Source organism: Schistocerca cancellata, chromosome 12 (assembly GCF_023864275.1).
Source record: "Schistocerca cancellata isolate TAMUIC-IGC-003103 chromosome 12, iqSchCanc2.1, whole genome shotgun sequence".
NCBI lineage: Eukaryota > Metazoa > Arthropoda > Insecta > Orthoptera > Acrididae > Schistocerca > Schistocerca cancellata.
In genome coordinates, this window is record NC_064637.1 from 66,063,968 (window position 1) to 66,136,056 (window position 72,089).

The window sequence follows — 72,089 nt, forward strand, 5'->3', positions numbered from 1 at the left end:
GGTACGGCAGTAATAATTCTGTTATGTAGCGAAATATAACGTACGTCGTAGTACTGCTTCTCGAGGTAAATCTGATCATATTTTATTCTGAATTTTGTGTATTACGTCCTTTTTGTCGTACGGCGTCTGAGATAACTGAGATAAGAATCTAAGAATTTCTGTGTTTTACGAGGGCAGTTCAATAAGTAATGCAACACATTTTTTTTCTCGGCCAATTTTGGTTGAAAAAACCGGAAATTTCTTGTGGAATATTTTCAAACATTCCCGCTTCGTCTCGTATAGTTTCATTGACTTCCGACAGGTGGCAGCGCTGTACGGAGCTGTTAAAATGGCGTCTGTAACGGATGTGCGTTGCAAACAACGGACAGTGATCGAGTTTCTTTTGGCGGAAAACCAGGGCATCTCAGATATTCATAGGCGCTTGCAGAATGTCTACGGTGATCTGGCAGTGGACAAAAACACGGTGAGTCGTTGGGCAAAGCGTGTGTCGTCATCGCCGCAAGGTCAAGCAAGACTGTCTGATCTCCCGCGTGAGGGCCGGCCGTGCACAGCTGTGACTCCTGCAATGGCGGAGCGTGCGAACACACTCGTTCGAGGTGATCGACGGATCACCATCAAACAACTCAGTGCTCAACTTGACATCTCTGTTGGTAGTGCTGTCACAATTGTTCACCAGTTGGGATATTCAAAGGTTTGTTCCCGCTGGGTCCCTCGTTGTCTAACCGAACACCATAAAGAGCAAAGGAGAACCATCTGTGCGGAATTGCTTGCTCGTCATGTGGCTGAGGGTGACAATTTCTTGTCAAAGATTGTTACAGGCGATGAAACATGGGTTCATCACTTCGAACCTGAAACAAAACGGCAATCAATGGAGTGGCGCCACACCCATTCCCCTACCAAGAAAAAGTTTAAAGCCATACCCTCAGCCGGTAAAGTCACGGTTACAGTCTTCTGGGACGCTGAAGGGGTTATTCTGTTCGATGTCCTTCCCCATGGTCAAACGATCAACTCTGAAGTTGTGCTACTCCTCAGAAATTGAAGAAACGACTTCAGCGTGTTCGTAGGCCCAAAAATCTGAACGAACTTCTCCTTTCTCATGACAACGCAAGACCTCACACAAGTCTTCGCACCCGAGAGGAGCTCACAAAACTTCAGTGGACTGTTCTTTCTCATGCACCCTACAACCCCGATCTCGCACCGTCAGATTTCCATATGTTTGGCCCAATGAAGGACGCAATCCGTGGGAGGCACTACGCGGATGATGAAGAAGTTATTGATGCAGTACGACGTTGGCTCCGACATCGACCAGTGGAATGGTACCGTGCAGGCATACAGGCCCTCATTTCAAGGTGGCGTAAGGCCGTAGCATTGAATGGAGATTACGTTGAAAAATAGTGTTGTGTACCTAAAAGATTGGGGAATAACCTGGTGTATTTCAATGCTGAATAAAACAACCCCTGTTTCAGAAAAGAAAGTGTTGCATTACTTATTGAACTGAACTGCCCTCGTATCAAGAAATATCGTCCTACACTTTTGCCAGGAACATACCGAAAGCGAAACAGTCGTTAGGTTATCGAAAATCAAGGTATTCCGCCAGTATTGCCTGCTGTCGATCCACAGTTAGTATTCGATCGTCTGCCATTCTGATGGAGCCAGCTGTGGTGCTGCACGGTTTCTAGAAACACTACCTACAAATGCCAAGAAGCTCATCTATCATGCCGATGTTTGTGTGTACTCCAAGGGCAATCGTGGCCAGTGGATGAGCTCATAACGTGGGAACGAGCTGTAAGTTTCTGCAGCACAGCGACACGTTGTCACGCCCGTACAAGAGGTGGTCTACGCCGCGAGGACTTAATTAATGCCGCCGCCTGCCTACGGTAGCCGCCGCCTGCCTACGGTGGCGGCCGCGCGACAAAACCGTCATCGCTTCGCAGTGCTGCGCCGTCGTTAATCAACGTCTCGTTGCTCGTCGCCGGACGACTCCGCCCTTCGGCCAGCCGGCGACAGCGGCAGCGACCTAATTTTCCGCCTATGCGCTGACGACAATCCATTTTTTCCCCGGAGAATAAAGCGCCTCTAATTCCACAAAGTGCGGTCGGCCATTTGTAACGCGGTGGGCAGGGTTTCGCCTCGCAGTATAAATGTGGTAATGTACGCTACAGTAATTCTTTCGCTCTCTTCCGCCGAACATCAAAATGCAACACCCACAGGCACAAGGTCATTTTATTAACAGGTGATGCGTGGTTAGACCTAGGATTTCCTATGGGGCTGTAGTGTAGTGGAAGAAGGTAGAACAGCGGGTTGCTGCTAAAGAGCTTGCTAAGATGCATAGATTGACCTGCTTAGCCATAACGGGCGGGATTAGCAGCACACCAACCGCTGGAATGGAAGCCATGCTGGATATGCCTTAACTTCAGTTTGGGTTAATATGGAGACAGCAGCTGGGGCATACAGACTTAAAACTAGCCAAAACTGGGTCTAATTCGGATATCTAGAATCACACACTAACACAGTGAGGTAAATATAGTGAGCTGTGGCGCTCGTTACTGGAGCGTCTAACAACCCTACCACAACAAAAAAATGGTTCAAATGGCTCTGAGCACTGTGGGACTTAACATCTAAGGTCATCAGTCCCCTAGAACTTAGAACTACTTAAAACTAACTAATCTAAGGACATCACACACATCCATGCCCGAGGCAGGATTCGAAACTGCGACCGTAGCCGTCGCGCGGTTCCGGACTGAAGCGCCTAGAACCGCAAGACCACCGCGGCCGGCCCACAACAAAGGTCAAAATTTAATAATGATTGCGGTGTTGCTCACGCTGCTAAATACTGCATTTTCGGGCAACAACAAAGTTATTAACTGTCAGGTGTCATTAGAGCACAGTTAATAAAGTCATTTCGTGTACTAATGAGTAAACTAGGCACTCATCTTTTCGTGTTTCCCACTCTGGGTCTGAACATCAACAAAAGCAAAACGAGGATAATGGAATGTAGTCGAATTAAGTCGGGTGATGTTGAGGGTATTAGATTACGAAATGAGACACTTAAAGTAGTAAAGGAGTTTTGCTATTTGGGAAGCAAAATAACTGATGATGGTCGAAGTAGAGAGGATATAAAATGTAGACTGGCAATGGCAAGGAAAGCGTTTCTGAAGAAGAGAAATTTGTTAACATCGAGTATAGATTTAAGTGTCAGGAAGTCATTTCTGAAAGTATTTGTATGGAGTGTGGCCATGTATGGAAGTGAAACATGGACGATAAATAGTTTGGACAAGAAGAGAATAGAAGCTTTCGAAATGTGGTGCTACAGAAGAATGCTGAAGATTGGATGGGTAGATCACATAACTAATGAGTAAGTATTGAATAGGATTGAGGAGAAGAGAAGTTTGTGGCACAACTTGACCAGAAGAAGGGATCGGTTGGTAGGACATGTTCTGAGGCATCAAGGGATCACCAATTTAGTATTGGAGGGCAGCGTGGAGGGTAAAAATCGTAGGGGGAGACCAAGAGATGAATACTCTAAGCAGATTCAGAAGGATGTAGGTTGCAGTAGGTACTGGGAGATGAAGAAGCTTGCACAGGATAGAGTAACATGGAGAGCTGCATCAAACCAGTCTCAGAACTGAAGACCACAACAACAACAACAACAACTCTGGGTCTCGTTGTATAATCATGGCTCAATAGTCGAAATCTAGGTGGTGGTGATTCCAAGCTCGGACGCAAAGAGGCCTAGGTTCTATTCTGCTATATTCAAAAGTTTTGTAGATGTGCTTCACAAACCATTCTTGAAGATTAAACCTTTCAAAGTTAGCACAATGGTGGTGTAAAAAAAAAAAAAAGTAATCATCACTCCTAATTTAAGTTACACTTCCTTTTAATTGCTCTTATTGCAATATCACGTAACACACAAAACATCACTTCACAATACAAAACATACTTGAAAACATCTTCCTCACTGTTAAAATTCACATTTTATAAACTGGCTACAATATGCGTCTTTCCAACATGACGTCCAAGACTTGACCTTCTCAAGGTCCGACTATCTAACAAACTGCTTGCACGCCCAAAAATCAAGAGTTACAAGTACGTCAAAGTTCATAGTGACAAAAGAAAGAATACACATAAGAATAATATCATTGCAATATAAACATAACGATGTATCAAAGTACCTCTACATTAATGAAATCAAATCTGAATGTTGTCTCAGAAATATGTTAACTACTTTACAGAAACACAGTAGAATATTGCTGGTATCGAGATGTTCAGGTGAGCTGCCGTAATGTTTACGTAATTCAAGTGCCATTACAAGTGCCAGTCTCTTGGATGTCCATTATCGATCCTTCGATGTTTCTTATCTTTGCTTGCCTTATTGTTTTCCACATTCGCTGAGACGCCGCGAGGTACGAGGTGGGAAGCAACCACGTACTGTATATGTGGAGTTGGTAGTACGCGGTCTGCCGGTGCAGCATGGAGGATGTGTTGGCTGCCTGCCTGTCTGCTCTCCTGATTTTGCTCGCCGTGCCTTGCGACCGCCCAGCTTGGGTTGCTGCCTGGTGTATCCCACACGAGCCATACCGGACGTCCAGCAGAAGTTAAGCAGCCTTGTGTTTCTTTTAAAGAAAAGCAGCAAATGTATAAGACTTTTTGTAACCAATTTTGGTGGCCTCTTAACTGTGGCCTTAGCGTTTACACTGCCTTTTGTGGGAGCTAATTCTTTTAAATTTAAATAGTTGGGGTTCCCTGTCCTTCATACTCTTTTGGGGGTTTTATTTGAATTTTATCTTTGGCGTTCCTTCCTTGTGCTTGGTTAAATGTTTACTTGTATAGCGGGAAGTGACTCCTGGTTAAAACTCGGAGAAGGTGTTTGGTGTTACTGCCGCCTCCGGCAATCGTTTTTTCAATTAAGTGTTGTCATCCCTTCGAGCGACCTGATGTCACTCCTTGTTAATTAATGCTGGTTTATGTGTACTACTTAATTTTGAATTGGCCATTTGAATTAATATTTTGGAGCGCAGTATAGCACTAAGGCAACCTCATTGTATACCACCTTGTGCACCGGTCTACTGCCCTAATTTTCAGTGGCACGAGTTAGCTCCACTACCGGTTTTACTGATGTGCTCCCTTCAAAATCTTGTCTTGTATAAGTTTGCCCCATGTGTGTCTGGGAACACAGAGATGAACTTTAGCGTGACTTCAGTGCTAGTCGGTTAATGGAATCTTCATTTTGGCTTGGCTTCCACTGAAGAGTTTGAGTGGAGCGCAGTGTGTTTGATTTGTTATTCATTTAATTACTGTCAGTTTGTTTATTTAATGGGGAGCAAGACATGAAAGACTGTTGGTATTAACTCCCCTAGTTGCTGGGTGTTGCTAATTCGTTCCAAATGGCCTACTACTTATTCAATGGCAAGGCTGTTGATTAGTTGGTTACTGTGAGTACAAATTCACGCTATTTATTTGTTGCCGAAATTGTTAAAGTGTCTGTGTCGTGATTCAGTCACAAGCTACGTGTTTTCAGCTGAACTGATATAAACCTTACATCGCCTCCTTAAAATTCGTTGCCAGCAGAAACCCTTAAGAGAACTAACTTTTGTCACTGCTTATGTTAACCTTTACTGGGAGCAATATTCCATGTAGTTAAATTTTGTCTTAAAATGTGTGTTTCTCTGATGTAATAAACGAGTGATAAAATAAAAAAGCAAAGGGGCTTGGTCCTTCCGATTGTGTCCGGTTTGTAACACGTATCATATAGGTATACCTGGGGAAATGCCTGCTTCGATAACCCTTACAACATAATAATTCGAAGTAGGGAGTAGTGGGAGAAAACAGCTCGACACCATCTACATCTACATCCATACTCCGCAAGCCACCTGACGGTGTGTGGCGGAGGGTACCTTCAGTACCTCTATCGGTTCTCCCTTCTATTCCAGTCTCGTATTGTTCGTGGAAAGAAGGATTACATCTACATCCATACTCCGCAAGCCACCTGACGGTGTGTGGCGGAGGGTACCTTCAGTACCTCTATCGGTTCTCCCTTCTATTCCAGTCTCGTATTGTTCGTGGAAAGAAGGATTGTCGGTATGCCTCTGTGTGGGCTCTAATCTCTCTGATTTTATCCTCATGGTCTCTTCGCGAGATATACGTAGGAGGGAGCAATATACTGCTTGACTCTTCGGTGAAGGTATGTTCTCGAAACTTTGACAAAAGCCCGTTCCGAGCTACTGAGCGTCTCTCCTGCAGAGTCTTCCACTGGAGTTTATCTATCATCTCCGTAACGCTTTCGCGATTACTAAATGATCCTGTAACGAAGCGCGCTGCTCTCCGTTGGATCTTCTCTATGCCTTGTATCAACCCTATCTGGTACGGATCCCACACTGCTGAGCAGTATTCAAGCACTGGGCGAAGAAGCGTACTGTAACCTACTTCATTTGTTTTCGGATTGCATTTCCTTAGGACTCTTCCAATGAATCTCAGTCTGGCATCTGCTTTACCGACAATCAACATTATATGATCATTCCATTTTAAAGCACTCCTAATGCATACTCCCAGATAATTTATGGTATTAACTGCTTCCTGCAGTTGCTGACCTGCTATTTTGTAGCTAAATGATAAAGGATCTATCTTTCTGTGTATTCGCAGCACATTACACTTGTCTACATTGAGATTCAGTTGCCATTCCCTGCACCATGCGTCAATTCGCTGCAGATCCTCCTGCATTTCAGTGCAATTTTCCATTGTTACAACCTCTCGATATACCACAGCATCATCTGCAAAAAGCCTCAGTGAACTTCCGATGTCATCCACCAGGTCATTTATGTATATTGTGAATAGCAACGGTCCTATGACACTCCCCTGCGGCACACCTGAAATTACTCTTACTTCGGAAGACTTCTCTCCATTGAGAATAACATGCTGCGTCCTGTTATCTAGAAACTGCTCAATCCAATCACACAATTGGTCTGATAGTCCATATGCTCTTACTTTGTTCATTAAACGACTGTGGGGAACTGTATCGAACGCCTTGCGGAAGTCAAGAAACTCGGCATCTACCTGTGAACCCGTGTCTATGGCCCTCTGAGTCTCGTGGACGAATAGCGCGAGCTGGGTTTCACATGACCGTCTTTTTCGAAACCCATGCTGATTCCTACAGAGGAGAGTTCTAGTTTCCAGAAAAGTCATTATACTCGAACACAATACGTGTTCCAAAATTCTACAACTGATCGACGTTAGAGATATAGGTCTATAGTTCTGCACATCTGTTCGACGACCAGGTACGGGGCACATCGTTTGGTTCACCGATGGGTCGAGAACAGATCAAGGCGTTGGTGCAGGGTTGTACGGGATTCAGCCAAGACTAGAGAGCAGCATCTCTCCAGGGAAACTGGCCTCTGATGACTGGACTGATGACCGGCCATGGGAACTTAAAAAAACACACAATGGGTATAATGGAAGAGGACCCTAAATGTAGGATCTGTGATGAGGGTGAAGAAACTGCGTCACACCTTATCTTTGAATGCGCAGCATTGGAGAGTAAAAGATACAGAAGATTCGGGACAACTAGACGTGAAGAAATTGTCTAACATAAAACTGGTAGCGGGACTCGCATTATTTAAGGGCACTGGTTGGCTTTACTAGATATACAGGGAGCGATACCGCACAATAAACCTAGTTTCGGTGCGGGCAGTGGCGGGTCAGACCTAAGCTGTTTTAGCTCTCCTGTTAAAATCAATCAAATCAATCAATCAGCAGGTGATGCGACAGGTAGTAGAGCAGTGTAGAAGTATATGACGACAAAATCAGACCGAATGAAGCTCACATCTTACACTAAAGGGTGTACGAACAGTCGCATGAGTACACAGTGAACCTCTCTCTGGTGGCAACGGAGGCGAGCATTCTCACATGCAAACCATCGTGGATGGATCCCATTTTGACTGTAGCTCAGTGTAGCGGTCACAAGCTGCTGTAGTTTACTGTGTTCGACCCTCTTCTCCCCTTCGGGTAGCAGCGTCTGCGGTTCCAAACGCTCTACATGCACATGAAGCAATGCTGTGAGCAGAATCAGATTCGTTCGACCTCCTTCCATTTCTGAAATGGCCCGGGTTCGATTCCCGGCGGGGGACTGGGTGTTGAGTGTTCATCATAATTTCATCGTCACTGACACGCAAGTTGAAGTGGTGTCAACTAAAAAGACTTGCAATACGGCGGCCCTACCCCGAAGGGGATATCCCGGCCAATAAATGCCATACGATCCTTTCATTTTATGTTTACGCGGCTCACTTACAATGAATATAACTCGTGCACACGCAAGCTAGTTGTTATAGCCGTGATGTCCTTATTGTTGTGCACAGTGACCAAAGTCAACGATAAATTATGTTAAGATTTCAGAGAAAATAATGAGCATTTGCTGTCGCTCGTCTTGTACGATCAAAGATTTGTTTCATATCAAGCATTCCATTTGTGCTCTTCCGCTCTGATTCCCAACTGGGACGCATCTTAAACGACAAACGGTACAATTGCAAACAATAGCCACACTGTTCCACGTTAAAGCAATTCTGACGTTCGTTTGAACGTTTGCCTACAGTATTTGCTAACAAGATGCATAGCAATAAAGGTACAGAAATCTTACGCGAGGATACCCCAAGATACAATATAATGAGCTAATTATCCAGAAATCCCTGGGGTTATATGTTTACATGTTTTACCTCTTTCCTAGTAAAGCTGCCACGACCGCTCGTCTTATTGTTCCACCGCAGAAAGGCAGGAAGGTCACGGAAACTGACTGCCTTTGCGGCAGGACTCAACAGTGTGGACGCGAGGTTGGAGCAATTGTCACGCTCCACTGCAGAATCGACTTAAGCTGTTTCAGAAACAGCAACCGGTGTTTGGTTGGATCTTCCATTGCACTTACATACCAAATCAATATGGTCAAAAAATTTAAAAAAGTAGACAAATGTTTTGCTAAATGTTTTGTCTAACAATAGGAAGTGAAATAGATTAGAGACAGTTATTGTAGATAACTTCGAGGGTCATTCAAAAGCACGTCAAAGGTTTCTCTAATCTGTTTTTTCCTACTTTTACAAAAATCATTTCACCAAACATTTGACCTTTTCTTTAATTTTTTTATTTTAAAGTCTTATTTAGAAAGCATGCAGTATAATATATTTACATATCGATCAATATTCTGTTACTGTTGAGTGCACACATAAAAAAAGCTGAAAAGTTTCAATTTAAGCTTTAATGTGATATTTACTTTGTTTTTAACTATGAAGGAAATAATTCCGCAATTTCAACACAAATGCAACATTTTAGGCGCAAAATGGGTAGACCTTGGAGCGGTGGACTTTTTGACACTTCATTTTCGTAACTAGCGGAAGCTGGTCGTGTAATATATGCGTTTAACCTCGGATCACTTTCTCGGAATTACGCTGATTGCTTTCAAGTAATTAATATCCCATTTCGCGTTCTTGCTTTGATTCGCAAATTCGAACAAAAATGCATCTTGTAATCTGAAGAGAGCCTTGTTTTCGCACCGCTCAAAGATTTGATCAAAAATTTTCTACAACAGTTCTCGGGTAACTTATGTGTTGTGAATAAAGGTTCGATTCCCGGCGGGGTCAGGAATTTTCTCTGCCTCGTGATGACTGGGTGTTGTGTGATGTCCTTAGGTTAGTTAGGTTTAAGTAGTTCTCAGTTCTATGGGACCGATGACCATAGATGTTAAGTCCCATAGTGCTCAGAGCCATTTGAACCATTTTTTCTGAAATGGTCGTTGCCCGTATGAGATCATACAGGGCGACAATTACTGAACGATATGAAACAAAACGTAAATTAGTTACAAACTAAGGTGTGAACACACTTAATTCCACATTTAAACGTGACAAGAGATATTAGCATTTAGGTTGTGACATGTTCGATATGCCTGCCGTCATTGGCGATGATGTGGCGCAGACGAATAGCGAAATTCTACATGACCCGTTGAAGTGTCGGAACATCGATGCTGTCGATGACCTCCTGAATGGCTGTCTCCACCTTAGCAACGGTTTTGGGGTTGCTGCTGTACATCTGCTCTTTAATATAGCCACACATAAAGGACTCCCGTGTCTTCAGATCCGGAGAATATGGCGGCCGATCGAGGTCGATGCCAGTGGCCTCTGAGTACCTCAGAGCCAGAATGCAATTTGCTGCGCAGCAGAAACTTACAGCTCTTTCCTACGTTATGAGCTCATCCGTTGGCCACGACTGGCCTTAGAATACATAAAAACAACGGCGTGAGAGATGAGCTGCTTGCCATTTATAGGGCATGTTTCTAGAAGCGCTCCTCCAGGACATCAGACACTCTGCTGCTTTGATGGGGTCGAGCTCCGTCTTGCATGAGCCACACCTTGTCAAAATAAGGGTCACTTCGGATAATGGGGATGAAATCATCTCCCAAAGCCTTCACGTACCGTTCGGTAGTCACCTTTCCGTCATGGAATATCGCACAGATTATTCCGTGACTGGACACCAAACACCACACAGTCACTCGTTGAGGGTGAAGAGACTTCTCGATTGCGAAATGCGGAATCTCAGTCCCACAAATTCACCAATATTGCATATTGACGAACAAATACAAATGAAAGTTGGCTTCGTCGCTAAACCATGCTAACTCCCATCATGCCCCGCGGCCAACCGTGCAGTTTGAACGTCCTAACGCAAACCTTTAAGGGGCTCCGGAACGCCCTATACTTGCAATGTTAAAATAACGCTTATAAATTACATCTTTCCTCACAAAGTATTTGAGGTAGGAAGTTGAACTTTTTACAGATTATTTATTGGAATATGGGCTACAACTTAACACAGGGACTTTACAAAATTGTAGTTCAGTTATTAAAGATGATTTTTTTTCAATTGTAATGAAAATTCACAACATTTTTTTGCAATTTTTTATTTATATATTCAAAAATATACAGTTTTTTGGAAAAAGGCTGTGTTAAATTATGCAGAAGGTACTGTGTAACATTTACTGTAAGTTTGAAACAAATATGTTTGGAAGATCCTTAGAAAACATGTAATTAGTATGAGAAAATAAAAGTTTTGGGAATCGAGCGACAAAGATTGGATTAACTTTTTAGTGCATTCCGGGTCCATAGGATGGATTATCTTCATCCTCTGCAAACTCCTCCTCCTCCAGCTTCCTCTTGTTCCTCCTCCTGTTTACTCTTGCTTGTATTTCTAGACTCTTTACAGCCCTGTCTGCAGCCCGAAGGCGTTCCTTGTCTAAAGCAAGCATCGCTCGTACCATGTTAGAACCTATCTTCATTCCCATATTTCTAAATACCTTGCACCTCACCATGTTGCCATCATTGAAAGTCGCAACAGCAACTTTACTTTTACTCATTATTATACTTCAACAAAACAGAGACTCAAGAAACAGAACTAATTACGAATATTTTCGAGATAACGACAGAGTAAATAAACATGAAACAATCGACAATCACACCAGCGATATATATTGAACCATCACAGGTTAGCCACAACACATACTTTATCTCACATCACTAAAATGTACCTGATGAACGCGGACGTTAATAATAACACCATTTGACAGCAGTTTAACAGCGCCACAGTGGGTCACGCCCATGTAGAACACATTTCAAAAAAAATTTAAAAATAGTTGTAGTCTTCGGAATTGAATAAATTATATATCTATTAAAAGGTGATAGTCTGCAGATTCAGAAAACGCAAAAAAGTAAATATTGAACTTTTCATGATTTTGAGCCTTTCCGGAGCCCCTTAAGAAGTTATGAGAATTTTATTTCTAATAGTTCAGTAATTGTCACCCTGTACAAATATTGCCTCCTGGCCACATTATAGTGAACAGCTACTCCACAGTGCACCGTAATTGTTCACCAGTTCATTCAGCTGTCTTGTGTTGTGGAGTCAATCCCATTTGGCGCTATAGTCACTTTGACGTGCAACTTTTTGTGCACGACTGGGAGACCTGTGGCAACATCCTCGCGCACTCTTATTCATTTCCACCGAGTACATAACATATTTATTACTTTGTCTTCTTCGTCTTTATGTGTTAGAGAGCAGTGTTTTAGCTGCCTCTACCTACAAATTTAATCATGTATTTTTCGTTCGACACTTTATATGCAGTATAAGTAAAATTTTATTACTGGCTGCCTTTCCTGGTGTTTCAGTTGTAACGGCCATCGATGTATTTTTACAGAACTTCTTTTTTAGTTTAGAACACGCCACTTTTGTTAAACATCCTGTACATCGCAGTATTTAAGATGAAATGATTAAATATAGATGAAAACTAGTATAGAGGTAACCTGCAAATTTACGAACAGCATGTGCATGATAAGATAAAATGATTAAGTATAGGGGAAAAATAATACAGATATATTCGAAAATTTATTAACAGAATGTGTGTTAGAAGAAACCGTGACCCCGATACTGGAAGAGTGTTGTTCAGTGCTGTTTCATATGGAACGAGACTGACAACAACAACAACAACAACAACAACAACAACTATATACCAACAAACTTTCTATATGTTACACACAAGATATTTACTAGTTTATCATCAACTGCAGAGGAGAAAACAGTATCCTATAATAATGCGAACTACACACATCATAGCATCAAATATGACGACTTGTAAGTCGACAACGAAATTATAGAAGAGAACAATGAATATGAACTACCGCTTTGTCTACGACTCACGGATTTCGAAAAAGATTTTGCCTCATTGAGAAAAAAAACCACTGATTCAACCTGTGTTAACGTACCGATGATCACAGGCACTTAAGCTACTGAGACGGAATCTGAGTGTAACGAGAGTAGATGACATTGCAGTACTAGTAATTTCCTTTCCTGTTCCACTCGCAACTGGAGCGACTGCCTCCGTACGACCCTTAATTTCTCTTATCCTGTGCTTACGAAATGTACGTCATGGCAGTAGAATCGTTTTGCAGTCTGTCACAAACGCAAACAAAACTACTGTTTCGCGAAAGGACAACTTCTTTCCTCCAGGGATTCCCATTTGCATTATAGGAAATTTTCTCATATTCACCCGCATTAACTCCAAATTTTCCACGTTTAGAACAAACTACTGTCAGCAGAGCAAATGGAAAGTCTGCCCGAGTCATTATCTAGCCACCAAAAGTCACATAACGAGGGCAATTTCTCCAGCACTGCATCGTCACCAGCAAACAGGACTACGTTGGTTTAAACTGTGCATCGAGGAAGCAATTACGGTAATAAAAGAAACAGCCAGAAGAGGGATTAAAGTTCAGGGTTAAAATATATCAATCGTAGGATTGACTAAATTTTTGCCGGCCGTTGTGACCGAGCGGTTCTAGGCGCTTCATTCCAGAACCGCACGCCTGCTACGGTCGCAGGTTCGATTCCTGCCTCGATAATGGATGTGTGTCATGTCCTTACGTTAGTTAGGTTTCAGTAGCTCTAAGTCTCGGGGACTGCTCACCTCAGATGTTAAGTCCCATAGTGCTTAGAGCCATTTGAACCATTTGAACTACTTTTTCTGTCATCAATGGAAGTAAATAAGTGTTGAATGGAACAAACTGTGTAATGAGCACAAAATATCAATCGAGTTTAAACCTGAAAAAGATCAAAGTAACGAGTAGGAAAAATGGGATTAGCGATAAATTTAGCATCAAAATTGGGGATCACGAATTAGGTGAAGTGAAATAATTCTGCTACCTTTCATGCAACATAACATATGACGAAGGGAAGAACAACACTAAAAAGTAGACTAGCGCAAGCAAAAACAGGACTCCAGGCCACGTTGATTGATACCAAACATCAGACATAGTCCGAGGAAGAAATTTTTTAGGGTTTAAGTATGGACCACAGCATCGTACGAGAGTGAATGATGAACTGTGGTAAAACCGGAAGAGAAGAGAGTCAAACGTTTGCCATGTAAAGCCATAGCTAGATGCCGAAAATTGGGTGGAATGATAATGTATGAAACATCCCCTTAGAAAAATTATACACGACTGTGCTTAAACTGACACACAATATTTGTAGCGCAACGCAATCTGACTTTCAGAAATCCGTACAAAGGAATCGCCCTGATTAACATTAACCTGTACCTTTCACAAATCACTTACCTCACAAAAATCTTGGTTACTCGAACTACTGCAATACAGCGAGCGCCACTACTGCCAGCTAAATAAAAGATTCTAAAGGCACTAACTACTGATAGGGATAGTTAGCATATGAAAGATTTTAATAGAGAACAAACAATGTATTTACCTTAATATCATCAAAAGTCATAATATATGTAATTTCAAAACTCCGCCATCTCTCTCCTCACATCCACCACTGCTGGCGGCTCACCTCTAACTGCGCAACGCTACGCGCTGTTCACATCCAGCTGCCGCTGCCCAACACTACAATGGCAAACAACAATGCAAACCAGCCACAGACTGCACACAGCACAGCCAGTGAATTTCATACAGAGCGCTACGTAACGTTGCCAATAAGAAAACATAAACAGCCTACTTACAAATGTAACGAGTGTGGCACTTCCCCATAGATCTAGAGAGGATAGAGGGACGTGGAAGATACGGAGAAGAAGTAGGGACAGGACGATAGGATATGTCTTAAGGCACCAAGGAAAAGCTCCCATAGTGCTTGAGGGAACAGTAGAGGATAAAAGCTGTAGGAGAAGACAGAGATTGGAATGTGTCTAACTAATAATTGAGGATGTTGGGTGGAAATGCTACACTGCGCTGAGAAGGTTGACACAGGGCAGAAATCGTGGCGGGCCGCATCAGCCAGTCAGGCAACTGATGACCTCTCCACGACAAGAAAGAAAGAAAGAAAAGGCGAAGCACGTCGTCCCTTCCAGGTGTCTCCAGGGAATCTCTGGAATCGATCATAAAGTCCTACGCTGCTATTTTTCATATCTCTGAGTACCTCGCTTTTGTCAGTCTGACGGCCCAGCGCGCTGCCATTCTTCGCTGCCACTTGACCGCAATTTCATTCAGAAAAAAAGCGGAAAGAAATGGGCTTGTTCCCTCGCGTCGTTGATATCAGGTGCTTTGGGGATTCCCCGCATTGCGGCACCCAGGGGTACAAACGTGACGGCGTTCCAGTGCCAGCTCCATTGCGACCATTAGCTGATTAGTTTGGCCTTCGGAGGGCAAATGCGTGTTGGCAACGGCGGAGTCGACGCAAACGCTGTTCGTCAGACGTCAAATTAACGTCGAACGGCAAGGTATGGCCTGAGCCCGTCCGGTGCGCCTGGAGATATGGAACACCAGCCGCAAGAGGTCGTGCTGTAGATGACGCTTGCACATACTCAGCTCAGCCTTTCCGTTCGTTAGGTGATGTTTGTGGCATTTCACGCGTTCTGTATCAAGCAGCAGTTCACCTTCTTTTGTGGGTAGTAATTTGTGCGGACGTCTTTAGAAGGATGTTACTGAAGTGTTTACATGCATAATGAATGACCAACTGTTTAGGCAGTTTTCGCCGGCCCGTTGTGGTCGAGCGGTTTTAGGCGCTTCAGTCCGGAACCGCGCGGCTGCTACGGTCGCAGGTTCGAATCCTGCCTCGGGCATGGATGTGTGTGATATCCTTAGGTTAGTTAGGTTTAAGTAGTTCTAAGTTCTAGGGGACTGATGACCTCAGATGTTAAGTCCCATAGTGCTCAGACCCATTCGAACCATTTAGGAAATTTTCATCCACCTCTTCCTCCCTGCTGCTACCCTTCCCCCACATTCCTCTCCACGTTCTCCTCTTTTTTCTCCTACTTGTCCTTCTCGCCCCCCCCCCCTTTCTCCTTCTTATCCTCCATTCTTTCCTACGTCTTGAAATTTAAAATTATTTCTCGTTTCTCTTCCTCCACATTCGTCTGTTCATGTTTCTTTTACATCCTTCTTGTCATTTTTTTCTTCCTCTACATTTTTCTCCCTGTTTTTACCTCCACCACATTATTCTCAATATTCTTCTCCCCTCCATCTCCTCCTACTCCTCCTCTTCTGACACTTTATCTTGCTATTCTTTATCTGCTCCATATTCACTTTCACGTCTTCATATGCTTTTCCCCTCCCTTCTTTTCCGGCTGCGCCTCTTTCTTCACATATTTCTTTTCAAAAGTCGGTGCCGCTTTTTTCTGGAATTTTCCAATTACTCTCCTGCTTCTTATATTATTCATACCACGTGTCTCTCTATCCCTGAATGTTTGAAATTTCTGTTCGTCATGATCAGCAGGCAAATATTACGGAGATGCTTCGTGAACTTAAATGTGAATCCCTGGAGGGAAGGCGATGTTGTTTCCACGAGGCTCTGTTGCGCATATTTAGACAACCGGCATTTGACGCTGCAGAACGAGTCTGTGGGCGCCAACGTAGAGTCCGAGTAAGGATCATGAAGATAGGATACGAGAAATTATCACTTGTACAGTGGCATTTAGGCAGTCCTTTTTCCCCAGCACGATCTGAGTGGAACGGGAGAGGAAATGAATAGCAATGGTACAGGATATTATCCGCCATGCATCGTACGGTGTTTGCCGATGAAGATCTGATGGGATGTGTGATACTGACCGAAGAATGTGACAGAACAGTCAAAAGCTTAAAGTGCAACAGGACACCTGGGCTAGTCGACCCTCCCTTGGAACCAGCAACAACAAAATTATTCCACCTGCCGTGCAGGCCATGTGAGACAGGTAGAAGTCGACCTCGAAGGCGATTAGGCGAAATGTAGTGAAAGGGTACAGTACCGCCCGACATTGAATATAGGTACAACATACTTCAGTATTTTTGTCAGAACAACACTTTTTTTTGTAAAATAACTCAATTTCAATTAATACAGCGAAGCCGGATACCAGTGTGGGAAAGAATGACAATTTATTTCTTTAATTTATCATATGTGCACTCCCACAAAATAACTCCCTACATCCAGTTTGGTGAGATCTTTTGAAATGAATGAATGTATGGTCGTCTGCTAACCGCAGATAGTGAATGTGAATATATGATCATCTTTGAGTCGATCCTTTGGCCACCTTTGGTGGAACCAAAGAGATGAAATTTACCAGAGCTTTGAGCGCCTGAAATGTGGCTGACCAATAAGGTAGCAAGGTGCTTCTCCCACTTCGACCGAGGTGCGAGAGAACCTGAATACGGCCATGTTTCAGCACTCTGCCGCTGGATCCTGTGCTGTTAACACCTGTTTTAGTTGTGCTACGTAATGACGAAAGAATGGAGGCATGGTATGCATGTGGAATATTTAAGAGTAGTTTGAAATAATAATTTCTCTATTTCAGGAACTTTTGTGGGGAGAATTAAATGTCAGGCAGGTAATATTAATGGGATTGCAGTAATCTTCGGAAGTGACCAACGGTCACAAAGAAACCACGTGTAGCAATAAGTTGAAATACTTCCGTGTGCTTAAGCTAAGCTGAAATTACTAGCGTGTGTACAATAAGTTGAAATATTTAAGAAATAGCGGGTGTACCATAAGTTGAAATATTTAAGAAATGGCGTGTGCAGGACTTGAAATTAGAGACGAGTACTTCCACGTGGTGAGTACTGTGTGAGTCTCAATCTGTGTATGAGACAAAGGATAAAGAGAAGTACTCGTCCATGGCATCAGTTCGCGTGTGTGATGCATACATTAATATTACATTGCGTGTGACGCTAGATTCAAACTCTGAGAGAGAAGTAAGGTGAGTCGGCCGTCTATCCAGCAACGCCACATGGCTTGCATTGCACAGGAAGACGTGCATTTATCTCCAGAGTTCACAGTAGGAAAGTAGAATTACAAAGTGGGGCAGTGTCGTGTGAAACTGGGATCAATATTAATTGAAGTGGGAAAGCTGAAAGTGATAATGTTGTAACCATTCTCTGTGTAGTATTTCATATTGTTGTATGGTGTATGTCATGTAATTTGGGTATGTGTGGTTTCCATGGGTGTGTAGCGAAGTAGTTTCAAAAGATTAGTGGGTTATGCTTGTTCCTTCTGTACCGCTCGGTCTGGAGGAAAGTTTCGTGATGATGATTGTGAGAGTCGAAGTGTGAGGTATAATAAAAGATCCACCAACCTATCCAGAAAGTGCACTGTAGCGTTAAATAAATTACGAGACCATAATATAGAGATTCACTAATGTAAAGCCATGCCCACTGGGCGGAATTTCTCATATGTTATTGTTGTAGGTTATAGAATTTGTGTGTTTAGGTTAGGGAATTTATCAGAATAAATCAGTTAGTGAAAAGAAAGAGATTGGTAGACTATTCCTTCAAATTGTATGTTGTCATAATGTCCCGAATTTATAATGTGTGCGCCATTCATATTCAGTGGGATGGCCACGTGTTAATAAAAGCCGTCAAATAAAAGACAAAAAGAAAATGTGGTACTGCCAGTGCGTAGTGTACAGTCAGAGTTCTGTAAATCACTGATAGTCAGATATGCGTTTCCGTTGCGTAGTAATCATATAGGAGGATAACTTGTAACTTAAGTGAGAGTACTAGAGCTAATATTACTCGATAACTAAGAATGAAACCACTCGCTTGGCAGACCACTCATCTTGCAGGCCTGACTGCTTGATGCCACAGTATGAGCAAGGCATGTGGGTGCCTCTCATAATTTCGACCCTGCCAGGATATTTTGCCAGATTATTTTTTCCAGGATATTTTGCTGTTAGGTTTTGCTGTTAAGATTTTTTTTATTTTTTGATGGAATATATTGTGATAGCGCTAAGAAGTAAAGTTTTTTTTCTGTTTGCAATTTCTTTCTGGATTGGTAAGGATCTTTTATTTTTTTATGTAATTAATTGCTATATCGTCCTAGGCTGGAAAATGGTGGTATAATTTTTTTTGCGTAATGTCCGTAGTAACTAGGTTGCAGTCGAAAAGTGTAGCCACAATGGAGAATAGCGATTCTGGGGTGAATGTAGCAGTGCAGCAGGAAGTAGCTGATGACCGTGGGTTAATGAGCGAAAAAGACAAACAGTCGGAAGGGGCTGAACTGTTCAATGGACCGCTGCGGGGTGATCCTTTATGCGGCGGGCTTTGTCCACAAACGCGGGCTTTTCCCGACGACGCGGGCGAGCCGGGACTAGGTCAGGTATGCAGTGAAAGTGAAGCTACCCTTGGCGAGGCTACGGTTTCCCAGGCGAACGAGGTGAGCGCACCGAAAGTAGCAAATGACAGTGTGCTACTGCAGTTGTTACAGCAGATGAATAGAGACAATAAGGAGAGAGATAGGGAGAATAAAGAGAGGGATAGAGATAATAAGGAAAGATGGGAAGCGATGAATAGAGACAATAAGGAGAGAGATAGTGAGAATAAGGAAAGATTTGAAGCAACTAAGGAAAGATTGGAGGCAATGGATAAGGGGAATAAAGAGGCAATGAGGAAGCTACACACAGTTATCGATGAGCGTCTGTCCGCAGTTAATAATCGGTTAGATGAGGGGGAGAAGAATCTGAATGCAGTGAAGCAAGACTGTGATGCCGTGAAAGAAAAAGCCAATAATTTGGAGGTACGAATAAGTGCAATAGAGAGCGGTATTACAGAACGTAGGGACGTGTTGCCGGATGAGCGAATCAAAGAGATAGTGGAGGACTTACTTGCAGATAAACAAGGGGCATTAGAAGCTCAAGTCACCCGGCAGGAAGTGGCGCTAAATAAACACAGGGATGAAGTTGCGGAGGTAGTGGTCAGAATGAATACGATTAGCGCAGATGTAGAAAAGATCAGTATGAGAGGGGAAACATGCTCTGACAGTACGCAGCGAGAGGTTTATGCCGACCAGGAGGAGATACAGTCACTATTACAGTTTAGAGAGGCACAATTAGAAACAAATAGGAAACATAGGGAAGAACTTGCACAGTTGCAATTAGCGTGCAGAAGTGAAGAAGAAACACCACCAGGTAGACTGCAGAGGGAGAGTGAGATAAATTCAAAAAACGAAAATAGACAGAAAGAGGAAGACGAACTCAGAGATTTAGAAAAACGGTTGTGTCGGATAAAACAGGTAGCAAACCCAACTGGGTATAGTCCAAGGCTGTCTCAGTTTCAAGATTCATTACCTTCATCTTGGGGACCGCTCCTCAAAACGAAGTTTGTGTATAACCATTTGAGGGACGAGGCTAGAGCGAAAATGCAGGAAGACATTAAAGACTGCAGTAGTTATTTAAATGAATTCTGGTCGAAAAGTAAGCAGGACCTGGTTACGCAAAGCATATTGATGATGCCAAATTGTAACGAAGATGGTATAAGATATCCAGTGTCGTGCTGTCAGGAAATGCTGAGACGAAACAGGTATTTGGATGTGCCATACGAAACTGTGGAGTTCATTAGGAACTGTATAACGAAGTTGCCAGTGAAACTGCGCAGAGATATAGCGATAGCAGGCAGAGGCGTAGACGATTCTGCGTCATCTCAGCACTTGTTACAGGAACTGGGTAATGAGAGCAACATTGTGAACGGCGACACGACTCACAGGTCAGACAGAGTCGAGGATAGGAACGGCAGAAACTATCAGAATGACAGGAGAGCATGGAATCCAGGCATTTCATTCTTGTTATAATGGATTGAAGGATAGGAGAAACTAATCCAACATATCAGCCCTTAGCATCTTGCCTTAAAACACATGCAGCTGGCACTGAAAATTGTCTATGTAGCAGACGTACTCTACTGATATGTAGGAGTGCAAATACCATACTTCTGATCACAGAATAAAACACCAGTAATGGAATCTGTTAGGCTGGTATCTCAGAGCAAAATTTGCAAATTTTTATTTCGAACAGTAAAGTAAAAGAACTGTTTCTTCAAAGAAACCAGATGATAAAATGTTATGTAATAATGCCAAGGAGTCCAGTATAATTAGTGCGATTTGACTATTGCAGGTACTTAATACGTAATGTAAAGAAGTAAACATTGTGATCGAAGTTTTTAAATTAGATGCCATCTGATCTATAGTATGTCATTGTCGTGGTGACAGCTATAATGAAGTGCTGTGTATGGTTGTTCGGAATCTGGTGTTAGTGAAAGAGGCCACTAGCACCAAAGTTACTAACACTTGGGCTGCCCATTTCTCCCAACTTGTATATTCTCTGCACACATTTAATTTTCATGTAAGCACAGATTCTTAACTAGCAAATTCTTTACTGTGCATATTGAACCATTTAGAGTGAGACGGATAGTCCATGAAAATGCTGTACTGATTGAGACGATCAAGGGAAAACAATCTCGTGGGCTTCATCACATTTCTAACATCAAATTATGGAAAAGTTAATGATAGATCGAAAGTAGGCAAGTTATGGTAGATAGTCAGTGTATTTATTTGTGGTGTGTAACGTTGTGCAGGGTCAAAATCGAACATAAGAATTTCCAGGCGGGATGTCAGGAAGTATGACGGAATAGACTGGTCGAATGAGTCATGAACAGGAGTCGACAGAGTGGTGTATGTACGTATTTTTTGTCATATGAATAAGGATCAAGCAGAAACGACGTGATGATTAATGAGAGGATAAAGATGGTAGATAGAGGAGCGACGTGATAAATAGTAGTGGATAAAGGTGATATTTAAGGAAAGAAGCGACGTGAAGCAGTGTGATTAATAAAAAGAGATTCGACGTGATGAAACAGTGGTAAATAAAGGTGAGTAGAATTAATAATGTGGAGATGTCTTAGATGTATGTTACGGAGGGTTCTGTGTATGCTGCAATAGAGATTGATGCCAATGGCGAAGGAAGGCCAGGAAATGATGGAGTAATGGACGGACGGAGAGCCGAAATACGAATGAAGAGATGAGGACAACTGCACAATGTGAGGGACATGAAGGGAGTATGAGATTCAGATGGTGAACGTTGTGGAATACTGACGTAAGATGTAATATAAGTGTAGATCTAATTCTTACCATAAGATTTGCAATTTGGCGAAAATAATATTTTTGTTGTTGTTGAAGCCTGGTACCAGTATAAGTAATTAAAACGGTACCAAGAATGTGTACAGTTACTTTGCAGGATGAATAATTTGTGTATTTTTTGTTCTTAGATGAAATGTCGCAATTCTAAGTGATATTTAGCAGGAGGAATGCAGAGGTAAGCCGATGGAGAGAGGTGCCAGAGTGAAAGGACGAATTTGGAGACTGGAAAGCTATCTCCGAAACAGCTTCATGTGTTATGTGGTTGAGTATAAGGGAGCGAAGGTATGGTATGTTGTCGTGAGAGTGGTGGTGTTATGAGTATAAGGGAGCGAAGGTATGGTATGTTGTCGTGAGTGTGGTGGTGTTAAGGTTAGCTGACTTCTAGACCTATTCTGTTAGTGTATTAATGGATTGAATGAGAAGGAAAATGTGATGTCTGGCGAGTGAGAGTCGTAGAATTTAGTGTGATCAATGCGAACACTCCTGTAAAGGGGATGCTACCGATCCATAACCAAAACATTATTGTGTTTTATTGTTTGATTGGGATGAACCTCGATGGCAGGTCAGGATCTGATATGTGGATGGTACATACATGTCCTAGAAATGTTGTTATATATAATAAAATGTAAAATATATAAAGAGATACTAATATCAGTCTGTCACAGGCACAAAGGTGCATTGTATGTTGTAGATTTAGAGTCATCAGTTTCTGAAATGTTTATTGTGTTAGGATGTTAAAGTAGTTTACCACTTAATAACATGTGATGGGTAATTGTGAGCTGTGTAGATGATTTCTTATTTTTTTTGTTGGAACATTTTCAAGGGGTATTAATTTCAGTCTGTCACAAGCACAAAGGTGCGTTGTATATTGTAGTATTAGGAGAGCAGTTTCTAATATTTTCACTATGATAGGATGTTAAAGTATTCTACTATTTGATATTGTAATTATGAGCTGTATAGATTGTTTCTTATTCCTTTTTTTTAACACTTTCATGTTTTGTATGAAGGACGACAGGTACAATCAGTAGCACAAGTATGGGCTGTATATAGAAAAGAGATAAATGTTGATGTTGTATGTGTAGAAAACTAGGGTGTATAATTTTATGTTTTTTAGAACAAAGATTCTTTTATTACCAATGTATCTAATAGATCATACATGTAATCAATGAGTATTTAAATAATGTAACAATATCCTTTTGTCTGTAATGTTGCGAGATGCATGGAAGGGTCTGACTGATTGGGTGTCGTAGCGCTGAGAGGCTACACAGAACACGCCCGTACCACATAAGCCAAGCAGGCGACGGGCGACAGAGCCGCGGCACTCCCCACTCCACTGCCGGTCGAGGTACGCTCCACGCGCCTGCTACAGCATGTCAACGGCCTGGGGCGACACGCACGTACCACTGGCCATTCATAAGTTCCGCCACCCTTACGACTGGGGAAAGTATCCCGCGGAGACAACAGCGGGTGGTTTCTTCTGCTCAACGGGGCGCGCGCGGCGGCGCTACGGCAGAAAGGACGACGCGCGACAGAGCCCGGCGGGCATTTTTTACCAGCAACTATTAACTGGTACTGGACTGTGGAGCAGTGAAACAAGATGACTGCTCGTATGTCTCCATAAGGTGGAAAGTGAAGGACTGGTGTTTCCACGTTGTGAGTGGTGGAAAAGATTTTGTCTTTAGCAGACAGGACGATTGTTTTGTTTTGTCTTGACCACTGGACGGTGGGATCCATAAACTTTTGGCAGTGACTTGTTAAGTGTGCTTTATGAATTGCATGTGGGACGCTTGGCATTCTTGAAGAGGACAGTTGTCGTTTGGTGACTAATTATTGTATGAACGCAAGAAACTAGAGTGGGACATTGACATTTGCGTCTGTAGTAGGAGACATATCTTGAATTGGTGCGGGAATAAGTGCTGTTTGTTGGAACTTACGACTTTTAATTACACCATGAACTGAAAGGACAGAACCGTGGGTAATAGTAGTTGTAGGGCCATTTTTGGACGACCAGATTCGTGTGGATGGTACGCTGAGAGTGACTATGACATTTGTGTTTAATGTGAGATACAGGTTACTGTTCAGTGCGTGTTCAAAATGCCGATTTGAGTGACTTAAAGACTTTCGTCCGGGTAACCATGGGAGAGCTTTGACACCGAGACAGGGTTTCTTGGGAACCTGTCAGCAACTCTTTTGACCCCAAGAAAATCAGAGAATGAAATGATTCCGTGTGACTCGCAAGATAGGGAATAATGTATATGTACTTGTAATTGTGTAAATTTTTTTATATGTTTCATTCCTGAAGGGACAGCAAGTGTAATTGTATTTCATTAACATTTGTGTTTAGAATAGTTAGTGTTTGTTTTTTGTTTGTTCTGGGTTATCAAGTACACGTAACATGTTTATTAGAATATTTGGTACAATGATGCTGTAATTATTAGCCAGTGGCGCAATACTAACGCAGCGGCTCTTGTAGCATTGATCAGTAAGGTTGTCACAGGGGACAAGAGTTTGCATTGCACAACAAATATCGGAATTAATTGATGCAGTAATGATCTTGTTGGTGTGTTGACTGAAGCCACTTATTTGCATTATCACAGTGGTGATATTTCACATTAAAGTGTAACGAAGGCTAGTCGAAATGCAAGTTCTTGTCGTCTAAATGTGTAACAACAGAGAAATGAGCAGTAGAGTAAGATACGAGAGCTACTGGTGGATTCAAGCACTTATTGCTAAACGATTTACTGCGTGTATTGATCAAAGTTGATGGACTGACTGGCTCAGCAGCAGGTATTTGTACTGGTGGATAAGGATAAGATTAAACTCACTGTCGAGTAGTTGTGGCAATTGCTTAAGTGATGAAAGTTAACGTGGTATGACATGATGTCTTAGGTTGACTATATTACGTAACCAGTATGTAACTTGTGGTATATTTCATTGTTTTTCTTCTCGGTTTTATTTCTCTGTACGTTTGATGTATATTTTAGAGTAATGGTATGGAGCCTGACATTCTACATGTAACTAGTGTACGAAATTTTTTCTTCTGTTGATTTTGTTTTGTATTTAGACTTTAATGTGTAAGGGTTTTTACAACGAAATTTATGAATGTCAGATTACTTGTTCTGTGTTTGGACGGTCAGCTATTTAAAATTTCATGAGTACAATAAGTATTTTTTTATTTGTCATAGAATTAGTGAAGTTTGGATTACTCATAAAAATAACGAAGATCCCAGTAACTAAGCCAATTTTTATCTCACCATTATTTTTTTTATTTGTATGATGTGATGTTTTATTTGTCATTTGGATTGTTGTAAATATGTATGTGTACGTTACTTCGGATTGTGGAGAGTACTATAATGCAACAACTGTGTCAATAATTCGCTAAAGTAACAACATTTGGTCGTCAATTTGAGGTCACCAGGGGCTAAGGTCTCCTCCTGGTTACTTTGATGACTTGCTATGTTTGTTCTAATACAGTTTTCTTAAAAAAATGTTCGGAACTACCCTCGCATTGCAAGGATAGTACCGTGCCATTTTTTTCTGCATGGGTAGCCGGTGGTGAAAGGGTACAGTACCGCCCGACATTGAATATAGGTACAACATACTTCAGTATTTTTGTCAGAACAACACTTTTTTTTGTAAAATAACTCAATTTCAATTAATACAGCGAAGCCGGATACCAGTGTGGGAAAGAATGACAATTTATTTCTTTAATTTATCATATGTGCACTCCCACAAAATAACTCCCTACATCCAGTTTGGTGAGATCTTTTGAAATGAATGAATGTATGGTCGTCTGCTAACCGCAGATAGTGAATGTGAATATATGATCATCTTTGAGTCGATCCTTTGGCCACCTTTGGTGGAACCAAAGAGATGAAATTTACCAGAGCTTTGAGCGCCTGAAATGTGGCTGACCAATAAGGTAGCAAGGTGCTTCTCCCACTTCGACCGAGGTGCGAGAGAACCTGAATACGGCCATGTTTCAGCACTCTGCCGCTGGATCCTGTGCTGTTAACACCTGTTTTAGTTGTGCTACGTAATGACGAAAGAATGGAGGCATGGTATGCATGTGGAATATTTAAGAGTAGTTTGAAATAATAATTTCTCTATTTCAGGAACTTTTGTGGGGAGAATTAAATGTCAGGCAGGTAATATTAATGGGATTGCAGTAATCTTCGGAAGTGACCAACGGTCACAAAGAAACCACGTGTAGCAATAAGTTGAAATACTTCCGTGTGCTTAAGCTAAGCTGAAATTACTAGCGTGTGTACAATAAGTTGAAATATTTAAGAAATAGCGGGTGTACCATAAGTTGAAATATTTAAGAAATGGCGTGTGCAGGACTTGAAATTAGAGACGAGTACTACCACGTGGTGAGTACTGTGTGAGTCTCAATCTGTGTATGAGACAAAGGATAAAGAGAAGTACTCGTCCATGGCATCAGTTCGCGTGTGTGATGCATACATTAATATTACATTGCGTGTGACGCTAGATTCAAACTCTGAGAGAGAAGTAAGGTGAGTCGGCCGTCTATCCAGCAACGCCACATGGCTTGCATTGCACAGGAAGACGTGCATTTATCTCCAGAGTTCACAGTAGGAAAGTAGAATTACAAAGTGGGGCAGTGTCGTGTGAAACTGGGATCAATATTAATTGAAGTGGGAAAGCTGAAAGTGATAATGTTGTAACCATTCTCTGTGTAGTATTTCATATTGTTGTATGGTGTATGTCATGTAATTTGGGTATGTGTGGTTTCCATGGGTGTGTAGCGAAGTAGTTTCAAAAGATTAGTGGGTTATGCTTGTTCCTTCTGTACCGCTCGGTCTGGAGGAAAGTTTCGTGATGATGATTGTGAGAGTCGAAGTGTGAGGTATAATAAAAGATCCACCAACCTATCCAGAAAGTGCACTGTAACGTTAAATAAATTACGAGACCATAATATAGAGATTCACTAATGTAAAGCCATGCCCACTGGGCGGAATTTCTCATATGTTATTGTTGTAGGTTATAGAATTTGTGTGTTTAGGTTAGGGAATTTATCAGAATAAATCAGTTAGTGAAAAGAAAGAGATTGGTAGACTATTCCTTCAAATTGTATGTTGTCATAATGTCCCGAATTTATAATGTGTGCGCCATTCATATTCAGTGGGATGGCCACGTGTTAATAAAAGCCGTCAAATAAAAGACAAAAAGAAAATGTGGTACTGCCAGTGCGTAGTGTACAGTCAGAGTTCTGTAAATCACTGATAGTCAGATATGCGTTTCCGTTGCGTAGTAATCATATAGGAGGATAACTTGTAACTTAAGTGAGAGTACTAGAGCTAATATTACTCGATAACTAAGAATGAAACCACTCGCTTGGCAGACCACTCATCTTGCAGGCCTGACTGCTTGATGCCACAGTATGAGCAAGGCATGTGGGTGCCTCTCATAATTTCGACCCTGCCAGGATATTTTGCCAGATTATTTTTTCCAGGATATTTTGCTGTTAGGTTTTGCTGTTAAGATTTTTTTTATTTTTTGATGGAATATATTGTGATAGCGCTAAGAAGTAAAGTTTTTTTTCTGTTTGCAATTTCTTTCTGGATTGGTAAGGATCTTTTATTTTTTTATGTAATTAATTGCTATATCGTCCTAGGCTGGAAAATGGTGGTATAATTTTTTTTGCGTAATGTCCGTAGTAACTAGGTTGCAGTCGAAAAGTGTAGCCACAATGGAGAATAGCGATTCTGGGGTGAATGTAGCAGTGCAGCAGGAAGTAGCTGATGACCGTGGGTTAATGAGCGAAAAAGACAAACAGTCGGAAGGGGCTGAACTGTTCAATGGACCGCTGCGGGGTGATCCTTTATGCGGCGGGCTTTGTCCACAAACGCGGGCTTTTCCCGACGACGCGGGCGAGCCGGGACTAGGTCAGGTATGCAGTGAAAGTGAAGCTACCCTTGGCGAGGCTACGGTTTCCCAGGCGAACGAGGTGAGCGCACCGAAAGTAGCAAATGACAGTGTGCTACTGCAGTTGTTACAGCAGATGAATAGAGACAATAAGGAGAGAGATAGGGAGAATAAAGAGAGGGATAGAGATAATAAGGAAAGATGGGAAGCGATGAATAGAGACAATAAGGAGAGAGATAGTGAGAATAAGGAAAGATTTGAAGCAACTAAGGAAAGATTGGAGGCAATGGATAAGGGGAATAAAGAGGCAATGAGGAAGCTACACACAGTTATCGATGAGCGTCTGTCCGCAGTTAATAATCGGTTAGATGAGGGGGAGAAGAATCTGAATGCAGTGAAGCAAGACTGTGATGCCGTGAAAGAAAAAGCCAATAATTTGGAGGTACGAATAAGTGCAATAGAGAGCGGTATTACAGAACGTAGGGACGTGTTGCCGGATGAGCGAATCAAAGAGATAGTGGAGGACTTACTTGCAGATAAACAAGGGGCATTAGAAGCTCAAGTCACCCGGCAGGAAGTGGCGCTAAATAAACACAGGGATGAAGTTGCGGAGGTAGTGGTCAGAATGAATACGATTAGCGCAGATGTAGAAAAGATCAGTATGAGAGGGGAAACATGCTCTGACAGTACGCAGCGAGAGGTTTATGCCGACCAGGAGGAGATACAGTCACTATTACAGTTTAGAGAGGCACAATTAGAAACAAATAGGAAACATAGGGAAGAACTTGCACAGTTGCAATTAGCGTGCAGAAGTGAAGAAGAAACACCACCAGGTAGACTGCAGAGGGAGAGTGAGATAAATTCAAAAAACGAAAATAGACAGAAAGAGGAAGACGAACTCAGAGATTTAGAAAAACGGTTGTGTCGGATAAAACAGGTAGCAAACCCAACTGGGTATAGTCCAAGGCTGTCTCAGTTTCAAGATTCATTACCTTCATCTTGGGGACCGCTCCTCAAAACGAAGTTTGTGTATAACCATTTGAGGGACGAGGCTAGAGCGAAAATGCAGGAAGACATTAAAGACTGCAGTAGTTATTTAAATGAATTCTGGTCGAAAAGTAAGCAGGACCTGGTTACGCAAAGCATATTGATGATGCCAAATTGTAACGAAGATGGTATAAGATATCCAGTGTCGTGCTGTCAGGAAATGCTGAGACGAAACAGGTATTTGGATGTGCCATACGAAACTGTGGAGTTCATTAGGAACTGTATAACGAAGTTGCCAGTGAAACTGCGCAGAGATATAGCGATAGCAGGCAGAGGCGTAGACGATTCTGCGTCATCTCAGCACTTGTTACAGGAACTGGGTAATGAGAGCAACATTGTGAACGGCGACACGACTCACAGGTCAGACAGAGTCGAGGATAGGAACGGCAGAAACTATCAGAATGACAGGAGAGCATGGAATCCAGGCATTTCATTCTTGTTATAATGGATTGAAGGATAGGAGAAACTAATCCAACATATCAGCCCTTAGCATCTTGCCTTAAAACACATGCAGCTGGCACTGAAAATTGTCTATGTAGCAGACGTACTCTACTGATATGTAGGAGTGCAAATACCATACTTCTGATCACAGAATAAAACACCAGTAATGGAATCTGTTAGGCTGGTATCTCAGAGCAAAATTTGCAAATTTTTATTTCGAACAGTAAAGTAAAAGAACTGTTTCTTCAAAGAAACCAGATGATAAAATGTTATGTAATAATGCCAAGGAGTCCAGTATAATTAGTGCGATTTGACTATTGCAGGTACTTAATACGTAATGTAAAGAAGTAAACATTGTGATCGAAGTTTTTAAATTAGATGCCATCTGATCTATAGTATGTCATTGTCGTGGTGACAGCTATAATGAAGTGCTGTGTATGGTTGTTCGGAATCTGGTGTTAGTGAAAGAGGCCACTAGCACCAAAGTTACTAACACTTGGGCTGCCCATTTCTCCCAACTTGTATATTCTCTGCACACATTTAATTTTCATGTAAGCACAGATTCTTAACTAGCAAATTCTTTACTGTGCATATTGAACCATTTAGAGTGAGACGGATAGTCCATGAAAATGCTGTACTGATTGAGACGATCAAGGGAAAACAATCTCGTGGGCTTCATCACATTTCTAACATCAAATTATGGAAAAGTTAATGATAGATCGAAAGTAGGCAAGTTATGGTAGATAGTCAGTGTATTTATTTGTGGTGTGTAACGTTGTGCAGGGTCAAAATCGAACATAAGAATTTCCAGGCGGGATGTCAGGAAGTATGACGGAATAGACTGGTCGAATGAGTCATGAACAGGAGTCGACAGAGTGGTGTATGTACGTATTTTTTGTCATATGAATAAGGATCAAGCAGAAACGACGTGATGATTAATGAGAGGATAAAGATGGTAGATAGAGGAGCGACGTGATAAATAGTAGTGGATAAAGGTGATATTTAAGGAAAGAAGCGACGTGAAGCAGTGTGATTAATAAAAAGAGATTCGACGTGATGAAACAGTGGTAAATAAAGGTGAGTAGAATTAATAATGTGGAGATGTCTTAGATGTATGTTACGGAGGGTTCTGTGTATGCTGCAATAGAGATTGATGCCAATGGCGAAGGAAGGCCAGGAAATGATGGAGTAATGGACGGACGGAGAGCCGAAATACGAATGAAGAGATGAGGACAACTGCACAATGTGAGGGACATGAAGGGAGTATGAGATTCAGATGGTGAACGTTGTGGAATACTGACGTAAGATGTAATATAAGTGTAGATCTAATTCTTACCATAAGATTTGCAATTTGGCGAAAATAATATTTTTGTTGTTGTTGAAGCCTGGTACCAGTATAAGTAATTAAAACGGTACCAAGAATGTGTACAGTTACTTTGCAGGATGAATAATTTGTGTATTTTTTGTTCTTAGATGAAATGTCGCAATTCTAAGTGATATTTAGCAGGAGGAATGCAGAGGTAAGCCGATGGAGAGAGGTGCCAGAGTGAAAGGACGAATTTGGAGACTGGAAAGCTATCTCCGAAACAGCTTCATGTGTTATGTGGTTGAGTATAAGGGAGCGAAGGTATGGTATGTTGTCGTGAGAGTGGTGGTGTTATGAGTATAAGGGAGCGAAGGTATGGTATGTTGTCGTGAGTGTGGTGGTGTTAAGGTTAGCTGACTTCTAGACCTATTCTGTTAGTGTATTAATGGATTGAATGAGAAGGAAAATGTGATGTCTGGCGAGTGAGAGTCGTAGAATTTAGTGTGATCAATGCGAACACTCCTGTAAAGGGGATGCTACCGATCCATAACCAAAACATTATTGTGTTTTATTGTTTGATTGGGATGAACCTCGATGGCAGGTCAGGATCTGATATGTGGATGGTACATACATGTCCTAGAAATGTTGTTATATATAATAAAATGTAAAATATATAAAGAGATACTAATATCAGTCTGTCACAGGCACAAAGGTGCATTGTATGTTGTAGATTTAGAGTCATCAGTTTCTGAAATGTTTATTGTGTTAGGATGTTAAAGTAGTTTACCACTTAATAACATGTGATGGGTAATTGTGAGCTGTGTAGATGATTTCTTATTTTTTTTGTTGGAACATTTTCAAGGGGTATTAATTTCAGTCTGTCACAAGCACAAAGGTGCGTTGTATATTGTAGTATTAGGAGAGCAGTTTCTAATATTTTCACTATGATAGGATGTTAAAGTATTCTACTATTTGATATTGTAATTATGAGCTGTATAGATTGTTTCTTATTCCTTTTTTTTAACACTTTCATGTTTTGTATGAAGGACGACAGGTACAATCAGTAGCACAAGTATGGGCTGTATATAGAAAAGAGATAAATGTTGATGTTGTATGTGTAGAAAACTAGGGTGTATAATTTTATGTTTTTTAGAACAAAGATTCTTTTATTACCAATGTATCTAATAGATCATACATGTAATCAATGAGTATTTAAATAATGTAACAATATCCTTTTGTCTGTAATGTTGCGAGATGCATGGAAGGGTCTGACTGATTGGGTGTCGTAGCGCTGAGAGGCTACACAGAACACGCCCGTACCACATAAGCCAAGCAGGCGACGGGCGACAGAGCCGCGGCACTCCCCACTCCACTGCCGGTCGAGGTACGCTCCACGCGCCTGCTACAGCATGTCAACGGCCTGGGGCGACACGCACGTACCACTGGCCATTCATAAGTTCCGCCACCCTTACGACTGGGGAAAGTATCCCGCGGAGACAACAGCGGGTGGTTTCTTCTGCTCAACGGGGCGCGCGCGGCGGCGCTACGGCAGAAAGGACGACGCGCGACAGAGCCCGGCGGGCATTTTTTACCAGCAACTATTAACTGGTACTGGACTGTGGAGCAGTGAAACAAGATGACTGCTCGTATGTCTCCATAAGGTGGAAAGTGAAGGACTGGTGTTTCCACGTTGTGAGTGGTGGAAAAGATTTTGTCTTTAGCAGACAGGACGATTGTTTTGTTTTGTCTTGACCACTGGACGGTGGGATCCATAAACTTTTGGCAGTGACTTGTTAAGTGTGCTTTATGAATTGCATGTGGGACGCTTGGCATTCTTGAAGAGGACAGTTGTCGTTTGGTGACTAATTATTGTATGAACGCAAGAAACTAGAGTGGGACATTGACATTTGCGTCTGTAGTAGGAGACATATCTTGAATTGGTGCGGGAATAAGTGCTGTTTGTTGGAACTTACGACTTTTAATTACACCATGAACTGAAAGGACAGAACCGTGGGTAATAGTAGTTGTAGGGCCATTTTTGGACGACCAGATTCGTGTGGATGGTACGCTGAGAGTGACTATGACATTTGTGTTTAATGTGAGATACAGGTTACTGTTCAGTGCGTGTTCAAAATGCCGATTTGAGTGACTTAAAGACTTTCGTCCGGGTAACCATGGGAGAGCTTTGACACCGAGACAGGGTTTCTTGGGAACCTGTCAGCAACTCTTTTGACCCCAAGAAAATCAGAGAATGAAATGATTCCGTGTGACTCGCAAGATAGGGAATAATGTATATGTACTTGTAATTGTGTAAATTTTTTTATATGTTTCATTCCTGAAGGGACAGCAAGTGTAATTGTATTTCATTAACATTTGTGTTTAGAATAGTTAGTGTTTGTTTTTTGTTTGTTCTGGGTTATCAAGTACACGTAACATGTTTATTAGAATATTTGGTACAATGATGCTGTAATTATTAGCCAGTGGCGCAATACTAACGCAGCGGCTCTTGTAGCATTGATCAGTAAGGTTGTCACAGGGGACAAGAGTTTGCATTGCACAACAAATATCGGAATTAATTGATGCAGTAATGATCTTGTTGGTGTGTTGACTGAAGCCACTTATTTGCATTATCACAGTGGTGATATTTCACATTAAAGTGTAACGAAGGCTAGTCGAAATGCAAGTTCTTGTCGTCTAAATGTGTAACAACAGAGAAATGAGCAGTAGAGTAAGATACGAGAGCTACTGGTGGATTCAAGCACTTATTGCTAAACGATTTACTGCGTGTATTGATCAAAGTTGATGGACTGACTGGCTCAGCAGCAGGTATTTGTACTGGTGGATAAGGATAAGATTAAACTCACTGTCGAGTAGTTGTGGCAATTGCTTAAGTGATGAAAGTTAACGTGGTATGACATGATGTCTTAGGTTGACTATATTACGTAACCAGTATGTAACTTGTGGTATATTTCATTGTTTTTCTTCTCGGTTTTATTTCTCTGTACGTTTGATGTATATTTTAGAGTAATGGTATGGAGCCTGACATTCTACATGTAACTAGTGTACGAAATTTTTTCTTCTGTTGATTTTGTTTTGTATTTAGACTTTAATGTGTAAGGGTTTTTACAACGAAATTTATGAATGTCAGATTACTTGTTCTGTGTTTGGACGGTCAGCTATTTAAAATTTCATGAGTACAATAAGTATTTTTTTATTTGTCATAGAATTAGTGAAGTTTGGATTACTCATAAAAATAACGAAGATCCCAGTAACTAAGCCAATTTTTATCTCACCATTATTTTTTTTATTTGTATGATGTGATGTTTTATTTGTCATTTGGATTGTTGTAAATATGTATGTGTACGTTACTTCGGATTGTGGAGAGTACTATAATGCAACAACTGTGTCAATAATTCGCTAAAGTAACAACATTTGGTCGTCAATTTGAGGTCACCAGGGGCTAAGGTCTCCTCCTGGTTACTTTGATGACTTGCTATGTTTGTTCTAATACAGTTTTCTTAAAAAAATGTTCGGAACTACCCTCGCATTGCAAGGATAGTACCGTGCCATTTTTTTCTGCATGGGTAGCCGGTGGTGAAAGGGTACAGTACCGCCCGACATTGAATATAGGTACAACATACTTCAGTATTTTTGTCAGAACAACACTTTTTTTTGTAAAATAACTCAATTTCAATTAATACAGCGAAGCCGGATACCAGTGTGGGAAAGAATGACAATTTATTTCTTTAATTTATCATATGTGCACTCCCACAAAATAACTCCCTACATCCAGTTTGGTGAGATCTTTTGAAATGAATGAATGTATGGTCGTCTGCTAACCGCAGATAGTGAATGTGAATATATGATCATCTTTGAGTCGATCCTTTGGCCACCTTTGGTGGAACCAAAGAGATGAAATTTACCAGAGCTTTGAGCGCCTGAAATGTGGCTGACCAATAAGGTAGCAAGGTGCTTCTCCCACTTCGACCGAGGTGCGAGAGAACCTGAATACGGCCATGTTTCAGCACTCTGCCGCTGGATCCTGTGCTGTTAACACCTGTTTTAGTTGTGCTACGTAATGACGAAAGAATGGAGGCATGGTATGCATGTGGAATATTTAAGAGTAGTTTGAAATAATAATTTCTCTATTTCAGGAACTTTTGTGGGGAGAATTAAATGTCAGGCAGGTAATATTAATGGGATTGCAGTAATCTTCGGAAGTGACCAACGGTCACAAAGAAACCACGTGTAGCAATAAGTTGAAATACTTCCGTGTGCTTAAGCTAAGCTGAAATTACTAGCGTGTGTACAATAAGTTGAAATATTTAAGAAATAGCGGGTGTACCATAAGTTGAAATATTTAAGAAATGGCGTGTGCAGGACTTGAAATTAGAGACGAGTACTTCCACGTGGTGAGTACTGTGTGAGTCTCAATCTGTGTATGAGACAAAGGATAAAGAGAAGTACTCGTCCATGGCATCAGTTCGCGTGTGTGATGCATACATTAATATTACATTGCGTGTGACGCTAGATTCAAACTCTGAGAGAGAAGTAAGGTGAGTCGGCCGTCTATCCAGCAACGCCACATGGCTTGCATTGCACAGGAAGACGTGCATTTATCTCCAGAGTTCACAGTAGGAAAGTAGAATTACAAAGTGGGGCAGTGTCGTGTGAAACTGGGATCAATATTAATTGAAGTGGGAAAGCTGAAAGTGATAATGTTGTAACCATTCTCTGTGTAGTATTTCATATTGTTGTATGGTGTATGTCATGTAATTTGGGTATGTGTGGTTTCCATGGGTGTGTAGCGAAGTAGTTTCAAAAGATTAGTGGGTTATGCTTGTTCCTTCTGTACCGCTCGGTCTGGAGGAAAGTTTCGTGATGATGATTGTGAGAGTCGAAGTGTGAGGTATAATAAAAGATCCACCAACCTATCCAGAAAGTGCACTGTAGCGTTAAATAAATTACGAGACCATAATATAGAGATTCACTAATGTAAAGCCATGCCCACTGGGCGGAATTTCTCATATGTTATTGTTGTAGGTTATAGAATTTGTGTGTTTAGGTTAGGGAATTTATCAGAATAAATCAGTTAGTGAAAAGAAAGAGATTGGTAGACTATTCCTTCAAATTGTATGTTGTCATAATGTCCCGAATTTATAATGTGTGCGCCATTCATATTCAGTGGGATGGCCACGTGTTAATAAAAGCCGTCAAATAAAAGACAAAAAGAAAATGTGGTACTGCCAGTGCGTAGTGTACAGTCAGAGTTCTGTAAATCACTGATAGTCAGATATGCGTTTCCGTTGCGTAGTAATCATATAGGAGGATAACTTGTAACTTAAGTGAGAGTACTAGAGCTAATATTACTCGATAACTAAGAATGAAACCACTCGCTTGGCAGACCACTCATCTTGCAGGCCTGACTGCTTGATGCCACAGTATGAGCAAGGCATGTGGGTGCCTCTCAGTAGGAACACGCGAGGCTATACAGACTCTACGACTTATCTTAGAAGATAGGCTGAAGGAACGGAAATCTTATATTATAGCAGTTTTAGATTCAGAAAAATCTTTTAGCAATGTTGATTGGATTACACTTCCTGAAGTTCTGAAAGTAGGAGAAATAAATTCAGGAAGCGAGTGGTCATGTACAATCTGTACAAAAATCAGACTATTGTTATGAGAGTGGAAGGATATGAAAGGGATGCTACTGCCGAGAAGGGAGTGTTACATGGTTGTAACATATCCCCTATGGTATACTTTGACACATTGAGCAAGCAGTTAAAGAAGCAAAGGCAACATTAGGAAAGGAAATTAAACATCAAGTAGAAGAAATAGAAGATTTATTGTGTGGCATTGACATTGCAATTGTCACAGAGATGGCAAAGGTCTTTGAAGAGCAACTGAACAAAAGGCGTAGTATGTTGAAAAGACGTTATAAGATATTAGAACTAATTAAAACTAGAGTAATGGAATGAAGTCGAATTAAAACAGGTGACGCTTAGTGTGAGCGTCTTAAGTGGAACACAGATCATTCCCTCCAATAACCCATGTTACGCTACAACATGCATCAAATGCATCAAGAGTAGAACAACAACAACAAAATATGAGTTCATAATTGTAAGAGTGACGTTCAAAACTTGCACTCTGTCTGATTTTTCAACGGTTCGCTAACTTACTTGTGGTGAATAGTTCAACAAGCTGCTGCCAAATTACTCCCCAATCCTCGTATTATTACGTGCTAATTCGCAGGTGGGGACGAGACACCGGTGGGACGATAAACTTTGACCTGCCCCCTTCATTTCCCCTGCGTCGTCCCACACTGCGCCACATTGTTCGAAAGAGGAACACACGGAACCAAAGCGCATCCACAGGTTGCAGCAGTATTTCCAACACCCCCTCCCTCCAGACCCCTAATCTCTGCTAAAGGGAAATCTGCGGCGACCCTGCGTCCCATTCTAGACGCCCGAGGTCGCCAATTGGCTGGAGTCCAGCGGGGCTCGCCTGGAGCAGCGTTCCGCCCTCATCGCGGCCGCCCAAATGAAAAACGGAGTGACGCCCGACGCCGCGGCGCTACTTGTTGAATGCGCCGCCGCCCAGAAATGCCTCTGTTTGTTCGGCTCGGTCGCTCGGCCAGTAGAAGTCAGCATGTTTCCGGGGCGCGGCTGCGCGCTGAGATAAGTGCGACTGTTACTCCACACATGAGAAAAGCGCAAAGAAGGACCTAAATAATCATCGTCCATATGCCTTAATGACATCTGCGCGCTGAGATAAGTGCGACTGTTACTCCACACATGAGAAAAGCGCAAAGAAGGACCTAAATAATCATCGTCCATATGCCTTAATGACATCTGCGCGCTGAGATAAGTGCGACTGTTACTCCACACATGAGAAAAGCGCAAAGAAGGACCTAAATAATCATCGTCCATATGCCTTAATGACATCTGCGCACTGAGATAAGTGCGACTGTTACTCCACACATGAGAAAAGCGCAAAGAAAGACCTAAATAAGCATCGTCCATATGCCTTAATGACACCTTTTCCCAAAATATTCGAAAACGTAATGCGCTCAAGAGTAGTCTCACATTCCAGTAGTAACAGTTTACTTATCTTATTGCAGTCTGGATTCCAGAAGTGTTAATCAACTGAGGATGCTATTTACACACCCACCAAACATTTGAAACCTCAAATAATATTATACCGCGAGCTGGTGTCTCTACATCTACATTTATACTCCGCAAGCCACCCAACGGTGTGTGGCGGAGGGCACTTTACGTGCCACTGTCATTACCTCCCTTTCCTGTTCCAGTCGCGTATGGTTCGCGGAAAGAACGACTGCCGCAAAGCCTCCGTGCGCGCTCGAATCTCTCTAATTTTACATTCGTGATCTCCTCGGGAGGTATAAGAAGGGGGAAGCAATATATTCCTCATGCAGAAACGCACCCTCTCGAAACCTGGCGAGCAAGCTACACTGCGATGCAGAGCGCCTGTCTTGCAGAGTCTGCCACTTGAGTTTGCTAAACATCTCCGTAACGCTATCACTCTTACCAAATAACCCTGTGACGAAACGCGCCGTTCTTCTTTAGATCTTCTCTATCTCCTCTGTCAACCCGATATAGCGGTACTTTGAATTTCGCCGCGTTACTCTCGTTCCCTCATATATAAATTATACCGTCGTAGCGGTATGAGCGCTCGACGGCAGAGAAAATACTAAAATTGTAACTCTGTTTTTGTTTCCTATCCGTCTATTGTCTCTCTCGAGAGCGGAAGCTTAATGCAGACGTAAAAAACCTATTAGCTAGTCTTAATGTGTAGACATATTGTGGAAGTTATTATGAAATTCGGAGGATGGAAGTAGCAACGTAAAATAAATCGCATTCAGTGTCAAGATGATTTTGATTTGTATAGATTAGTGATTCCTGGACGACTGCAAGATTTCGGAGCAGACTTTTCACGCAGAAATGAAGTAGGAGATTTTTGAAGACCTGGACGCCGCACGAAAGAAGACATGTTAACATCGTAAAGGATGAACTCTTATCTACGCCATTTCCCCCTGTTAATCACATTTTGTTATTCTCTGTTCCTTTCAAATAATTTTTGTAGTGGAAATTGATTTGACTTTTGCTCAGAAACGCCACAAGGACCACTCCAACAATAACTTTTCCGAATCACGAAGTCCGATAACTTTTCTGTAATACGAAGTCCGATTTGCATTTCATTCTTTCCCTTTTTCACGGTCATTAACGATTTTAAAACCCACCTTTTATTCACATATTTTCAACCTTTTCTTTTACTTTTTATTAACCACTACACCGACCTGGTACGGATCCCACACTGATGAGCAATAATGGCTCTGGCTCTGAGCACTATGGGACTTAACATCTGTGGTCATCAGTAACGAGTGTTTTGTAAGCCACCTCCTTTGCTGATGGACTACATTTTCTAAGGACTCTCCCAATGAATCTCAACCTGGCACCCGCCTTACCAACAATTAATTTTATATGATCATTCCACTTCAAATCGTTCCGTACGCATACTCCCAGATATTTTACAGAAGTAATTGCTACCAGTGTTTGTTTCGCTATCATATAATCAAACAGTAAAGGATCCTTCTTTCTATGTATTCGCAATAGATTACATTTGTCAATGTTAAGAGTCAGTTGCCACTCCCTGCACCAAGTGCCTACCCACTGCAGATGTGCCTGCATTTCGCTGCAATTTTCTAATGCTGCAACTTCTCTGCATACTACAGCATCATCCACGAAAAGCCGCATGGAACTTATACCGCGAGCAGGTGTCTCTTGTGATCTTTCAAAGGAGTTTGAATGTGCAGATGATGTTACACTCAGAGAGTAATTGAAGCTTTACGGAACTGATAGTCTTGCACACACCTGGACTGAATGCAAAACATTGTGGGGAATAATTCGAACGATGTTGGAAGGGTACGAAAGTTTGGTGATTGGGAGTCCCACAGGGCTCAATATTGGTCCACTCTTTTTCCTTATATAAGTAAATGGCCTTCCAATTAACATTTAACAAGGTGAATTGGTACTTTTTACAGACGATACTAGTGTTATAATAAATTTCGTCATAGAGAAAGCCGCAGAAAAGATTGTTAATGATGTTTGAAAAGGATGCCGTCAACACATTTTCTTCATTGGTGCAGCAGGATAATACATGTCATATAACGACACGATTATTGGAAAGAGGCACCATAATAGCTACGTATAACAACTAATCTTTATTCACGACAGATGGTTTCGAAGTTTATCGCCATTGTCAAGTACGCCGTCAGAACTGAACTGTCAAACTACTGTCAAACAACAATTGACGTATTACGTCATTTATTACCTTATCAAAACAGTGACAGTTATAAGACAGTTCGCTAACGACGTAATATGGACGTCAAATCAAACTAGTCGTATTTGAAAATGGCAATAAAGCCGAAACAGTCTGTCGTGAATAAAGATTAGTTATAAGCAGCTATACGGGTTCATTTTTGTAATAATCATGTCATTGTCTGACATACATTATACTGCTGGCCCAAGAAGAAGAATTGTTTTAAAAAGTGTTATTCAATGGTTCTCTGAAAATGGAAAATCCATAAATTTTGAAAAAATACGCTATATTTAATTCTACATTATAAATAAAGTCGTGCCAACAACTGATGTACGAGTACTATATGAACACGAGTCAGTAAGTAGCGCAGAATGCTCTTAATATTTGGGTGAACATATCGATGAAAACGTAAACTGAAAGAAGCGTTTTACTGAGCCTCGCAAACAACTAAGTTCAGCTGCTTCGCCGGCCGCGGTGGTCTAGCGGTTCTAGGCACTCAGTCCGGAACCGCGCGACCGCTACGGTCGCAGGTTCGAATCCTGCTTCGGGCATGGATGTGTGTGATGTCCTTAGGTTAGTTCGGTTTAAGTAGTTCAATTTCTAGGGGACTTATGACCACAGATGTTGAGTCCCATAGTGCTCAGAGCCATTTGAACCATTTTTTTTTCAGCTGCTTCTGCTTTTCGTATAATTGGTAGTCATGGAGACAAACGAATCAATGTCCTGAAATACTTTGCATATTTACAGTCAGTAATGTCTTACGCAGTAATTTTCTGGGTTAATTCACCACTTACGAAGAAAGTACTGATTGCACAAAAGGGAGAAGTAAGAATAATATATTGCATTGACCCGCGGCCGTCTTGTACCTATTCAAGAAGTTGGGCATTTTAACTGCACCATCACAGTACGACTACTCGCTAATGAAACAATTTCCTCTAAAAAACATAAATAAGAGTAGTGTTACGTATACCTACAACCATAGAGGAAAAAGAAAGACCCCTAATACTCACTGTTAAGTTGTCAGTGGCAGCGGAAGTTTTTGATGGCTTGACCAATACCATAAAATGTTTGACACGCACCAAACCAAGATTTAAATCTACCGTAAAATCATTTCTCTTTGACAACTGCTTCTATTCCATGGACGAATTTTTATTTTAAACTGATAGGCTTTAAAAAAACTTTCACTTAAGTGTAGTTGCGGAAGTAAGACTGATAACTACAATAATTTGTTTATTGACGTTAACACAATCATGCATTCGTATTCTGTGAACCGACTCTGTCGACATCGTTTCGATAAAAATATCATTCAAATGATCTATGGAACATGTAACTAACTGAGTGACTAACTAACCAACATCCAGAAAATTACTGCAGGATACGTAACACAGTAGAAATCGCTCACATTCTGCGCAAGTGATCGGGTCTGTTATGCTGTGGCTCAAGGAATTCCGGGCTAAGAGCGCGAGCTAAGGAGTAGTTTCTGGCTTTGGTACAAAGATGGTGTGGTATCAATGAAGTACGGGTTTTTATTAGTTGATAAATGTTGGGCAATGACGTACCCCGATAGCTGCGGCGTGACGTCACGTGTTTTGAAAACGTCAGTGCAATTGGCCGCTGTCCGTCGCCGTCGATCGCCGTTGCCATCACCCAGTAGTGGACGGGTGGTACACATCTTCTTTAACACCGGCATCGATATACCGTTTAATTTCACGCCCTCCGCCTTTCGGTTGAAATTATTTGGGTCTTTAGCGATTTCGATTGCCTCCCTGTAGAGCCTTTCGTAATATCCGCTTGTGGCCGCTAGTACTTGCGTCTCCTCGAAACGAATATTGTGGTTCCCTGGCTGGAGAGCATGCTCCGCAACAGCTGATCGTTCCGTTTCTCCTCTTCTACAACTTCCCTTGTGCTCTTCCAAACGTTTAGAAAGCGTTCTTTCAGTGGTACCCACATAAACATCACCACCGCTGCATGGGATCCTATACACTCCAGCTTTTTCCAATAGCTCGCAAACCATTGGAAATTGTAGAAGAGGAGAAACGGAACGATCAGCTGTTGCGGAGCATGCTTTCCTGCCAGGGAACCACAATACTCGTTTCGAGGAGACGCAAGTACTAGCGGCCACAAGCGGATATTACGAAAGGCTCTACAGGGAGGCAATCGAAATCGCTAAACACTCAAATAATTTCAACCGAAAGGAGGAGGGCGTGAAATTAAACGGCATATGGATGCCGGTGTTAAAGAATGTGTGTACCACCCGCCCACTACTGGGTGATGGCAACGGCGATCGACGGCGACGGACAGCGGCCAATTGCACTGACGTTTTCAAAACACGTGACGTCACGCCGTGGCGTGGGAGCGCGCGGACACGGAATTTAGCGGCAGTCAGTAGCGAGCCAGTGTGTGTGTTGGACCTTCCATCGAGCTACGGACCCCCTTGAAGATGTCTCCCGCAGTCGGAGACGAAACGTTGGGAATCGACACAGAATTCATCAACCGACCACGGCATAAAAGCCCGGATAATTATAATGGACATCATTCATAAACTATTTATTTTAAACATAATTATTTTACTTTACAGCAATTACAGTAATTATTCCACTATACAGAGATTACAGTTTTACGACGTATAGCTTGGCTATCTTGTATGCTAATCTGCACGCACATTATTGTTTTACGGACAAGATGGAACTGCCTTTGGCCAAAACGTGTACCAGCAAATTCTATGATCACTTTACAGAGAACATGCATTATGTGAGAGGAGGGTAACGGACAGGCTGGGGACCAGACAGAGGTACAGAGTGGCTGACTGGCACAAGCTCTCTTCTCCTCTTTTTCCTTCAACTGACTCGTGCTGGGGGGCCAACCCCATGTGGCGCTACAATCACACTGACCTCACGCCACACGAGGTCCAACTTTTTGTGGTCGGCTGCGAGAACATTGAAAACATTCTCCCACACTTTCATTCATTTCTATGTAGTCGTTAGTATGTCGTGTTACTTTAGCAGTCTCGTTGTTAAGTTTTGCATAGCAGCGTGTTTCTGCAAATACGACCGGTTACTCTTTTTGGAGGAACCGTCAAGTGATATTAATACTTCTTCCTCCATTTCAACTAGCCGTACAGCCACAGTCGGTCAGAGTAATCTCAGGTGGTGAACGTTGGGGTGGCGGGATGAAGCCTCTGCTGCCCCGACACGACGACAGAACTGGAGGGGGCGCTGGAGCGGCCTCCAGGGGCAACTCGCTGGGCCTGGATAGCCGGCTGCTGTTTTGCTGTTGCTGCTGCCGCCGCCACGGCTTCACGGTCGGCTAATTTCGTTGCCCGCCGCCGGAGGCTGCTGTCAGACTCTGAGAGCCGTGCGGCGGGCGGCCGCCGCTGGAGAAACCGCGCTTCCAGCGCTGGAGGATTGACAGCCTGCCACTCAGGGCCAGCCAACTCCCACCTCCCCACCTTTAATTTATTTATCTACCCAGTGCACGCCTTCTTCATCGTCCGAACACATTTCTTTTTTTTTTTATTACTTTCACGTTTCGCAGTTTGTGAAACATCTTTGGTAGGACGTACAATCGAACGAGGGATTTTCCATTCGTCAATCTGGCAAAGTCTGTCTCTGACTTCACAATATCCGTGATTTCTGTATATGCTACTTTTCGGTAATTGCGATTTTAGTTGCGATTTGTCATAGTCTGAATTCGCACTCCTCGAATTCTCGACGTGTATCCCTCACCATTTTACCAAAGTTAAAATGCGATTTATCAGCATATGTGTTACGTTGTGATTAGTCCGTTAGTCACATGTAATAACAGCCACAGATCTGGTAATTGGAATTTCTGGTGGCCAGGTGTTATCTGAAAAGGTGCGAACCGAATATTTCAACAATGTGTCATTGAGGTCATTATGCGATCTGAAAGGGCTGGCAAATGTGAAACACACTGCGCGTTAATAGTGAATATTCCATTCACCTGTTGTTACGGCCGTCCCATACTCATGAATTGTCTGCCAGGTAGTTTAGGATAAATACTTGCTTATTTATTTTATGGTTGATGATACGCAAGTGAAAAGGGTGGCAAGTACGAATCTTCCAGTTAAAAGTTAATATCGGGAAGTTTAAGTGCAATAACTGAAGATGTACAGAAAAGTTTACTCATGAATAGCAGCGTTGATAAAATATCCATAAGTCACGTAGCCGACACCCCGCTGCATTTTTCGTAGTTTATGCACGACATACGTTCTTAATATGTGTCAAAATTCTCGACTGACGCTTGGCCATTATCTGATATACTTTGTCTGAATTTATCTTGGATTTTTAATTTGTATGATGAAAAGTGCGATAAGTGTGTTTAAACATGGCGTGAACGCAAATATTGTTTTATTTATTTTTATTTAATTGTTGTTGTTCTTACCTTAAGTCCAGAGACTGGTTTGAAGCAGTTCTCCATGCTACTCATTCCTATGCACGCTTGTTCATCTCCGAGAAACTACTGCAACCTACACCCTTCTGAATCTGCTTAGTGTAATCATCTCTTGATTTCCCGCTACGATGTTTACCCTCAGCGTCTCCCTTCAGTACTATACTGGTAATCATTCGATGCCTCAGAATGTGCCCTACCAACACATCCCCTCTTCTAGTCAAGTTGTGCCACAAATTCCTCTTTTCCCCAGTTCTGTTAAGTACCTACCTTTCTAATCTTCAGCATTCTTCTGTACCACTACACCTCAGAAGCTTCTATGCTCTTCTTGTCCAAACTGTTTATCGTCTATGATTCTCTTCCATACATGGCTACACTCTATACAAATACTTTCAGAAAGGACTTCCTCACACTTAAATCTATACTCGATGTTAACAAATTTCTTTTTTCCAAAAATGCTTTTCCTGCCATCGCCAGTCTACGTTTTATACCCTCCGTACTTCGTCTATCATCAGTTATTTTGCTTCCCTAGTAGCAAAACTCTTTTACTACTTTTAAGTGTCTCATTTCCTAATTCAATCCCGTCAGCATCACCTGATTTAATTCGACTACGTTGGATTATCCTCCTTGTCCTTTTGTTGGTGTTCATCTTAAATCCTCAAGACACTGTCCACTCCGTTGGACTGCTCTTCCAGGTCATTTGCTTTCTATGACGGAATTACATTGTCGTCGGCGAGCCTCAAAGTTTTTTAATCTGGTGACCTTCCATTAGGAAAGTGTGTGCACTCAGCGACTGTTATGTAATATATAAATGATAGAGTGCAGCAATCACTCGTCCAATTTTTTCTTTTTTTGCAGGTTTTATTGCACAAATATAGATTTCGGATAGTGCCTAATCACTATCAATGCACTATTTTTTTTTAAATGAAAGGACGACTGATTGCTGCGCTCTATCTCTTATAAACCCAAAGATTTTATTTCTTCTCCATAGATTTTAATCCCTACTCCAAATTTTTGTTTTGTTTCCTTTACTGCTTTCTCAGTATACAGATTCGATAACATCAGGGGTAGGCTACAACCCTGTTTCGCTCCCTTCTCAACCTCTGCTTCCCTTTCGTGAACCTCGACTCATAACTGCAATTGTTTTCTGTACAAATTGTAAATAGCCTTTCACTCCATGTATTTGCTCCTGCCACCTTATTTATTTATTTATTTAACCTGATATGATTAGGCCCATGGGGACCCCTCTTGCATCGGACCAGGATTTTACCCATACACTACATTTTTTACATCAGTGTTACCTCAGAAATAACAATTTTAATATGACAAGTAATATTAAAATTATTTGAGGGTCAGTGTCTATAGAGACAATATGGGTAAATAATACTATGAACTATTAAAGTTAATACTGGCAGTGCTTATACTACTGCTCCGCTGTAATTAACAATGCTAATTATAATGAAATGAATAACAATAATGATAGGAGCAAATATAAAAAGTAGTTACAGGTCAACGAACCATGTTTTATGATACAGTACATTCTGTGGAAAGGAAATTTAAGGAGACTGCACGAGACAAGAATACCAAGAATACAAGAAAGGAGGAAAATGTAATTGGAAAAAACGAAACACTATAAATCAATCTGTTACCACAATCTCTATTTGGCTTTCGCATTCACTGACTCCATCAACTCTCCTCGACCTCGGGTTATGCTACGCCAACATGTAACTCACGGGAGATCCAATATCAAACATTACCCAAGCTTGAGCATTCCTGCCAGGCAAAACTACGAGTGTGAACGTTATCTCAGAGCAAATTAACTTCCTGGTTCATTTCTTCGACAGTAGTTTTAACTATGCATCCATAGCGTGAAACACGATGTTCTTGGAACGAAGTCAGACATTGGTCGACATCATTATGACACACGGCTTTGTGCATTATAATACTTAAACGCTACTTTTAGCTGATACTTCGGACTTCTAATTGTGATTCAAATCAGAGCCTGATTCTATAACATTGTTACTGAGAAATCTGCGACTTTTCTGTGTGCTTGGTTTGTAACAGCGACGTCATTCATTACCGACCCCCTAGGCTGCACACCGCGTGGCCACCTCACAGTGGCCAGTGAGGAATGGGGTTCAAATTCCCGTCAAACTGACCTAGTTAAACGTTATCCGTTTTCTGCCTGAATCACTTCAGAAGATACAGCGATTGCTTCTTTGCAAAGCTCACAGCCGATATCCTTCTAAATTTACTGGGTTGGTGTATTTTATCTGAACATAACAGATTCCCCCCCTAGTCTGTGAGCTCTTGCTGAAGCGAGCACCTCTACTGTCTTAAAGCTTCCTGTGACCTAGCCATCAGCCTCTCGTGCTTGTAGGTTTAAATAATGTTCCCCTCTCATTTTATCACTGTGTTTACGATAAAGTGAAAGGGTACAGTACCGCCCGACATTGATAACAGGTACAACATACTTCATTGTTCTCGTCAGTACAACATATTTTTTCTAATAATAACTCAATTTCAATTAATACAGCGAAGCTGGATACCAGTGTGGGAAAGAATGACAATTTATTTATTTAATTGATCACATGTGCACTCCCACAAAATAAATCCCTACATCCAGTTTAGTGAAATCTGTGAAATGAATGAATGTATGGTCGTCTGCTAACCGCAGATACTGAATGTGAATATATGATCATCTTTGAGACGTTCTTTTGGTCACCTTTGGTGGAACCAAAGAGATGAAACTTGCCGGAGCTTTGAGCGCCTGAAATGTGGCTGACCAATACGGTAGCAGGGTGCTCCCCCACTTCGGCAGAGGTGCGAGATGACCTGAAGAACGGCCATGTTTCAGCACTCTGCCGCTGGATCTAGTGTTGGTAAGACCTGTCTTAGGCGTGCTCCATAAAGACAAAAGAGTGGAGACATGGTATGCATGTGAAATACTTAAGAGTAGTTTGGAATAATAATTTGTCTATTTCAGGAACTTTTGTGGGGAGAATTAAATGTCAGGCTGGTAATATTAAGGGGATCGTAGTAATCCTCGGAAGTGACCAACGGTAACAATGAGACCATGTGTAGCAATAAGTTGAAATACTTCCGAGTGCTTCAGTTAAGCTGAATTACTAGCGTGTGTACTATAAGTTGGAAATATTTAAGAAATGGCGTGTGCAAGACTTGAAATTAGAGACGAGTACTTCCACATGGAGAGTACTGTGTGAGTCTCAATCTGTGTATGAGACAAAGGATAAAGAGAAGTACTCGTCCATGGTATCAGTTGAGGACTCGCGTGTGTGATGAATATGTTCTCAATATTACTTTGCGCGTTATGTTTCCGTGTGACGCTTGATTGAAACTATAATACTCTGAGAGAGAAGCAAGGTGAGTCAGCCGTCTATCCAGCAACGCCACTTGGCTTGCATTGCACTGGAAGACGTGCATATATCCTCCAGAGTACATATTAGGAAAGAAAAATTACGAAGTGGGGCAGTGTCGTGTGAAACTGGGATAAATACTAATTGAAGTGGGAAAGCTGAAAGTGATAATGTTGTGACTATTCCTTGTGTTGTATTCCATGTTGCAGTGTGGTGTATGTCATGTAATTTAAGTATGTGTGGTTTGCATGGGAGAGTAGCAAGGTAATTTCTGAGGTAGTGGGTTATGCATGTTCCTTTTGTACCGCTCGGTCTGGAGGAAAGTTTCGTGATGATGGTTGTGAGAGTCGAAGTGTGAGATATAGCAAAAGATCCACCATCCTATCCAGAAAGTGCACTGTAGCATTAAATAATTACGAGACCATAAGACAGAGAATCACCAATGTAAAGCCATGCCCACTGGGCGGAATTTCTCATGTGTTATTGTTATAGGTTATAGAATTTGTGTGTTTAGGTTATAGAATTTATCTGAATAAATAAGATAGTGAAAAGAAAAAGATTGGTGGCCTTTTCCTTCGAATAGTATGTTGTCATGATACCCAGAATTTATAATGTGTGCGCCATTCATATTCAGTGCGATGGCCACGTGTTGTTCAAAGCCGTTGAATGAGAAAGAAAATGTGGTATTGCCAGTGCGTAGTGAACAGTCAGAGTTGTGTAAATTACTAACAGTCAGATGTGCGTTATCCGTTGCGTAATATTCATACAGGAGGATAATTTGTAACTTAATTGTGACTACGAGAGTTCATCTTACTCGATAAATAAGAATGGATCCACTCGCTTGGCAGACCACTCATCTTGCAGGTCTGACTGCTTGATGCCTCAGTATGAGCAAGGCATGTGGGTGCCTCTCAAAAGTATTGACAGTGTGGTATCGTCCGCAGATCCGGTGCCATACCAAAGTCGGCAACGCATATCGACATGATAGACGTTTTTGAGGTCTTGCTGTAACCCGCAACGCAGTTGAGAACCGCTGCGCTCCTGAAGGCCACGCCTCCCCTCTCAACACAGCAGCGTCCTCACACTGAGGAGCTTGGAACAGCTCTGCCCCAGTTTGAGACCTCAGCTGCAGCTACAGTCAATATCATCCTGTAGGACAGTGCCTATTGTTAGCGTTTCAGACGAACTTGTACGTGTTGTTACTGTCGAATATTGTACCTCAGGCGAACAGTTTGTTACTTAGTGCATCAGGTGATGCTTTCATAGTCCATGACAGTTGTAAGTTATCCAATTCTCCTATGGCAGCGAGATATGTCAGGCCACAGCTTTGTAGATTACAAAGCTACGGAAACAAGGCTTTAGACAGATGCCAATAGTCCGGAACCGCGTGAACGCTACGGTCGCAGGTTCGAATCCTGCCTCGGGCATGGATGTGTGTGATGTCCTTAGGTTAGTTAGGTTTAAGTACTTCTAAGTTCTAGGGCACTGATGACCTCAGAAGTCAACTCCCATAGTGCTCAGAGCCATTTGAACCATTTTTGAACAGATGCCAATAAACAGGTATTTTTGATATAAGCGACAGATAGAGATACAAGAAGTTCAGCCAGTTCATGATATAGTACTACAGTGAGAGACGTAGTGTGTTTAAACAGTAGAGCAGTCACTCATCGGTCAAAGGGGAAAATCGAACATAATAATTATTTAAATATTAGAGAAAATGAAAATGAAGATGAGAGAGGGAGAGAGGGGGAGAGAGAGAGTGAGTGAGAGAGAGAGAGAGAGAGAGAGAGAGAGAGAGAGAGAGAGAGAGAGAGAGAGAGAGGGGGGGGGGGTTCAAATGGCTCAAATGGATGAGCACTATGGGACTTAACATCTATGGTCATCAGTCCCCTAGAACTTTAGAACTACTTAAACCTAACTAACCTAAGGACATCACACAACACCCAGTCATCACGAGGCAGAGAAAATCCCTGACCCCGCCAGGAATCGAACCCGGGAACCCGGGCGCGGGAAGCGAGATCGCTACCGCACGACCACGAGCTGCGGACGAGGAAGGGGGGGGGGGGGGAAGGGGGCGGCTGTGTCCAATGGTGCTACAATAGCAACAAAAAGCTTAGCGTTACTTGAGCAGCAACTAAAATGATTCCTAGATTCCTTGATGGCTGTACTTTTGAACTCTCACTGTAATAATTACTTACAGAAACGTCAGGCAAGAATATCTCTAAACATATGCATCATTCTTTCTTTTATTTCTGATCTCTCGGCCGTTTTCACATCACATATAAAACTGATGTGCAAATATACTGATTCATTATTTACTCAAGTTCTGAATAAATTTTTAGCTTCTAGCTTCAAACACCTTGGTAGTATTTAAAATGAGTGTTTCTAAAGCTTTATTGCCATCTCCACATGTTAATCTAAGCTCGAAGAACATAATCACATTTCCCGAGGAAAAGCAGCTTGTCTCATAAAAGCAGCCTGTCTGAGGGAACTATTGCAGGTTCAAACAGAAGACACATATAGTGAAAAAATCTCTATTTTCACACGTGGTGTCTTAAAAGTACTAGATGTAGGAGAACGTGTGTGTTACATCTTAAGTTTACCAAATGCATTCGACAGTTTGGTAGTTTATCGATGAATAACAAAGATAAAATCATATTTTTACAAATAATATGTAGTTCACATGAAGAGAGTTGAATTGCAGGAACCAATATATGTCTTCGGGTTACGTTCAGAAAAAAATGGGAGAACATATCTACAACCATTCTAACGATTGTAAATCTGTTATTTAATTTCATCCAAAGGAAGTAAAAGCTAATGTATTATATGTCAGTCACTTTTCTCCATAGGCTTCGCATTCGGGAGGACGACGGTTCAATCCCGCGTCCGGCCATCCTGATTTAGGTTTTCCGTGATTTCCCTAAATCTCTCCACGCGAATGCCGGGATGGTTCCTTTCAAAGGGCACGGCCGACTTCCTTCGCCGTCCTTCCCTAATCCGATGAGACCGATGACCTCGCTGTCTGGTCTCCTACCCCAAAACAACCAACCATAGGCTCCATCTGCATGTAAAAATTAGTATTCGAGGGGAAGCCCGAGTTGACGGGTGCATATCAATGCGTATCAGTCTGGTGAGTACCAGTGCAGCCTAATCAAACACAGGAGCAACACGAAAAAAAGAAAAGAAACTGTCGTAGACTTACTCACCAGTGCCGAAGATTCAAAATACATGTGTACATTAGTCGTTGCCGGGTATTATGAGGTCGGACTCACCTGTAACAAGAGAAAAAAAAAGGATTTAGTCTCAAAGTACCTTAAATAATATAGTGCAGATGTAATATGAAGTTAATTTTTAATACAACACCATACTTGGCGATACGCACATTTTGATAAATAATCATACTGAAGACAAATGATCACTTTGATGTAAAGGATCATTGGTCAAGAAAGAATATTTCAGACTGTAGTAGTCTGTGAACAAATAATACGTGGGAGGAACACCTTTCTAAACTGCTTACGTTTCGTTAGTTTCATTGAAACCACTCGTTGCTGCATTGATGTTTGTTAGCCTGCTCTAAAAAACAATACACAGTTGCATTTGATGTGTTCACAATGGGCTCTACCGCAATTTACTTTCCTGTGGGAATATGGATGTGAAAGGCTTAGAATGACAGACTAGTTGTACAAATAGGGTGATCCAGCTGTCGCTACCTATGGTTTTTATGCAACCCACAACACCTTCATAAACCACACACGAGATTTTCGTACTCTCTCGACCGTCAAATTCGAAATATTAATCCTACAGGAAAAATGAACACGATCTTTTTATAAGAACTTTAACGTATTTTAATTTTGCACAGGAATATGTTTTCATGGGAGGCCATAGACCACAGTTTTCTAATTATTCAAGAAAAGAGCGCTTCTGGTCACATTTATGAGTTGTTCTTCAATAATTTGAGAACTAAGTTATCTAGTGGAAACGCATCCCAGAACATAATTTTACTGCATTAAATTTCCTACATAAAGGTCCGGTTCACTTTTTCTGTAGGACTAATAGTGTGCGTGTAGTGAGTGAGACAATATGAAAATCTTGCGTGATTTTGAAGGTGTTGCGGTTAGCATAAAACTAATAGGTGGGGACAGCTGACTCACCTTGTTTATGCAAATGATGAAATATTTAGGGAATGATATAGAGCGTTATTGTATATCGAAATGGTTAAAATAAAAAAAGGAAATTAGCAACATTAGAGAACCTAATGTACAAAGAAAATATGCAATGAATCAGAATTTAGAAAATATTATTTTCAAATAAGGTATCGTAGGTTCCTGGTTTTTGACTACCAGTAGCAGTGCCCAGAAATTTCTAATGTTTTACATTAAAGCAGAAAGTAGATTAAGTATTGATCATTATAGTTCTGTTATCTAAACCCGTGTGAGTGTAGGGCAGACACTTGCTAGAAAACATGTTCCCTCTGCACCATTCCTTTCGCTAGCGGCCGTTGCCTCGCCCATAGCCTGCATCCCCATTTAAAACCAACCAAGTTAAAACTTGCAGTATGCTTACTGTTTGTAAATTACTTGAATGCTGGACTCTTTACTTCTGAACTGACAGAAATTTAAAGACTTCAGGCCTCCAGTGCTTTGTGTCCGACCACTGTCAATAATAATAATAACAATAATAATAACAATAATAATAATAGCAATAATAACGACTCTGTCCAAACAGGCCACTGAAGCCACAATGGTACCGACCGATCGCCGTGTCGTCCTCACAGAAAGGCGTCACTGGATGCGGTATGGAGGGGCGTGTGACAGCGCCGTTGTCAGTTTTCGTGGCTGGAGCCCCTACTTCTCAGTCAAGTAGCTCCTCAGGTTGCCTGACAAGGGCTGAGTGCTCCCTGCTCGCCAACAGCGCTCGGCAGACCTGGACGGTCACCCATCTAAGGGTTTCTACATCTACATCTACATTTATACTCCGCAAGCCACCAAACGGTGTGTGGTGGAGGGCACTTTACGTGCCACTGTCATTACCTACCTCCCTTTCCTGTTCCAGTCGCGTATGGTTCGCGGGAAGAGCGACTGTCTGAAAGCCTCCGTGCGCGCTCTAATCTCTCTAATTTTACATTCGTGATCTCCTCGGGAGGTATAAGTAGGGGGAAGCAATATATTCGATACCTCATCCAGAAACGCATCCTCTCGAAACCTGGCGAGCAAGCTACACCGCAATGCAGAACGCCTCTCTTGCAGAGTCTGCCACTTGAGTTTGTTAAACATCTCCGTAACGCTATCGCGGTTACCAAATAGCCCTGAGACGAAACGCGCCGCTCTTCTTTGGATCTTCTCTATCTCCTCCGTCAACCCGATCTGGTACGGATCCCACACCGATGAACAATACTCAAGTATAGGTCGAACAAGTGTTTTGTAAGCCACCTCCTTTGTTGATGGACTACATTTTCTAAGGACTCTCCCAATGAATCTCAACCTGGTACCCGCCATACCAACAATTAATTTTGTATGATCGTTCCACTTCAAATTGTTCCGCACGCATACTCCCAGATATTTTACAGAAGTAACTGCTACCAGTGTTTGTTCCGCTATCATACAATCGTACAAGGCTTGCAAAGCCTGACAGCGCTTAGCTTTGATAGTTTGACGAGTACCGGTATTATCATTGCGACAAAGCCGTTCCCAATAATAATAATAATAATAATAATAATAATAATAATAATAAACTAACAAAAATACTGAAAACAGAATTGACAGCAAGAAACAAGACAAAAGCTATAAATACTTATGCTATACCAGTATTGACCTACTCATTTGGAGTAGTGAAATGGAGTGACACAGACCTAGAAGCACTCAATACACTTACACGATCACAATGCCACAAATATAGAATACATCACATACATTCAGCAACAGAAAGATTCACATTAAGCAGAAAGGAAGGTGGAAGGGGATTTATAGATATAAAAAACCTACATTATGGACAGGTAGACAACTTAAGAAAATTCTTTCTAGAACGAGCAGAAACTAGCAAAATACACAAAGCCACAAAGCCACAAAATACACATAACCACTTCTACAACCCTTTAGATCACATAACATTAACAAATACAAAGAAAGTAAATTGGAAAAAGAAAACACTACACGGCAAGCACCCGTATCATCTAACACAGCCACACATAGATCAAGACGCATCCAACACATGGCTAAGAAACGGCAATATATACAGTGAGACGGAAGGATTCATGATCGCAATACAGGATCAAACAATAAACACCAGATATTAGAGCAAGCATATTATTAAAGATCCCAATACCACAACAGATAAATGCAGACTTTGCAAACAACAAATAGAAACAGTAGATCACATCACAAGCGGATGTACAATACTAGCAAATACAGAATACCCCAGAAGACATGACAATGTAGCAAAAATAATACATCAACAACTTGCCATAAAACATAAACTAATAAAACAACACGTTCCCACATACAAGTACACACCACAAAATGTACTGGAGAATGATGAATACAAATTATACTGGAACAGAACGATTATAACAGATAAAACAACACCACATAACAAACCTGACATCATACTCACCAATAAAAAGAAGAAATTAACACAACTAATTGAAATATCCATACCCAACACAACAAATATACAGAAGAAAACAGGAGAAAAAATTGAAAAATACATCCAACTGGGTGAGGAAGTCAAGGACATGTGGCATCAGGATAAAGTCGACATTATCCCAATTATACTATCAACTACAGGAGTCATACCTCACAATATTCACCAGTACATCAATGCAATACAGCTACATCCAAACATATATATACAACTTCAAAAATCTGTAATTATTGATACATGTTCAATTACCCGAAAGTTCCTAAATGCAATATAACATATACCATACAGTTACAAGGAAGTCACGCTTGACCGAGGTCCGCGTCACGTTCCATTTTTAACCAGACTTAAGTGTGAGAAAAAAAAGTAAATAATAATAATAATAACCACAGCGGCTGCATAGAAGCGATGGAAAAAAACAGATGCCTATAAATATCTAGGATACAGCCAAAAAATAGGAATAGATAATACAAATATTAAGGAACTAAAAGAAAAATATAGACAAAGACTAACAAAAATACTGAAAACAGAATTGAGAGCAAGAAACAAGACAAAAAAGCTATAAATACTTATGCTATACCAATATTGATCTACTCATTTGGAGTAGTGAAATGGAGTAACACAGACCTAGATTCACTCAATACACTTACACGATCACAATGCCACAAATATAGAATACATCACATACATTCAGCAACTGAAAGATTCACATTAAGCATAAAGGAAGGAGGAAGGGGATTTATCGACATAAAAAACCTACATTATGGACAGGTAGACAATTTAAGAAAATTCTTTCTAGAACGAGCAGAAACTAGCAAAATACACAAAGCAATCACTCATATAAATACATCGGCTACACCACTGCAATTTCATAACCACTTCTACAACCCTTTAGATCACATAACATCAACAGATACGAAGAAAGTAAATTGGAAAAAGAAAACACTACATGGCAAGCACCCGTATCATCTAACACAGCCACACATCGATCAAGACGCATCCAACGCATGGCTAAGAAAAGGCAATATATACAGTGAGACGGAAGGATTCATGATTGCAATACAGGATCAAACAGTAAACACCAGATATTACAGCAAGCATATTATTAAAGATCCCAATACCACAACAGCTAAATGCAGACTTTGCAAACAACAAATAGAAACAGTAGATCACATCACAAGCGGATGTTCAATACTAGCAAATACAGAATACACCAGGAGACATGATAATGTAGCAAAAATAATACATCAACAGCTTGCCTTACAACATAAACTTATAAAACAACACGTTCCCACATACAAGTATGCACCACAAAATGTACTGGAGAATGATGAATACAAATTATACTGGAACAGAACCATTGTAACAGATAAAACAACACCACATAACAAACCTAACATCATACTCACCAATAAAAAGAAGAAATTAACACAACTAATCGAAATATCCATACCCAATACAACAAATATACAAAAGAAAACAGGAGGAAAAATTGAAAAATACATCCAACTGGCTGAGGAAGTCAAGGGTATGTGGCATCAGGATAAAGTTGACATTATACCAATTATACTATCAACTACAGGAGTCATACCACACAATATCCACCAGTACATCAATGCAATACAGCTACATCCAAACTTATATATACAACTACAGAAATCCGTAGTTATTGATACATGTTCAATTACCCGAAAGTTCCTAAATGCAATATAACATATACCATACAGTTAAAAGGAAGTCACGCTTGATCAAGGTCCGCGTCACTTTCCATTTTTGACCAGACATAACGTCTGAGAAAAAAAAGAAAGATGATAATAATAATGGTAAACTGTATGCAACACTATAGGTGCCATGGTGTAGTTACTGTTGGGCTGTGCTGTTAATTAATTTGTTTATCTATTTCAAAATGAGTAATGAAATAAATTATGGTCCATGGGAGCAACTATCTACAACATACAGAAGACATTTTCGTAAGATGTTTAGCATTTCTCACTCTTTCCTTATCACATTTTGTTACACAACATATAAGCACAGTTACCTGCGTTTTGAGATTTATATGCGATAAATCCTGGGGGAAGATTTTGTGCAATTGACTAAAAAGGATATTCCTTTGTAGTTACGTAGACTGACCTGCAGCAGTGACAACTAGTTTGCCAGAGTGCAAGCACGTCGCTCGTTGCTGCGCGGCAGTCTACCAGTAAAGTGTCAACATGTCTGGCCTAATAATGTCCATGGTACACAGAAAAAAAAATAGATTTTATGACGAAGCTTTTGTGGTTGATTGCTGCAACTGTACCACCTACATGCGGAATGACACGAATCATGTAATGTACTGGATTGAGTCAGGTATGGCAATGTTGTCATGTTTGCTAATAAGGATTTATAATTATTGGTTTTATGTAATTTGGAGATACTGGGCTTCAAGTTACCTTTGCGTATTGTGTTTTTTAGTTCTGAAGATTATCATAGCTGATCGAAATTAATTACCTGGTTATTAAACTTTTTGTGATCCATGACTGGCTTTGAAATAAAACAAATATATTCTGGAGCGCGGTGAAACGTTATTGCTCATTTGTCGAAACTCGATAAACACACACCTTTTAAGTTTCACGAGTGCGTCTGGCTCGTTACTTACTATCGAGCTCGATATTTTATCTGAACTCCTGCAGAGATGTGAAGGTGAGCCGTCAAAGACTGGCATTGGCTGACACGCCACACAATTTACAAGCACTTTGTTTGCGCTCCCTGTATATGCTCAAATGGTTCAAATGGCTCTGAGCACTATGGGACTCAACTTCTGAGGTCATTAGTCCCCTAGAACTTAGAACTAGTTAAACCTAACTAACCTAAGGACATCACAAACATCCATGCCCGAGGCAGGATTCGAACCTGCGACCGTAGCGGTCTCGCGGTTCCAGACTGCAGCGCCTTTAACCGCACGGCCACTTCAGCCGGCCCCTGTATATGCCTAAAATCCCAAGTGAGCTATTGAGCCCACTGCACGTGTACAGCGCCTACTGTGGCAGAAACGCGAACCTCAGCTGTGTGGCGGGTTGCCGCTCGCCGTGGCCGCCGGTGCACGTTGTCGGTTTCACCGAGAGTGAATCACGGAAACCAGCTTGTACGTCTATGTCAGTAGTTCGCAGAGCACTGTGAATTGTATGGCAAGGGATACTTAACATGGCACAACATGTTACTGCTTCTTGACGTTTTAATCGCTTATGGCAACATAATAACTGTAGTTTTTCTTCTTAATGCTGGTTCTTGAAACTTTGTAATATCGGCTGTCGATTCAAGTACACTCTACGGGGGGAAAAAAAGGAAGAAGAAGACGCACCATGAAAGAATTATCGGAAAACCGGTGATGTGATGTTCATGTGCAGGCAAAAAAAAGATCATAATTTGAGGAAACTGGATGATTTATTTCAGAGAAAGAGCTTCATAAACAGAGCAAGACAATAACACGTTGATGCACTTCTGAGCCTTATGCAAACAGTTATTCGGATTGGCATTCATTGCTAGAGTTTTTGGATGACATGATACCAGATGTTAAGTCCCATAGTGGTCAGAGCCATTTGAGTTTTTGGATGACCTCCTGAGGAATATCGTGCAAGATTCTGTTCAGTTGCTGCGTTAGATCGTCAAAATCCCGCGCTGGTTAGAGAACCTTCCCATAACGTTCCAAGGCTTCTGAATTTGCTGGCCAAGGTATGGTTTGGTAAGCACGAAGACAAGCAATAAAAACTCTCATCGTGTGTGAGAGGGCATTATCATGCTGAAATGTGAACCGAGGGTGACTTGCCATGTAGGGCAACAAAACGGGCGCTGTAAAATCGTCGACGTACCGCTGCGCCGCAAATGTGGCGCGGATGACAACAAAGGCGTCCTGATATTAAAAGAAATGGCATCCCAGACCATAACTCCCGGTCTTGATCTCTATCAAAATATTCATTCTTCTCATCTCAAGGGATAAGTCCCTGCAGGCGCACTATCCTCTGTGTCCTCAGTGGCTCAGATGGAAAGAGCGTCTGCCATGTAAGCAGGAGATCCAGGGTTCGAGTCCCGGTTGGAGCACACATTTTCAACATGTCCTCAATGAAGTGTATCAACGCCTGTCTGCAGCTAGGTTGTCCGTTTAATTATCATTTCATTACTATATCTTCGTTGTAAAATCCGCATTTAAATAATAATGATAGTCTGATGCATCAAAACATTACTGTTTATAGGGTAAATTGCAGCTGCAGATTCAGTGTTAGAACTTGGATTCATCACTGTAATCGAAGACTTATTTACTGAACTTATGTACAGTACACAGTGTTTGGTAGCGTTTATACGAAGGTTGGAACTTAAATCGTGGCAACTATTTATTCACAACCGATACAAAAGAGTTACATGTCTGCACCTGTTACTGTCCTTCAAAGTAGTCACCAGCGTTGTGTAGAACCCGTTACCAGCGATGTGGAAGGCGTAGTATACCCTTACCAGAGGCTGTTCTGTTGATGGTGCGAATGGAGTGGTCAAAGCTATGGTGATTCTCGTGTACGACTGTGATTGTGTTATCAAATGCCTCTGAGCACTATGCGACTTAACTTCTGACGTCAATAGTCACCTAGAACTTAGAGCTAATTAAACCTAACTAACCTAAGGACACCACACATATCCATGCCCGAGGCAGGATTCGAACCTGCGACCGTAGCGGTCGCTCGGCTACAGACTGTAGCGCCTAGAACCGCACGGCCACTCCGGCCGGCTGATGGTGTTATCCTAACGCTTTACGTTCCTCCACGGCAGACATTATAATTGTTCGTTTTTGGAGCATCACCTGCGACCTGCTTTGCGAAAGAAGTGGCGACACTTTCTGCGCAGCCCACCCATCATTTTGCACGACAATGCGCGGGCACATACAGCGCAAGCTGTGGCTGCTCCGTTCGGTCTATGGGACTGGGAAGTACTGTACCATCCACCATACTCCCCGGACTTAAGTCCTTGTGACTTTGATTTGATTCCGAAGATGACGTTACCACATCGTGGCATTCGCTTCAGAACTGTTCCAGAGATTCGACAGGCAGTAGACCGCTCCATTCGCACCACCAACAGAACAGGCTCTGCTAACGGTATACTACGCCTTCCTCATCGCTGGCAACGGGTTCTACACAACGCTGGTGACTACTTCGAAGGACAGTAAGAGGTGCAAACATGTAATTTTTTGTATCGATTGTGAATAAATAGTTGCCACTATTTAAGTTCCATCCCTCGTATATAACCTTTGTATGTGTAATCTTAACCATTCAACATAATGCCATACATGGAATCATTTAAAATAATTTTACTCCTCTTTTCGATTGTTTAATTAATTACATTGTACTAGCAAGAGAGAGACACTCACAGCAATGGTAACCTGATATCTTTACCACTGTAACGAAAATGCTGTTTATGTTGTCGATGCGAAGGAGGGCTTCTTTTCCTAAACGATGAGCATTTGTGCTGTCATTAAACGGAGAATGGTGTGGCACAAAGAGTTTCCCAGTGAGATGAAAAGCATTCACATACTGAACGTAAACAAATGTGTTAATTTTACAGTTCATAACGCCGGCCAGGGTGGCCGAGTGGTTCTAGACGCTACAGTCTGGAACCGCGCGACCGCTACGGTAGCAGGTTCGAATCCTGCCTCGGGCATGGATGTGTGAGATGTCCTTAGGTTAGTTAGGTTTAAGTAATTCTAAGTTCTAGGGGACTGATGACCTTAGAAGTTAATTCCCATAGTGCTCTGAGCCATTTGAATTTTGTTGAACAGTTCATAACAAAAAGGGCTAATAATTTTTTACTTTTAAAATTCATGAAAAAAGGGTGATTTCGTCTTACAGAACCATACAGTACGTAAGTTTAAAGAACTTCTCATGAATGCTTTGATACAGGTCAAAACAACTAAATCTCTAGTAAATTTATCTATATTATGAACATAAAATTTTGTGTATCTTAGTCCAGTCGACCAACAACAAATACAAAACGAGACCCCAGCAAGAAAACGAGTAACAAGATGGATTTGTAAATAACCGAAACCGATAACGGTTTGATGAAAATAAACTTTTTTAAACGGTACTTGTATCTGGTTCCTGTATTAAAAGCTTTACAGTGTTACAGCTGTGGTTCTCAGAATGACAGTTTTCCACAAAATAGAGCGATTCAAGTATTTTTCAACGTTTCCTTGATGTGACTCTAAAAAACCGGAAACCATTCCCGTGCTCTCCTCTATACAGGGTGGCCCATTGATAGTGACCGGGCCAAATATCTCACGAAATAAGCATCAAACGAAAAATCTACAAAGAACGAAACTCGTCTACCTTGAAGGGGGAAACCAGATGGCGCTATGGTTGGCCCACTAGATGGCGCTGACGTAGATCAAACGGATATCAATTCCGTTTTTTTTTTAAAATAGGAATCTCCATTTTTATTACATATTCGTTTAGTACGTAAAGAAATATGAATGTTTTAGTTGTACCACTTTTTTCGCATTGCGATAGATGGCGCTGTAATACAAATGTGTAACTACGTGGTATCACGTAACATTCCGCCAGTGCGGACTGTATTTGCTTCGTGATACATTACCCTTGTTAAAATGGACCGTTTACCAATTGCGGAAAAGGTCGATATCGTATTGATGTATGGCTATTGTGATCAAAATACCCAACTGGCGTGTGCTACGTATGCTGCTCGGCGTCCTGGGCGACATCATCCAAATATCCGGGCCGTTCGCCGGATATTTAAGTTATTTAAGGAAACAGGAAGTGTTCAAAATGATTCAAATGGCTCACTCTGAGCACTATGGGACTTAACTTCTGAGGTAATCAGTCCTCTAGAACTTAGAACTACTTAAACCTAACTAACCTAAGGACATCGCACACATCCATGCCCGCGGCAGGATTTGAACCTACAACCGTAGCGGTCGCGCGGTTCTAGACAGAAGGGCCTAGAACCACTCGGCCTCACCAGCCGGCCATGTGTTCTCAGAAATGGTAGGTTCACAAAGGTACATGTATCACATTGGAACAACCGAAATACAATGTTCAAACGTACCTACGTTCTGTATTTTAATTTAAAAAGCCTACCAACTGTTCGTCTAAATTGGTTAGCCATGTGTTTGTGACTATTACAGCGCCATCTACCAGAAAGCGAAAAAAGTGGTCCAACTGAAACATTCATATTTCTTTACGTACTACACGAATATGTAATAAAAATGGGGTTCCTATTTTTTAAAAAACGCAGTTGATATCAGTTTGACCTATGGCAGCGCCATCTAGCGGGCCACCCATAGCGCCATCTGGTTTCCCACTTCAAGCTAGACAAGTTTGGTTCTTTGTAGTTTTTCTGTTTGACGCTTTATTTCGTGAGATATTTGGCCCGGCCACGATCAGTGGATTGGTTGGTTGGTTGTTTGGGGAAGGAGACCAGACAGCGTGGTCATCGATCTCATCGAAGTAGGGAAGAATGGGGAAGGAAGTCGGCCGTGCCCCACGATCAGTGGACCACCCTGTATACGTTCAGTATCACCCGTTAGTGTTACCTGGTATGCGTCCTCCTCACTACCGCAGTATTCCGAAATGGGACGCACAAGTGATTTCAAAGCAGTCTGCTCTCTACAATTTCGCAGTCTTTTGCCATTTAACAGAACGTGCCGCCTGGCTTACCTATGGCTGCGCCTATCCAATTATCCCATTCCATCTTTTCCTTTCAGTTGGCACCTACCCGGCATAGTACAGGTTCTGCTTGCTCAACTTTTGGTAGTTTCATTTTGATTTAACTTTGCGGTCGAATGCTAAGAGAAAAAAAATCATGCACGTCACCTGTCTCTGAACTGTGTGAACTTTTGTTCTGTGTGTGACCGTATTGTAACTCATTTTTCTCATAATAGGACACCTACAAACAGTTAAAATACTTGTCGTAACTGATAACATGCGCTATAGTTTTAATAACTCTTTTTTAGTAAAAGGAAAGCACAACCTGGTTTCAACACAACAGTCCCATCTTTCGGTGCCCCTTAAAAATTACAACTATAATATGACTATTACGCAAGTCGCCCATGTTGCTGGGCGCGATCTAATCTTTAGTGATAAACAACAATTTATACAGCCTTAGTCGCGTCTTGAAATGTTTTTATTTTGACTAATAAATGCACTACAGGCTGTTTAAGTGAAATGCGTTCGGTGGTGAGAGTAACGTGCGAGACCCGTAACATACTCTCCTCACTGCCAGACTTCACCGCAGTTCACAAAGATCCACCTTATGGCGGGCGCTGATGGGAACGGGGGCTGTGGGTCGTGAAACGGCGGAGCTGATTTCGATGGATCGATAGTCGGGTGGTTACCTAACGGGATTCTGAGTGCAGAAACAGGTAGATGCGGGCAGAAGGGCGTCCGTGCGTGGCGGGCGCGGAAAAAAAGCCGTCTGGAGGTGAGAAAGTGGGGTTGGGGGCGGGGGGGAACGGAGGGCAGGCTGAATGGGGGGCGCTCTCCACGTTGCCATTGATGGCTTGCCTACACAGGTGGCTACTTTGCGTAATGAGGTGGGCCACACCTCTGGTCACTTTTTTTTTTCTTTCCTCGGCGCGTGCTGCAGTAAGCTCGTTACGTAAACCAGCCTCCCAATCATCTAAAGCCCAGGTCGCCGCTTCGAGTCCTCCTTCGGGCATACGCGTTTTAGTTCAGTGCATGTCTTCTATCTATGACAGTCTGATATCTACATCTACATCTACATTTATACTCCGCAAGCCACCCAAAGGTGTGTGGCGGAGGGCACTTTACGTGCCACTGTCATTACCTCCCTTTCCTGTTCCAGTCGCGTATGGTTCGCGGGAAGAACGACTGTCTGAAAGCCTCCGTGCGCGCTCTAATCTCTCTAATCTTACATTCTTGATCTGCTCGGGAGTTATAAGTAGGGGGAAGCAATATATTCGATACCTCATCCAGAAACGCACCCTCTCGAAACCTGGCGAGCTAGCTACACCGCGATGCAGAGCGCCTCTCTTGCAGAGTCTGCCACTTGAGTTTGTTAAACATCTCCGTAACGCTATCACGGTTACCAAATAACCCTGTGACGAAACGCGCCGCTCTTCTTTGGATCTTCTCTATCTCCTCCGTCAACCCGATCTGGTACGGATCCCACACTGATGAGCAATACTCAAGTATAGGTCGAACGAGTGTTTTGTAAGCCACCTCCTTTGTTGATGGACTACATTTTCTAAGGACTCTCCCAATGAATCTCAACCTGGTACCTGCCTTACCAACAATTAATTGTATATGATCATTCCACTTCAAATTGTTCTGCACGCATACTCCCAGATATTTTACAGAAGTAACTGCTACCAGTGTTTGTTCCGCTATCATATAATCATACAATAAAGGATCCTTCTTTCTACGTATTCGCAATACATTACATTTGTCTATGTTAAGGGTCAGTTGCCACTCCCTGCACCAAGTGCCTATCCGCTGCAGATCTTCCTGCATTTCGCTACAATTTTCTAATGCTGCAACTTCTCTGTATACTACAGCATCATCCGCGAAAAGCCGCATGGAACTTCCGACACTATCTACTAGGTCATTTATATATATTATGAAAAGCAATGGTCCCATAACACTCCCCTGTGGCACGCCAGAGGTTACTTTAACGTCTGTAGACGTGTCTCCGTTGATAACAACATGCTGTTGTCCAGTCACACAGCTGGTCTGATATTCCGTAGGCTCTTACTTTGTTTATCCATTCGAAGGGGGCCATAAAGACATAATTATTACATCTTAAAGGATTAAATTCGAAACAACATCTGGTGACTTCGAAAGCAAAGCCGTAAATATTAAGGGGCTATTCTCCCCTGTTAGCCTATAACATGAGAGATTTTTACGATTTTGCTCATTATTAATTGATTCTTAGACATTTTCTGATTTTTTAAAGAAATTCAATCATCATTAAGACTGTCCCATCCGAAGAGTTAAAGTTACTCTGTCCAAAATGAGGTGTGTCCGTGATGGAATTTCTAATATTTGCAAATCTTACCTGAAATGAAAAATCAAACGATTTTCTTAACGCGTAGGATATTCCGCACCGAATAATAGCACAGTCTTATGCAATTTGAAAAAAAAAAAATCGCGGGACGTTTAAACCGAAGTTGTACTCTTGTCATGTGTTTATGGTCACGTTTTTTGCAGTCACTAACAAATACACTCCTGGAAATTGAAATAAGAACACCGTGAATTCATTGTCCCAGGAAGGGGAAACTTTATTGACACATTCCTGGGGTCAGATACATCACATGATCACACTGACAGAACCACAGGCACATAGACACAGGCAACAGAGCATGCACAATGTCGGCACTAGTACAGTGTATATCCACCTTTCGCAGCAATGCAGGCTGCTATTCTCCCATGGAGACGATCGTAGAGATGCTGGATGTAGTCCTGTGGAACGGCTTGCCATGCCATTTCCACCTGGCGCCTCAGTTGGACCAGCGTTCGTGCTGGACGTGCAGACCGCGTGAGACGACGCTTCATCCAGTCCCAAACATGTTCAATGGGGGACAGATCCGGAGATCTTGCTGGCCAGGGTAGTTGACTTACACCTTCTAGAGCACGTTGGGTGGCACGGGATTCATGCGGACGTGCATTGTCCTGTTGGAACAGCAAGTTCCCTGGCCAGTCTAGGAATGGTAGAACGGTGGGTTCGATGACGGTTTGGATGTACCGTGCACTATTCAGTGTCTCCTCGACGATCACCAGTGGTGTACGGCCAGTGTAGGAGATCGCTCCCCACACCATGATGCCGGGTGTTGGCCCTGTGTTCCTCGGTCGTATGCAGTCCTGATTGTGGCGCCAAACACGCATACGACCATCATTGGCACCAAGGCAGAAGCGACTCTCATCGCTGAAGACGACACGTCTCCATTCGTCCCTCCATTAACGCCTGTCGCGACACCACTGGAGGCGGGCTGCACGATGTTGGGGCGTAAGCGGAAGACGGCCTAACGGTGTGCGGGACCGTAGCCCAGCTTCATGGAGACGGTTGCGAATGGTCCTCGCCGATACCCCAGGAGCAACAGTGTCCCTAATTTGCTGGGAAGTGGCGGTGCGGTCCCCTACGGCACTGCGTAGGATCCTACGGTCTTGGCGTGCATCCGTGCGTCGCTTCGGTTCGGTCCCAGGTCGACGGGCACGTGCACCTTCCGCCGACCACTGGCGACAACATCGATGTACTGTGGAGACCTCACGCCCCACGTGTCGAGCAATTCGGCGGTACGTCCACCCGGCCTCCCGCATGCCCACTATACGCCCTCGCTCAAAGTCCGTCAACTGCACATACGGTTCACGTCCACGCTGTCGCGGCATGCTACCAGTGTTAAAGACTGCGATGGAGCTCCGTATGCCACGGCAAACTGGCTGACACTGACGGCGGCGGTGCACAAATGCTGCGCAGCTAGCGCCATTCGACGGCCAACACTGCGGTTCCTGGTGTGTCCGCTGTGCCGTGCGTGTGATTATTGCTTGTACAGCCCTCTCGCAGTGTCCGGAGCAAGTATGGTGGGTCTGACACACCGGTGTCAATGTGTTGTTTTTTCCATTTCCGGGAGTGTAAATTAAAACAAAGTCTATTAGCTGGCATGCTCGAGGAGTAATTCAGGGACATTTCAGAAAGATATCTTTATTAGTGTGCCCGCAAAGCAGAAATACATGTCTCACAGAACTTCCGTCAAGGACACACCTCAGTTTTGGCAGAGAAGCCGTAACTCCTCGGATGTGTTCTTTTTTCCATTTCCAGGAGTGTAAATTAAAACAAAGTCTATTTGCTGGCATGCCCGAGGAGTAATTCAGGGACATTTCAGAAAGATATCTTTGTTAGTGTGCCCGCAAAGCCGAAATACATGCATCACAGAACTTCCGTCAAGGACACACCTCATTTTTGGCAGAGAAACCGTAACTCCTCGCATGGGGTGCTGAATCATGACTGAATTCCTTAAAAAGTGTCAAACAATGTTGCCCAAGAAACGACAGAAATTGTGAAAAAAGATTTACGTTGATTGGTTCATTAGCTTTTTCCTCAAAAAATCTTAAATATCGCTTACTTCATAGACTGACAGAGGAGAATTGACTCTTAAGATTGTAAGGAGAATTCCAATGTTAAAAGCAGAGGAGAGGGTGGATACGTGGAGATATCGTTACCTGTTAGACGTTGCCCAGAAGATGTGACACCTCGAAAAAATAAAAGTTAGATAATTATTTTTTTGTTTGTTTGTTTGAAGGTACATATTTTACATGATGGTACACACTGGAATGGCCGTAGCAAGCCGCTAGCCACAACATACACTGATTAGCCGAAATATAATGACCACCTCCTTAATAGCTTGTCTGTCCATCTTTCAAACGAAATACATCACTGACTCTGCGTATCAGGAATCTGACAGTTTGTTGGTAGGTTTGTGAGAGTATGTGACATTACATGTCTGAGAACGCTCAATGTAATTGGCGTAAATAACGCGTCGCTGATATAAGTATGCGGTGATGTGGCCCGATAGCGACCCAGATGGGTTTCATGGGACCTACGAGGTGCATTCAAGTTCTAAGGCCTCCGATTTTTTTTTCTCCGGCCTGGAAAGAGATAGAAATATGCGCATTGTTTTAAAATGAGGCCACGTTCATTGTCAATGCGTCCCAGAGATGGCAGCACCGTACGGCAGATGGAATTTTACCGCCAGCGGCGAGAATGAGAACTGTTTTAAATACTTAAAATGGCGACGTTTTCCTTACTTGAACAGTGTGCAATCATTCGTTTTCTGAATTTGCGTGGTGTGAAACCAATTGAAATTCATCGACAGTTGAAGGAGACATGTGGTGATGGAGTTATGGATGTGTCGAAAGTGCATTTGTGGGTGCGACAGTTTAATGAAGGCAGAACATCGTGTGACAACAAACCGAAACAACCTCGGGCTCGCACAAGCCGGTCTGACGACATGATCGAGAAAGTGGTGAGAATTGTTTTGGGGGATCGCCGAATGACTGTTGAACAGATCGCCTCCAGAGTTGGCATTTCTGTGGGTTCTGTGCACACAATCCTGCATGACGACCTGAAAATGCGAAAAGTGTCATCCAGATGTGTGTCACGAATGCTGACGGACGACCACATGGCTGCCAGTGTGGCATGTTGTCAAGCAATGTTGACGCGCAACGACAGCACGAATGGGACTTTCTTTTCGTCGGTTGTGACAATGGATGAGACGTGGATGCCATTTTTCAGTCCAGAAACAAAGCGCCAGTCAGCTCAATGGAAGCACACAGATTCACCGCCACCAAAAAGTTTCGGATAACCGCCAGTGCTGAAAAAATGGTGTCCATGATCTGGGACAGCGAGGGCGTAATCCTTACCCATTGCGTTCCAAAGGGCACTACGGTAACAGGTGCATCCTACGAAAATGTTTTGAAGAACAAATTCCTTCATGCACTGCAACAAAAACGTCCGGGAAGGGCTGCGCGTGTGCTGTTTCACCAAGACAACGCACCCGCACATCGAGCTAACGTTACGCAACAGTTTCTTCGTGATAACGACTTTGAAGTGATTCCTCATGCTCTCTACTCACCTGACCTGGCTCCTAGTGACTTTTGGCTTTTTCCAACAATGAAAGACACTCTCCGTGGCCGCACATTCACCAGCCATGCTGCTATTTCCTTAGCGATTTTCCAGTGGTCAAAACAGTCTCCTAAAGAAGCCTTCGCCGCTGCCATGGAATCATGGCGTCAGCGTTGTGAAAAATGTGTACGTCTGCAGGGCGATTACGTCGAGAAGTAACGCCAGTTTCATCGATTTCGGGTGAGTAGTTAATTAGAAAAAAAATCGGAGACCTTAGAACTTGAATGCACCTCGTACATCAGGAGAATTTGGTCGCCCAGACACAAACGTGAGTTCCCTATAATGCTGCTGAAACCACTGTAGAACGGTTCTGGCTACGAGGCATGGACAGTCATACTGGTGAGAGATGACGTCGGTGTCGGGGAGGACATCAAGGATGAAGGAAAGCAGGTTGTTCGCAGGTGTCAGCGTGTCTTCGATTCCTACCACAGGTCCCATGCAAGTGCAGGAGAATGGCTCCCATAGCATGATACTGCTCCCACCAGCGTGAGACCGTGGCGCGCTGCACGTTACGAGCCGCCGTTCGTCTCGATGACGCCGTTCGTGGAGACGACCATCGACCTAGTGTTGCAAAAAGGTGATTGAACCAAAGAGTGACACGTTTCCATTGACCGACTGTCGAATCCAGATGGTCCCGTACCCACTGCAGTCGCAATAGACGATTTCGTTGGCACAACGTGTGAACACGTAGGGGACGTCTTCTGCGGAGGTCCATGTTCAAAAATGTAGGCTCCAACAATGTGTGCTCCGAAACGTCACCAGACAAGCCTTCGAATCCCACGTTCTGTGAAGAGTCGTTGACGTCCAACCATTTGGAGTCTAGCGGTACTGTATTCCTACCTATTTCTGTAGATGCTCACGACAGTAGCACGTGAACATTCAATCAGCTTCACCGTTTTCGAGATACTCGTTCACAGGCTGTGCGTAATAATAATCTGGCATTAATCAGACTCGCTTATCTTTATGGGTTTCCCCAGTTCCAGCCGATAGGTTCGCTAGGGTGATCCCCTGTCCGTGACTGTTCCGGTAACATACTTTTGTTACATCGTTACATTCCCGCAACGCCACCAGTGGCGTCAAACCTTGCGGTGGGAAGCGGTCAAAATTTTTTGGCTTACCAGTGTAATGGCGCAACCTTTCTCTGCTTTATCAATGGGCTACACAACTTTTTGGCACTCGTTCAGTGCTCATGATACCAGACTAGACAGACCTCGTGTGCTTCTGTACAGGGACCGTAGAGAGGTTGTAAAAAAATCGCTAGGAATCAGTGGATGTAACCACTCTTGATATCCAATGTGCAGTTGGGACAGTCACTGCACAGCAGGAGCTAAAAAGAGTGAGTTACAATGGTCCAACAGTCCCTCATAACCAACACATCTATAGTGAACGGTAACCCACGTGTGAAGGGCAACGCTGATTTACAGTGGATGGCTGGAAACGTGTCATTAAGAGTGATGAATCACGGTATTGCCTGTGGCAATCTGTTGGAAGAGCTTACAGTTCACGAAACAATGGAGAACGTTACCTAGCATCATGTTTAGTGCCAACTGTGATGTGCAGAGGAAGTGATGCTACGGTATCGGGGTCGTTTTTCTTAGTATTGAGCTAAATACGGAAGGATCTGAACCATTCTACACAACTGCATTCAGTAGTCAGTAGAAGAACAGTTTGGAGACGATAACTGTTCTCATAAGCATGACGGTGAAACCTGTCATAAAGCGGCATCTGTGAGGCAATCATTTATTGACTATAACATTCCTGAAATGTGCTGGCTGGCCCAGCGTCCCAACCCAAACTGAGTGGGACTCGTTTGGGGTGAGCTAGACCGACAACTTCGCTGCAGAGCCATATCTCCAACATCACTACCGTCTCTGGTTCTGACTCTTCAGGAAGAGTGGGCTCCCTCACAGGCATCAGATACCTCTTTGAACGCGTCCCCAGCAGAGTTCAAAGCATTATAAGGACTGCAGGTGGACACAACCTGCATTAATGTCAACTAAAAGTTGTCTGGATACTTTTGATCAGATAATGTACATGTATTATTGAGTCTTCAGTCGAAACTTATTTAAGTACCAGCTTATTCCCTGCAACTTTGCCAGCATATGTATTTGACACATGTATTTAATGTACCACCTTCTCATCCACTGTGTGTCCACCTAATTCTCACCTCTATCTCTCTGCCTCCTTCTATAATCTTTGGCTCTCTTCATCTGCTGCGACACTTCCCTTTGTCCATTTCCTTCACCCCCCCCCCTCTCTCTCTCTCTCTGACCATATGCTCCTCCTTCCCTCTCTGACCAAATCCTCATCATTCTTCTCTCTGACAATATCCTCTTTCCATCTCCCCCTCTTCCTTTTAACCTCCCATCCTTCTACAACTTTTACATATCTAATAAAACTCCCACTCCTCCTCTCTGTCTATTTGCTCCTCCTCCTCACCACACTGTCTGTGTCCTCCTCTATCTATTCCAACCTACCACCAGCTATGCTCAAGCTCATTGACATGTGTTGCCCCTGCAATACATTTCAATAACGCAGGCCGATACTAGTCTGAAAACATGTCTGTCTTGAAGGGCAGCCTACATTTAACCCCTGGCGTGGAGGCTGTCCTTCAAATCAAGTTGATCTGACAGGCTGGTGGTGGTCCGAAACAATATGCCTGTTGTGCATGGCAGTCTATATGGCAGGGGATGGAAAGAAACACTTTTTCCCATTAGAGCTAGAAGGCTCTTAACCCCTCAGATCTGATACTTGAGGGCTTGCTGTTTCTGCACCAAACTTGCTTGAAACAGATCAAAGGATTTGGGAGGAGATGCTGTACATACTCAAATACACTCATATCTCCTTCTAACTTCTCTCTTTCCATCTCTACCCCTCTTTCTATTACGCCTGGCCACTATCCATCTACAACTTTTGCATAGACCACATCTAGAGAGAGAGAGAGAGAGAGAGAGAGAGAGATGCTATGCACTGAAGTTGTTGGTCTAGCTCGCCCCACACATGTCCCATTCGGTTCAGGTTGGGACACTCGGCAGGTCAGTCCATTTCAGGAATGTTATAGTCCATAAACGATTGCCTCGGTGATGCTCCTTTATGACAGGGTGAACCGTCATGATTATGTGAACAGTTATTGAGAGAAAGACCTTACCACTGTAGGAAAAGAGACGCAGTTGTCTGAGGTGCAGCAGCTCACCAGGAAAGAAGGATGGAAGGAGCTGGCAAAAATATCTCTTACCTGTTATATATATATATATATATATATATATATATATATATATATATATATACCGCTGGATACATTTCGTACATGGTGATGTACATGTGCGTCAGTGAAACAGACTAATAAAAAGGTGTTAGCATGTGGACGTAATGTGCAGTTCCAGTCTCTTCTGTACCTAAGGTCCATCACCGTTCCCTTTGGATCCCTACGTAATTCGGTGCTCTCCGATACACACGATCGAACAGCGGAGGAATGGTACTCAAGCGTCAACTCAGGTTACAATATCTCCGGGTGTAATTAACATTTTACAATGCAACAAACGGCACTGATTTGTTATCCTGTCTGGTTTACTGTACAGTAATTGTGTTGGCGAGGTTTTGAATCATATCTGTAATAGTAGATGGACCCGATGCTTTAGGTGCCATCAGGGCAGGGGGATGGGTAGGAGTGCTCGTTTCGAGCTACACATCTGGGAATGCGGCTTCCCTTATTCCCACAGCGTCTGGCTTGTGACGACAGCACTGGGAACGAGAGAGACCCGCCCACTGTAGGGAAAGAGGCGCAGGTGTCTGGGGTGCGACAGCCCACCAGGTGAGTGTGGGGGCAGGTGAGGAGCTAGGCAGACGTGACGTCACAGGCGCGCCGCGTGGCCGGGGGGGACACTGATTAAAATTCCGGGGACGCGCCGCTCTCCACTGCAGCAGCAGCAGCAGCCGCCCGGCACAAATTACAGGCCGGGCGGCGCCACTGCCTGCAGAGACAGACGGGCCAACACGGTCCGGCCCTACACAGTCCGACACCGTGCACCGAGGCGCGGGGCTGTTCCTTGTCCCACTTCGTGGGCGCGCGTCTCGCTACTTGCCGCCCTTTGTGCTGT

The 72,089-nt window shown here is 42.5% G+C and overlaps 1 protein-coding gene across 1 annotated transcript; it reads left to right on the forward strand.

The window, feature by feature from the left end:
* Window positions 1-18,876: 18,876 nt before the first annotated feature.
* Window positions 18,877-37,249, forward strand: LOC126109462 (DNA ligase 1-like). The gene is made up of 3 exons (XM_049914490.1): window positions 18,877-19,519; window positions 27,567-28,387; window positions 37,031-37,249. Exons 1-3 carry the CDS (start codon window positions 18,877-18,879, stop codon window positions 37,247-37,249), a joined length of 1,683 nt encoding a protein of 560 aa, XP_049770447.1.
* Window positions 37,250-72,089: the final 34,840 nt, after the last annotated feature.

Coding starts and splice junctions, on each gene's coding strand:
- LOC126109462 (XM_049914490.1), top strand. CDS start 18,877: ATGGAGAATAGCGATTCTGGGGTGAATGTAGCAGTGCAGCAGGAAGTA. Junction 19,520..27,566: donor AATAAGTGCAATAGAGAGCG/GTATTACAGAAC, acceptor TAATGTCCGTAG/TAACTAGGTTGCAGTCGAAA. Junction 28,388..37,030: donor ACAGGGATGAAGTTGCGGAG/GTAGTGGTCAGA, acceptor GTCCCATTCTAG/ACGCCCGAGGTCGCCAATTG.